This window comes from Ambystoma mexicanum, chromosome 11 (assembly GCF_040938575.1).
Source record: "Ambystoma mexicanum isolate Mex_15411 chromosome 11, UKY_AmexF1_1, whole genome shotgun sequence".
NCBI lineage: Eukaryota > Metazoa > Chordata > Amphibia > Caudata > Ambystomatidae > Ambystoma > Ambystoma mexicanum.
Genome location: NC_090934.1, coordinates 1,419,233,665 through 1,419,304,701, shown reverse-complemented (window position 1 = coordinate 1,419,304,701; position 71,037 = coordinate 1,419,233,665).

The window sequence follows — 71,037 nt, the reverse complement described above, 5'->3', positions numbered from 1 at the left end:
GGGGGGGGGGGGAGAAGTAGGGTGGCCAACTTTACAGAATGGATTCACAGGACACTTTAGGCGTGATAGCGCATCAGAAGCGGCCTGCAGTGCGCGCGGTTCGATATGGTGCAATTTGTGCCCTCTGGTCCCCATCCACTTTTTTTGGTAACATTAGTGGTAGGTGACATTTCAACACATACCCAACGCACAAAAAAAACAGTATGCCCATTGTACATGGAGGACACTCATCTGTTAGAGCTCTGTCCAGGCCCGGTGGTACAAAATATATACAAACATACAAATTTGTATATGCGTTGACAACATAAGTGATTTCACAGTAAGAGCACTGCAAAAAGCATCACCAGCCTGTGCTACTTTTAGACACCAAGGAAAGTGATATCACAATAATTTACCATGAATTAATTGAGTGTCAAATAACTTTGTGGTGTGAAATGCACAAATGGCACATTATTTTCATATGGGTAGCAGCTCTATGGCTATTAAAATCATGAGTGGGGATTTTGCTTATAACAGCTCATAACATAATGGTATAATAACATAAGATATGAATTGATCACTTAAAGGGACTTCAGATAAGACGCAGTGATTAAATGATTTGCCCGGGATCACACACTTTGGTTAGGGAGTGAAATAAGACAGCGAGATTAAATGATTTGCCCAGGATCACACACTTTGGTTAGGGAGTGAAGTAAGACACTGAGAATAAATGATTTGCCACAGATCACACACTTTGGTTAGGGAGTGAAATAAGACACTCAGATTAAATGATTTGCCCAGGATCACACACTTTGGTTAGGGAGTGAAAATGGGATGTGGGCAATTTAAGCAGTTGACCACATATCTTTCAAGGTTTACTTGATGCACATATTTATTAAGGCTTTGTTTATAGAAATGACTTGGAAAAACACATACAACATTAAAAAAAACAAGCATCTCACACTAAACTGACCTTATACTATATAACTTGTCATAGAAATATGTTGAGCAAAATGAGTTTGACTTTAGCTTTATTTTCGCCATCCTGCATGGAAGGTCACAGTAGCACCAGGCTAACTAATGTGAGACAAAACATTCTCACCTGACATCAAAATAATGGGCTTATTTCAAACACAGCATGCTGCATTATGCACCCCTCCTCCCCCAGAACTCCCCTACTTCTAATCACTGCCAATTCACATTTCTTAAGGGACAGAAGTCCCTGCTAATATTCCGCCCAGCCCCTATTGATGTCTAATTGCTGCTATTGTAATGCTCTCTTGAAACAGAGCAACATGTTAAGATGCTTCACATCCTGGGAGAGCTGCTCTTCTGCCCTGAGCTTCAACTATCACACAGACATGTGAGCTCAGGGCAGAAAAGGGTTAGATCAGGCCGTGGGTCGAGGCAAAGTCGGGATGCTTGGCATCCCGCAGAGGGTGCCTGCAAATCGCGGGACAAAACCAATCAATGCGGGCAAGTCCTGCAAAATACGAGATGGTTGACCACCCTACTGAGAAGTGAGGTTGGCATGATAGTTGAAGTCCAACATTTCTGGAGAGCCATGAGTTGCAGACAACATAGATAGATAGACACAGATAGATAGATAGATAGATAGATAGATAGATAGATAGATAGATAGATAGACAGACAGATGCATAGATAAATGGATAGGTGTAAAGCCAATCAAAGAGACACTATACACTTTACATAAGTAGAACAAGATAAATTGATAAAGAGAGAGGGTAGCAGAGAGAGAGAGAGAGAGAGAGAGAGATATACAAGCTAACAGAACAAGTGTAGCTAGATCCTAGATATCAAACCCTTTAAATGTTTACATTTATGTGCTTATAGAGCACATGAAAACGGAATTTCAGCCTGGGACGCTGTGCTCACCATGTCAGTCAGAGACCTACAATAACTGTTGGTTTTTGGTAAAATAGCCATAGTTTAATTTGCCTTTGGATGGCCGGGTGAGTTTTAATATCCCTAATCTCTGGTGGGATGGGATTCCAGAACTGGGGCAGAGCACCAAAAAGGCCCTGCCTATTGTCTTCATTTAAAGAACTTTGGACTTATTGGTAAATTGACTTTAATTGAATGCAGATAACAGTACTTTACAGGATATTAATGTTATACATTGTTTTATGTTAATTCGTGGCCTTTTTTCTATGTATGGCTTCATGATATATTTTTCTATGTATTGTTTCATGATATATTTTTCTATGTATGGTTTCATGATATATTCACACTTTTGATAGTCCATGCACATACACATAGTTTCGTAAAGGGACCTGTGAAATTTGCCCAAATAAAGCCTTTCTGCTTTCACATTCAGGTCATAGATTTGGCAAGCCAAATCGTGTCCTCTGTCTTGATGGGTTAAAGAGATTGTGTTTTCTTTCGTTTATGTAGTGTGTTGTGTCATGCTCTGTGTGCATGTATATAGATTACGCTGTGAGCCGAGAGATCTAGTAAGTTCAGTTGAGAGATATTGGGAGAGTTACAAGATGTGCTTCAGACAATCTGCCCATCTATGACTTCAATGTCTAAATTGAGGCTCTCATTACAATGAAGACTTTTCTATTTCCACTCTACAGGCCTGAGACGTCACATGAAGAGTCATCAGAATGATCAAGATTTGGAATATCTGAGGCTGTGATGGCGGTGGTGCAGGAATAGGGAAGATAATGTGTAGGTGTTGGGTCAGCCTGGGATGACCTCTGTCCACAGGCTCCAAGGATTTCAATAAGAGGACAGGGCACCACAAATGTTATTTGGTTCTGGTAATGTCAATACAGTGGGACTCATTATAAGTCTGGTGGTATCTCGGTGGTCTTTCCTACCCATCCTCACCCTGAATGTTCATGAAAACTAGCTGAAGGAGTGGACCTCTGTGTCTTGGATCAATGGCACGAACAAGGAAATAGTGCTCACAAGACTGAAGCTTGTACATGTCCAGCAGGAACCCAACAGAGACTGCCTGCTGAAAAAGGACCCAGCACAATGTTAACCATTACGGCATGATGGGCAAGACTGAGACACACGAAAGGAAAGGGACAGAGCTCGTCTGCTGGAAAACGCAGCAGCCAAACTCTGGAAAAGGGCAACACAAAAGTGAGGCTGAGCCCAGTAAACCTTCAGAAAAATACCAAAGGGAAGCAGAAGAGGTCAAAAATCAACAAAGATCAGGACAAAGAACAGAAAAAAATAGGATAAGCAAGAGGACAGCAGACTGCATGCAAAGAGCCTGAAAAGCAGGTTAGAACCCTTTGCAACGGAAGCAAGGTCAAGCGGACAGAACGGTAGACTGCCAGCTGTAAACTATGGACAGAAAAGCGGGAACTACAGACAGATAACAAGGACTACGGGCACAGAGCAGGGAACTACCATTAGAGGATTTGGGATTTGTGAACGGATAGCACAGGGGCAACGAGTTGGTCTTGGCAGCAAGACCATGCAGAGCAACAGAAGTTCGAATCCTGGATCTCCACTTAGAAACTGAACTCAGGTAAGGTGTGAAGTGGGTTGTAAAATAAATGAATAAATACATAAGAGAACAAGATAATTGGTGGGAGAGTGAAAGGGGTTTGTGTCAGAGGACAGATGATAGCAGGCAGAGGAGCAGGTGAACAGCAGGCTGAGCATGATGAGTTGCAGGGAAGAGGCTCTGTGATGCAGGCAGAGAGCACATGGTTGCAAGAGAGAGAGCAGAGGACTACAGGAAAGTAAGCAGCATGAACTGCAGGAGCATTTCCTCATAGCCCTTCATAGCTCTCATAGCCCTCAAAACCCTTCATAGTTGTAGAAAGTCTCCATGTTTCACACTTTTTTGTGATGCTGCAGAGTCCGCAATTGTACTGGCCTCTGATGCCGGCTAGATTTCCACCTAAGCTAGACACAGAGCAGTCTTAAGGAACTGGCGCGGGAAGCTGCCGGGTGCACGGACACCAGCGTCTGTGAGCTGGGAGCTGCGTCTCTCGCAGACCTCTATTCCGCATGGAACATTCAAATAGTGGGCATACCTGGATCTGTGGTGCCCATCTGCAGGGTACATAAACTGCAACAGAAATAATGTGTATCTGCTTTGTGGGAGTCTGCGTACTATTGCTGAACGCAATCAGTATCACACGAGACAAGGATATCCGAAGGGGAACATTAATAACCACGCTCAGCTCATGAGATGGACAGCTGAGTGAAGTGTTGCAGTGGGAAGCCCCTTGCAGGTGGGGTCGACCTGCAATAAGAAGTTCCAGCCTGTATAGGCAGTTCTGAGAGGTGTCCTAGGCAAGGAGTTAGAGACAGTTCATGGTGGACTAGCGATGAGGCTGGAGAGGAGTTGGGAGACGAGGAGGAGCAGTGAGAAGCAGTTGTTGGAGGCGAGGAGCAGTGGTGAGAAGAAACTGGAGTAGAAGAGGGTGATTTGAAGGACTGAGGGGAAATTGAGGTGGCACGAGAAGAAGATGAAGATGGAGCTGGGGTAAAAAGGGAAAGTTCTGGAGGAGGAGTACAGGGGAAGTGTGGAAGAGAAGAGTGAGGAGGGGAATATTATGAGGAGGGACCTAGGTGAGAAGAAGAGAAGGATAGGAGGAGTTGAGCATTAAGAAGGACGAGGGAGTATGTACAAAAAGTAGAGGAAAGAGAGGAGGGGGAAAAAGCAAGTCATGTAGGGAGCAGAGATTAGAAAGGGAAGAACCGAGAAAGAGTGTGGCAAGTCATCGAGGAACAGGGAGGTGCAAACAAAGAGTGAGAATTTAGAAGGAGGGGGTGTGATAAGGAACACAGTAACAAAGGTACTGGTTATGTTCCTTTTCTGGAGAAGGGTGGTGTCAATACTCAATCAGAATGAGCCATACTTTTAGTCTAATAACCGTGGGCCCAGCTGTCCCTGGATAGAAGCCACAAGTCTCTAACGTGTTGGTGCATATGCGGTTGATGACATTCGTAGTGGTGGGGGCAGGTAATCAAAGGAGAGAAGCCAATGAATACCAAGGATACACAGCAGATTGGAGAACATCTATCAATTGCAATACAAGACTTAAGATAGAAGTGTGAAAATCTCTGAGTCCCAGATCTCTTCATGGATCTCTTGATCAGATACCCTTGCCATGCTAAGTTGCTTCAGGTACAATAAAACCTCATTTAATGTTGCTGGATTACTTGAGTCACCCGTTGATCAACTCAACAGAGACACGTCCATGCATGTTTTAAGATAGATTTTTTTGTAAACAACTGACCTAAACTAAAAGGGACCTGTGAACCTAGAAGTAGTGTTTGTGGGGAAAACAAAGACTCAATATCTACAAAGAAGGATTTGACACACACTGAGCATGCCAGTGTCAGGCAAGTCTAAATCACGATAGTCATTTCAAGAAATGACTATCACATAAGTGGAAAATTAGGAAATGTAAAGGAGAGGAGGAACAAACATTCTCTAAAACAGAAGGGAAGCTCTGAACTTTTGAGGCCAGCATGAGCAAAGGAATTATTAAGTGGCTAGTGAACAAAGCTGAGGGATATTCCAAGTGCACTATCACATGTCTATCTGGAATGTCAGAGGAGGGATCAGACGAGGGATCAGACAGTAATCTGGTACATCTTTAGAAATTACTCATTGATCTTGTAGGAACATAGAAAAACTAGGGCTGTGTCTTCATGTCAGAAGTGTCCTGACAATGAGATTATTAGCAGTGCCCAGAGAAACAATGGTCATAATGTGGAACTACAGAGGAAGTACACTAGAAAGTCTGCAATGGAAAGAGGCAATCAAGCTGCAGGCAACAATAATACACACATTGCCTGATTATCAGCTGACTTTAGGGAAATTGCACAGCGCCTCAAAGAAGTGGACAGAAAGTTGAGAATAATGAATTTTAAATATGTGCTATTACATTTGACGAAGCTTAAGGTGACAGGGGGCAAATAATCCCAGGAAGAAAATTGTAGAAGGAAACATGTGAAGCAGGCGGCATCCCAGCAGCAGGGAGCAGATAGGGGAATGGCTTCAAAAATCAGCCACTTACATTGGCCAGATCTTCAACTATCCCTACTGACGTCACAGAGAGATTTTAAGATTCAAAGGAAATGGAAGAAGAACATCAGTCACCACAGGAAAACATGGGCACTTATGCAACACTTATACGAAAATGTAGAACGTGGCATGACTCTTCTACTTTAACCCCTAAGGGATCATTCTGCAGACTAGTTAAGATGATCTATCCCTGCGGTCGCTTTGGTCTCTACACACAGTCTTAGATTTTAGTCAGTCCATATTTTCTATCTGTAGTTTAACTGAGTCTTCTATTGCCTCGCCCTGTATTTCCTCTAGAACAGGAGTCTGACCCAAGATCCCGAACACGCTTTTCTCTGTGATTAATACATATCCTATTTTCTCTGCAGGATTTAGCAGAAGACTGGCATCTAGGTATGTCTGGAGATTCCCCAGTGGGCCTCTGCACCCTGGGCATCCTTTGTGTGTGGGCATCCTTTGCATTTCCACAAGCCACACACACTAAAATGAAGTGATGAAAAAAAGCCTGTTCTGGAGGCCCTGTGTGGCAGAAGGAGAGTCAATCACAAGTAAATATGCAATGAGCGATTAAGTATCAATGACAGATTTTTCTAGACCATTCTCTTTGTTGCAGAGAGAAGAAGTACGCATCAGCTGTGAAACTCCTGAAATTGGAGCACCGTATCACAATGTGTAAAATCAACATACGTGGTGGCAGTAGCTATGGGCACATTTAGTTGAGAGTTGTATATGATGTACCTGGTGAACATATGCTGTGGCTGAAGAGTGAGGATCCTGCTCTGAGTGGGTGTGAGTTCGCCTTTGTAACATTCGTATGCTTCATTGTGGGCACTTCGTTTCGCAGAAATTGCGAAACGTCTGGGGATTCGCTGCCTCCCATGCTTCCGAATGGGTGCAGGCTTGGAGAGCATAGCTCTCGATGGGTTTCATGGGGAAGCATGGCACGAGCCATAGAACTTCACTCTCAGTGAGCAAAAAGGCCCCGCCAAGGAGCCAAGGCCACATTCCTACCCAAAAGCATTTTCGACAAGCTCCTCAGACTTGGACCTTGCCCTGAGTAGAAGAGAAGTAGAGGGGTAAAGAAGGCCATGGTGTCTGCACTGAGTAGAAGAGAAGTAGAGGGGTAAAGAGGGCCATAGCGTCTGCACCGAGTAGAAGAGAAGTAGAGGGGTAAAGAGGACCATGGCGTCTGCACCGAGTAGAAGATAAGTAGAGGGAGAAAGAGGGCCACGGCGTCTACCCAGAGTAGAAGAGAAGTAGAGGGGTAAAGAGGACCAAGGCGTCTGCACCGAGTAGAAGAGAAGTAGAGGGAGAAAGAGGGCCATGGCATCTGCCCAGAGTAGAAGAGAAGCGTAAGGGCAGAGAGGGCCACAGCGTCTGCCCCAAGTAGAAGAGAAGCATAGGGGCAGAGAGAGCCCTGGCATTTGTCACGAGTAGAAGAGAAGCAATGAGGCAGAGAGGGCCACAGTGTCTGCCCCAAGTAGAAGAGAAGCATAGGGGCAGAGAGCGCCATGGTGTCTGCCCCGAGTAGAAGAGAAGCATAGGGGCAGAGAGGGCCATGGCGTCTGCCCCAAGTAGAAGAGAAGCATAGGGGCAGAGAGGGCCATGGCATCTGCCCCAAGTAGAAGAGAAGCAGAAGGGCAGAGAGGGCCATGGCGTCTGCTCCGAGTAGAAGAGAAGCAGAGGGGCAGAGAGGGCCATGGCGTCTGCCCCAAGTAGAAGAGAAGCATAGGGGCAAATAGGGCCACGGTGTCTGCTCCGAGTAGAAGAGAAGCATAGGCGCAGATAGGGCCATGGCGTTTGTCCCGAGTAGAAGAGAAGCAGAGGGGCAGAGAGGGCCATGGCGTCTGCCCCAAGTAGAAGAGAATCATAGGGGCAAAGAGGGACACAGTGTCTGCTCCGAGTAGAAGAGAAGCATAGAAGCAGAGAGGGCCATGGCGTCTGCTCCGAGTAGAAGAGAAGCAGAGGGGCAGAGAGGGCTATGGCGTCTGCCCCAAGTAGAACAGAAGCATGGGGACAAAGAGGGCCATGGTGTCTGCTCCGAGTAGAAGAGAAGCATAGGGGCAGAGAGGGCCATGGCGTTTGTCCCGAGTAAAAGAGAAGCAGACGGGCAGAGAGGGCCATGGTGTCTGCCCCGAGTAGAAGAGAAACAGAGGGTCAGAGAGGACCATGGCATCTGCCCTGAGTAGAAGAGAAGCATAGAGGCAGAGAGGGCCATGGCGTCTGCTCCAAGTAGAAGAGAAGCAGAAGGCCAGAGAGGGCCATGGCGTCTGCCCCGAGTAGAAGAGAAGTAGAGGGGCAGCGAGGGCCATAGCGTCTGCCCTGAGTAGAAGAGAAGCGGAGAGTCAGAGAGGGCCATGTCGTCTGCCCTGAGTAGAAGAGAAGCAGAGGAGCAGAGAGGGCCATAGCGTCTGCCCTGAGTAGAAGAGACCAGAGGGGCACAGAGGGCCATGGCATCTGCCCTGAGTAGAAGAGAAGCATAGAGGCAGAGAGGGCCATGGCGTCTGCTCCGAGTAGAAGAGAAGCAGAAGGCCAGAGAGGGCCATGGCGTCTGCCCCGAGTAGAAGAGAAGTAGAGGGGCAGAGAGGGCCATAGCGTATGCCCTGAGTAGAAGAGAAGCAGAGGGTCATAGAGGGCCATGGCGTCTGCCCTGACTAGAAGAGAAGCAGAGGAGCAGAGAGGGCCATAGCGTCTGCCCCGAGTAGAAGAGAGCATAGGGGCAGAGAGGGCCATGGCGTTTGTCCCGAGTAGAAGAGAAGCAGAGGGGCAGAGAGGGCCATGGCGTCTGCCCCAAGTAGAAGAGAAGCAGAGGGGCAGAGAGGGCCATGGTGTCTGCCCCGAGTAGAAGAGAAACAGAGGGTCAGAGAGGGCCATGGCATCTGCCCTGAGTAGAAGAGAAGCATAGAGGAAGAGAGGGCCATGGCGTTTGCTCTGAGTAGAAGAGAAGCAGAAGGCCAGAGAGGGCCATGGCGTCTGCCCTGACTAGAAGAGAAGCAGAGGAGCAGAGAGGGCCATAGCGTCTGCCCCGAGTAGAAGAGAGCATAGGGGCAGAGAGGGCCATGGCGTTTGTCCCGAGTAGAAGAGAAGCAGAGGGGCAGAGAGGGCCATGGCGTCTGCCCCAAGTAGAAGAGAAGCAGAGGGGCAGAGAGGGCCATGGTGTCTGCCCAGAGTAGAAGAGAAACAGAGGGTCAGAGAGGGCCATGGCATCTGCCCTGAGTAGAAGAGAAGCATAGAGGCAGAGAGGGCCATGGCGTCTGCTCCGAGTAGAAGAGAAGCAGGAGGCCAGAGAAGGCCATGGCGTCTGCCCCGAGTAGAAGAGAAGCAGAGGGTCGGAGAGGGCCATGGCGTCTGCCCTGAGTAGAAGAGAAGCAGAGGAGCAGAGAGGGCCATAGCGTCTGCCCTGAGTAGAAGAGAAGCAGAGGGGCAGAGAGGGCCATGGCATCTGCCCTGAGTAGAAGAGAAGCATAGAGGCAGAGAGGGCCAAAGCCACTGCCCCGAGTAGAAGAGAAGCAGAAGGGCAGAGAGGGTCATGGCATCTGCCCTGAGTAGAAGAGAAGCATAGAGGCAGAGAGGGCCACGGCGTCTGCTCCGAGTAGAAGAGAAGCAGAAGGCCAGAGAGGGCCATGGCGTCTGCCCCGAGTAGAAGAGAAGTAGAGGGGCAGAGAGGGCCAGAGCGTATGCCCTGAGTAGAAGAGAAGCAGAGGGTCAGAGAGGGCCTTGGCGTCTGCCCTGACTAGAAGAGAAGCAGAGGAGCAGAGAGGGCCATGGCATCTGCCCTGAGTAGAAGAGAAGCATAGAGGCAGAGAGGGCCATGGCGTCTGCTCCGAGTAGAAGAGAAGCAGGAGGCCAGAGAAGGCCATGGCGTCTGCACCGAGTAGAAGAGAAGCAGAGGGTCGGAGAGGGCCATGGCGTCTGCCCTGAGTAGAAGAGAAGCAGAGGAGCAGAGAGGGCCATAACGTCTGCCCTGAGTAGAAGAGAAGCAGAGGGGCAGAGAGGGCCATGGCATCTGCCCTGAGTAGAAGAGAAGCATAGAGGCAGAGAGGGCCAAAGCCACTGCCCCGAGTAGAAGAGAAGCAGAAGGGCAGAGAGGGTCATGGCATCTGCCCTGAGTAGAAGAGAAGCATAGAGGCAGAGAGGGCCACGGCGTCTGCTCCGAGTAGAAGAGAAGCAGAAGGCCAGAGAGGGCCATGGCGTCTGCCCCGAGTAGAAGAGAAGTAGAGGGGCAGAGAGGGCCAGAGCGTATGCCCTGAGTAGAAGAGAAGCAGAGGGTCAGAGAGGGCCTTGGCGTCTGCCCTGACTAGAAGAGAAGCAGAGGAGCAGAGAGGGCCATAAAGTCTGCCCCGAGTAGAAGAGAAGCAGAGGGGCAGAGAGGGCCATGGCGTCTGCCCCAAGTAGAAGAGAAGCAGAGGGGCAGAGAGGGCCATGGTGTCTGCCCCGAGTAGAAGAGAAACAGAGGGTCAGAGAGGGCCATGGCATCTGCCCTGAGTAGAAGAGAAGCATAGAGGCAGAAAGGACCATGGCGTCTGCTCCGAGTAGAAGAGAAGCAAAAGGCCAGAGAGGGCCATGGTGTCTGCCCTGACTAGAAGAGAAGCAGAGAAGCAGAGAGGGCCATAGCGTCTGCCCCGAGTAGAAGAGAGCATAGGGTCAGAGAGGGCCATGTCGTTTGTCCCGAGTAGAAGAGAAGCAAAGGGGCAGAGAGGGCCATGGCGTCTGCCCCAAGTAGAAGAGAAGCAGAGGGGCAGAGAGGGCCATGGTGTCTGCCCCGAGTAGAAGAGAAACAGAGGTTCAGAGAGGGCCATGGCATCTGCCCTGAGTAGAAGAGAAGCATAGAGGCAGAGAGGGCCATGGCGTCTGCTCCGAGTAGAAGAGAAGCAGAAGGCCATAGAGGGCCATGGCGTCTGCCCCGTGTAGAAGAGAAGTAAAGGGGCAGCGAGGGCCATAGCGTCTGCCCTGAGTAGAAGAGAAGCAGAGGGTCAGAGAGGGCCATGGCGTCTGCCCTGAGTAGAAGAGAAGCAGAGGAGCAGAGAGGGCCATAGCGTCTGCCCTGAGTAGAAGAGAAGCAGAGGGGCAGAGAGGGCCATGGCATCTGCCCTGAGTAGAAGAGAAGCATAGCGGCAGAGAGGGCCATGGCGTCTTCTCTGAGTAGAAGAGAAGCAGAGGGGCAGAGAGGGCCAAAGCCAATGCCCCGAGTAGAAGAGAAGCAGAAGGGCAGAGAGGGCCATGGCATCTGCCCTGTGTAGAAGAGAAGCAGAGGGGCAGAGAGGGCCATAGCGTCTGCCCTGAGTAGAAGAGAAGCAGAGGGGCAGAGAGGGCCATGGCATCTGCCCTGAGTAGAAGAGAAGCATAGAGGCAGCAGAGAGGGCCACAGCATCTGCTCTGAGTAGAAGAGAAGCAGAGGGGCAGAGAGGGCCATAGCGTCTACCCTGAGTAGAGGAGAAGCAGGGGGTCAGAGAGGGCCATGGCGTCTGCCCTGAGTAGAAGAGAAGCAGAGGGGCAGAGAGGGCCATATCATCTGCCCTGAGTAGAGAAGAAGCAGAGGGGCAGAGAGGGCCACGGCGTCTGCTCCGAGTAAAATGGAAGCATAGGGGCAGAGAGGGCCATGGCATTTGTCAAGAGTAGAAGAGAAGGAATGAGGCAGAGAGGGCCATGGTCTGCCCCCAGTAGAAGAGAAGCATAGGGGCAGAGAGGGCCATTGCGTCTGCCCCAAGTAAAAGAGAAGCAGAAGGGCAGAGAGGGCCATGGCGTCTGCTCCGAGTAGAAGAGAAGCAGAGGGCCAGAGAGGACCATGGCGTCTGCCCCAAGTAGAAGAAAAGCATAGGGGCAAATAGGGCCACAGTGTCTTCTCCGAGTAGAAGAGAAGCATAGGGGCAGAGAGGGCCATGGCGTTTGTCCCAAGTAGAAGAGTAGCAGAGGGGCAGAGAGGGCCATGGTGTTTGCCCCAAGTAGAAGAGAAGCATAGGGGCAAAGAGGGACACGGTGTCTGCTCTGAGTAGAAGAGAAGCATAGGGGCAGAGAGGGCCATGGCGTCTGCTCTGAGTAGAAGAGAAGCAGAGAGGCAGAGAGAGCCATGGCGTCTGCCCCAAGTAGAAGAGAAGCATAGGGACAAAGACGGCCACGGGGTCTGCTCTGAGTAGAAGAGAAGCATAGGGGCAGAGAGGGCCATGGCGTTTATCCCGAGTAGAAGAGAAGCAAAGGGGCAGAGAGGGCCATGGCGTCTGCCCCAAGTAGAAGAGAAGCATAGGGGCAAAGAGGGAGACGCTGTCTGCTCCAAGTAGAAGAGAAGCATAGGGGCAAAAAGGGCCATGGCGTCTGCCTCGAGTAGAAGAGAAGCATAGGGGCAGAGAGGGCCATGGCATCTGCCCTGAGTAGAAGAGAAGCATAGAGGCAGAGAGGGCCACAGCGTCTGCTCTGAGTAGAAGAGAAGCAGAGGGGCAGAGAGGGTCATGGCGTCTGCCCCAAGTAGAAGAGAAGCATAGGGGCAAAGAGGGACACAGTGTCTGCTCCGAGTAGAAGAGAAGCATAGGGGCAGAGAGGGCCATGGCGTCTGCTCCGAGTAGAAGAGAAGCAGAGAGGCAGAGAGGGAGACGCTGTCTGCTCCAAGTAGAAGAGAAGCATAGGGGCAAACAGGGCCATGGCGTCTTCCCCAAGTAGAAGAGAAGCATAGGGGCAGAGAGGGCTATGGCATCTGCCCTAAGTAGAAGAGAAGCATAGGGGAAGAGAGGGCCATTGCGTCTGCCCCAAGTAAAAGAGAAGCAGAAGGGCAGAGAGGGCCATGGAGTCTGCTCCGAGTAGAAGAGAAGCAGAGGGGCAGAGAGGGCCATGGCGTCTGCCCCAAGTAGAAGAGAAGCATAGGGGCAAATAGGGCCACAGTGTCTTCTCCGAGTAGAAGAGAAGCATAGGGGCAGAGAGGGCCATGGCGTTTGTCCCAAGTAGAAGAGAAGCAGAGGGGCAGGGAGGGCCATGGCGTCTGCCCCAAGTAGAAGAGAAGCATAGGGGCAAAGAGGGAGACGCTGTCTGCTCCAAGTAGAAGAGAAGCATAGGGGCAAAAAGGGCCATGGCGTCTGCCTCGAGTAGAAGAGAAGCATAGGGGCAGAGAGGGCCATGGCATCTGCCCTGAGTAGAAGAGAAGCATAGAGGCTGAGAGGGCCACAGCGTCTGCTCTGAGTAGAAGAGAATCAGAGGGGCAGAGAGGGTCATAGTGTCTGCCCTGAGTAGAGGAGAAGCAGAGGGTCAGAGAGGGCCATGTCATCTGCCCTGAGTAGAAGAGAAGCAGAGGGGCAGAGAGGGCCAAGGCGTCTGCACCAAGTAGAAGAGAAGCATAGGGGCAAAGAGGGAGACGCTTTCTGCTCCAAGTAGAAGAGAAGCATAGGGGCAAAAAGGGCCATGGCGTCTTCCCCAAGTAGAAGAGAAGCATAGGGGCAGAGAGGGCATTGGCATCTGCCCTGAGTAGAAGAGAAGCATAGAGGCAGAGAGGGCCACAGCGTCTGCTCTGAGTAGAAGAGAAGCAGAGGGGCAGAGAGGGTCATAGTGTCTGCCCTGAGTAGAGGAGAAGCAGAGGGTCAGAGAGGGCCATGTCATCTGCCCTGAGTAGAAGAGAAGCAGAGGGGCAGAGAGGGCCATGGCGTCTGCACCAAGTAGAAGAGAAGCATAGGGGCAAAGAGGGAGACGCTGTCTGCTCCAAGTAGAAGAGAAGCATAGGGGCAAAAAGGGCCATGGCGTCTTCCCCAAGTAGAAGAGAAGCATAGAGGCAGAGAGGGCCATGTCGTCTGCTCCGAGTAGAAGAGAAGCAGAAGGCCAGAGAGGGCCATGGCGCCTGCCCCGAGTAGAAGAGAAGTAGAGGGGCAGAGAGGGCCATAGCGTATGCCCTGAGTAGAAGAGAAGCAGAGGGTCATGAGGGCCATGGCGTCTGCCCTGACTAGAAGAGAAGCAGAGGAGCAAGAGGGCCATAGCGTCTGCCCCGAGTAGAAGAGAGCATAGGGGCAGAGAGGGCCATGGCGTTTGTTCCGAGTAGAAGAGAAGCAGAGGGGCAGAGAGGGCCATGGCGTCTGCCCCAAGTAGAAGAGAAGCAGAGGGGCAGAGAGGGCCATGGTGTCTGCCCCGAGTAGAAGAGAAGCATAGAGGCAGAGAGGGCCATGGCGTCTGCTCCGAGTAGAAGAGAAGCAGAAGGCCAGAGAGGGCCATGGCGTCTGCCCCGAGTAGAAGAGAAGCATAGAGGCAGAGAGGGCCATAGCGTCTGCCCTGAGTAGAAGAGAAGCAGAGGGTCAGAGAGGGCCTTGGCATCTACCCTGAGTAGAAGAGAAGCAGAGGAGCAGAGAGGGCCATAGCGTCTGCCCTGAGTAGAAGAGAAGCAGAGGGGCAGAGAGGGCCATGGCATCTGCCCTGAGTAGAAGAGAAGCATAGAGGCAGAGAGGGCCACGGCGTCTTCTCTGAGTAGAAGAGAAGCAGAGGGGCAGAGAGGGCCAAAGCCAATGCCCCGAGTAGAAGAGAAGCAGAAGGGCAGAGAGGGCCATTGCATCTGCCCTGAGTAGAAGAGAAGCATGGAGGCAGAGAGGGCCACGTCGTCTGACCTGAGTAGAAGAGAAGCCGAGGGGCAGAGAGGGCCATAGCGTCTGCCCTGAGTAGAAGAGAAGCAGAGGGGCAGAGAGGGTCACAGCGTCTGCTCTGAGTAGAAGAGAAGCAGAGGGGCAGAGAGGGCCATAGCGTCTGCCCTGAGTAGAGGAGAAGCAGAGGGTCAGAGAGGGCCATGGCGTCTGCCCTGAGTAGAAGAGAAGCAGAGGGGCAGAGAGGGCCATAGCATCTGCCCTGAGTAGAGAAGAAGCAGAGGGGCAGAGAGGGCCACGGCGTCTGCTCCAAGTAGAAGAGAAGCATAGGGGCAGAGAGGGCCATGGCATTTGTCACGAGTAGAAGAGAAGCAATGAGGCAGAGAGGGCCACAGTGTCTGCCCCAAGTAGAAGAGAAGCATAGGGGCAGAGAGGACCATGCCATCTGCCCCAAGTAGAAGAGAAGCATAGGGGCAGAGAGGGCCATGGCGTCTGCCCCAAGTAGAAGAGAAGCAGAAGGGCAGAGAGGGCCATGGCGTCTGCTCCGAGTAGAAGAGAAGCAGAGGGGCAGAGAGGGCCATGGCGTCTGCCCCAAGTAGAAGAGAAGCATAGGGGCAAATAGGGCCACAGTGTCTTCTCCGAGTAGAAGAGAAGCATAGGGGCAGAGAGGGCCATGGCGTTTGTCCCAAGTAGAAGAGAAGCAGAGGGGCAGAGAGGGCCATGGCGTCTGCCCCAAGTAGAAGAGAAGCATAGGGACAAAGAGGGCCATGGGGTCTGCTCCGAGTAGAAGAGAAGCATAGGGGCAGAGAGGGCCATGGCGTTTATCCCGAGTAGAAGAGAAGCAAAGGGGCAGAGAGGGCCATGGCGTCTGCCCCAAGTAGAAGAGAAGCATAGGGGCAAAGAGGGAGACGCTGTCTGCTCCAAGTAGAAGAGAAGCATAGGGGCAAAAAGGGCCATGGCGTCTGCCTCGAGTAGAAGAGAAGCATAGGGGCAGAGAGGGCCATGGCATCTGCCCTGAGTAGAAGAGAAGCATAGAGGCAGACAGGGCCACAGCGTCTGCTCCAAGTAGAAGAGAAGCATAGGGGCAAAAAGGGCCATGGCGTCTTCCCCAAGTAGAAGAGAAGAATAGGGGCAGAGAGGGCCATGGCATCTGCCCTAAGTAGAAGAGAAGCATAGGGGCAGAGAGGGCCATTGCGTCTGCCCCAAGTAAAAGAGAAGCAGAAGGGCAGAGAGGGCCATGGCGTCTGCTCCGAGTAGAAGAGAAGCAGAGGGGCAGAGAGGGCCCTGGCGTCTGCCCCAAGTAGAAGAGAAGCATAGGGGCAAATAGGGCCACAGTGTCTTCTCCGAGTAGAAGAGAAGCATAGGGGCAGAGAGGGCCATGGCGTCTGCTCCGAGTAGAAGAGAAGCAGAGAGGCAGAGAGGGCCATGGCGTCTGCCCTAAGTAGAAGAGAAGCATAGGGACAAAGAGGGCCACGGGGTCTGCTCCGAGTAGAAGAGAAGCATAGGGGCAGAGAGGGCCATGGCGTTTATCCCGAGTAGAAGAGAAGCAAAGGGGCAAAGAGGGAGACGCTGTCTGCTCCAAGTAGAAGAGAAGCATAGGGGCAAAAAGGGCCATGGCGTCTGCCTCGAGTAGAAGAGAAGCATAGGGGCAGAGAGGGCCATGGCATCTGCCCTGAGTAGAAGAGAAGCATAGAGGCAGAGAGGGCCACAGCGTCTGCTCTGAGTAGAAGAGAAGCAGAGGGGCAGAGAGGGTCATAGTGTTTGCCCTGAGTAGAGGAGAAGCAGAGGGTCAGAGAGGGCCATGTCATCTGCCCTGAGTAGAAGAGAAGCAGAGGGGCAGAGAGGGCCATGGCGTCTGCACCAAGTAGAAGAGAAGCATAGGGGCAAAGAGGGAGACGCTGTCTGCTCCAAGTAGAAGAGAAGCATAGGGGCAAAAAGGGCCATGGCGTCTTCCCCAAGTAGAAGAGAAGCATAGGGGCAGAGAGGGCATTGGCATCTGCCCTGAGTAGAAGAGAAGCATAGAGGCAGAGAGGGCCACAGCGTCTGCTCTGAGTAGAAGAGAAGCAGAGGGGCAGAGAGGGTCATAGTGTCTGCCCTGAGTAGAGGAGAAGCAGAGGGTCAGAGAGGGCCATGTCATCTGCCCTGAGTAGAAGAGAAGCAGAGGGGCAGAGAGGGCCATGGCGTCTGCACCAAGTAGAAGAGAAGCATAGGGGCAAAGAGGGAGACGCTGTCTGCTCCAAGTAGAAGAGAAGCATAGGGGCAAAAAGGGCCATGGCGTCTTCCCCAAGTAGAAGAGAAGCATAGAGGCAGAGAGGGCCATGTCGTCTGCTCCGAGTAGAAGAGAAGCAGAAGGCCAGAGAGGGCCATGGCGCCTGCCCCGAGTAGAAGAGAAGTAGAGGGGCAGAGAGAGCCATAGCGTATGCCCTGAGTAGAAGAGAAGCAGAGGGTCATGAGGGCCATGGCGTCTGCCCTGACTAGAAGAGAAGCAGAGGAGCAAGAGGGCCATAGCGTCTGCCCCGAGTAGAAGAGAGCATAGGGGCAGAGAGGGCCATGGCGTTTGTCCCGAGTAGAAGAGAAGCAGAGGGGCAGAGAGGGCCATGGCGTCTGCCCCAAGTAGAAGAGAAGCAGAGGGGCAGAGAGGGCCATGGTGTCTGCCCCGAGTAGAAGAGAAGCATAGAGGCAGAGAGGGCCATGGCGTCTGCTCCGAGTAGAAGAGAAGCAGAAGGCCAGAGAGGGCCATGGCGTCTGCCCCGAGTAGAAGAGAAGTAAAGGGGCAGAGAGGGCCATAGCGTCTGCCCTGAGTAGAAGAGAAGCAGAGGGTCAGAGTGGGCCATGGCATCTACCCTGAGTAGAAGAGAAGCAGAGGAGCAGAGAGGGCCATAGCGTCTGCCCTGAGTAGAAGAGAAGCAGAGGGGCAGAGAGGGCCATGGCATCTGCCCTGAGTAGAAGAGAAGCATAGAGGCAGAGAGGGCCACGGCGTCTTCTCTGAGTAGAAGAGAAGCAGAGGGGCAGAGAGGGCCAAAGCCAATGCCCCGAGTAGAAGAGAAGCAGAAGGGCAGAGAGGGCCATTGCATCTGCCCTGAGTAGAAGAGAAGCATGGAGGCAGAGAGGGCCACGTCGTCTGCCCTGAGTAGAAGAGAAGCAGAGGGGCAGAGAGGGCCATAGCGTCTGCCCTGAGTAGAAGAGAAGCAGAGGGGCAGAGAGGGTCACAGCGTTTGCTCTGAGTAGAAGAGAAGCAAAGGGGCAGAGAGGGCCATAGCGTCTGCCCTGAGTAGAGGAGAAGCAGAGGGTCAGAGAGGGCCATGGCGTCTGCCCTGAGTAGAAGAGAAGCAGAGGGGCAGAGAGGGCCATAGCATCTGCCCTGAGTAGAGAAGAAGCAGAGGGGCAGAGAGGGCCACGGCGTCTGCTCCAAGTAGAAGAGAAGCATAGGGGCAGAGAGGGCCATGGCATTTGTCACGAGTAGAAGAGAAGCAATGAGGCAGAGAGGGCCACAGTGTCTGCCCCAAGTAGAAGAGAAGCATAGGGGCAGAGAGGACCATGCCATCTGCCCCAAGTAGAAGAGAAGCATAGGGGCAGAGAGGGCCATGGCGTCTGCCCCAAGTAGAAGAGAAGCAGAAGGGCAGAGAGGGCCATGGCGTCTGCTCCGAGTAGAAGAGAAGCAGAGGGGCAGAGAGGGCCATGGCGTCTGCCCCAAGTAGAAGAGAAGCATAGGGGCAAATAGGGCCACAGTGTCTTCTCCGAGTAGAAGAGAAGCATAGGGGCAGAGAGGGCCATGGCGTTTGTCCCAAGTAGAAGAGAAGCAGAGGGGCAGAGAGGGCCATGGCGTCTGCCCCAAGTAGAAGAGAAGCATAGGGACAAAGAGGGTCATGGGGTCTGCTCCGAGTAGAAGAGAAGCATAGGGGCAGAGAGGGCCATGGCGTTTATCCCGAGTTGAAGAGAAGCAAAGGGGCAGAGAGGGCCATGGCGTCTGCCCCAAGTAGAAGAGAAGCATAGGGGCAAAGAGGGAGACGCTGTCTGCTCCAAGTAGAAGAGAAGCATAGGGGCAAAAAGGGCCATGGCGTCTGCCTAGAGTAGAAGAGAAGCATAGGGGCAGAGAGGGCCATGGCATCTGCCCTGAGTAGAAGAGAAGCATAGAGACAGACAGGGCCACAGCGTCTGCTCCAAGTAGAAGAGAAGCATAGGGGCAAAAAGGGCCATGGCGTCTTCCCCAAGTAGAAGAGAAGAATAGGGGCAGAGAGGGCCATGGCATCTGCCCTAAGTAGAAGAGAAGCATAGGGGCAGAGAGGGCCATTGCGTCTGCCCCAAGTAAAAGAGAAGCAGAAGGGCAGAGAGGGCCATGGCGTCTGCTCCGAGTAGAAGAGAAGCAGAGGGGCAGAGAGGGCCCTGGCGTCTGCCCCAAGTAGAAGAGAAGCATAGGGGCAAATAGGGCCACAGTGTCTTCTCCGAGTAGAAGAGAAGCATAGGGGCAGAGAGGGCCATGGCGTTTGTCCCAAGTAGAAGAGAAGCAAAGGGGCAGGGAGGGCCATGGCGTCTGCCCCAAGTAGAAGAGAAGCATAGGGGCAAAGAGGGACACAGTGTCTGCTCCGAGTAGAAGAGAAGCATAGGGGCAGAGAGGGCCATGGCGTCTGCTCCGAGTAGAAGAGAAGCAGAGAGGCAGAGAGGGCCATGGCGTCTGCCCCAAGTAGAAGAGAAGCATAGGGACAAAGAGGGCCACGGGGTCTGCTCCGAGTAGAAGAGAAGCATAGGGGCAGAGAGGGCCATGGCGTTTATCCCGAGTAGAAGAGAAGCAAAGGGGCAGAGAGGGCCATGGTGTCTGCCCCAAGTAGAAGAGAAGCATAGGGGCAAAGAGGGAGACGCTGTCTGCTCCAAGTAGAAGAGAAGCATAGAGGCAAAAAGGGCCATGGCGTCTGCCTCGAGTAGAAGAGAAGCATAGGGGCAGAGAGGGCCATGGCATCTGCCCTGAATAGAAGAGAAGCATAGAGGCAGAGAGGGCCACATCGTCTGCTCTGAGTAGAAGAGAAGCAGAGGGGCAGAAAGGGTCATAGTGTCTGCCCTGAGTAGAGGAGAAGCAGAGGGTCAGAGAGGGCCATGTCATCTGCCCTGAGTAGAAGAGAAGCAGAGGGGCAGAGAGGGCCATGGCGTCTGCACCAAGTAGAAGAGAAGCATAGGGGCAAAGAGGGAGACGCTGTCTGCTCCAAGTAGAAGAGAAGCATAGGGGCAAAAAGGGCCATGGCGTCTTCCCCAAGTAGAAGAGAAGCATAGGGGCAGAGAGGGCCATGGCATCTGCCCTAAGTAGAAGAGAAGCATAGAGGCAGAGAGGGCCATGGCGTCTGCTCCGAGTAGAAGAGAAGCAGAAGGCCAGAGAGGGCCATGGCACCTGCCCCGAGTAGAAGAGAAGTAGAGGGGCAGAGAGGGCCATAGCGTATGCCCTGAGTAGAAGAGAAGCAGAGGGTCAGTGAGGGCCATGGCGTCTGCCCTGACTAGAAGAGAAGCAGAGGAGCAAGAGGGCCATAGCGGCTGCCCGAGTAGAAGAGAAGCAGAGGGGCAGAGAGGGCCATGGTGTCTGCCCCAAGTAGAAGAGAAGCAGAGGGGCAGAGAGGGCCATGGTGTCTGCCCCGAGTAGAAGAGAAGCATAGAGGCAGAGAGGGCCATGGCGTCTGCTCCGAGTAGAAGAGAAGCAGAGGGCCAGAGAGGGCCATGGCGTCTGCCCCGAGTAGAAGAGAAGTAAAGGGGCAGAGAGGGCCATAGCGTCTGCCCTGAGTAGAAGAGAAGCAGAGGGTCAGAGAGGGCCATGGCATCTACCCTGAGTAGAAGAGAAGCAGAGGAGCAGAGAGGGCCATAGCGTCTGCCCTGAGTATAAGAGAAGCAGAGGGGCAGAGAGGGCCATGGCATCTGCCCTGAGTAGAAGAGAAGCATAGAGGCAGAGAGGGCCACAGCGTCTTCTCTGAGTAGAAGAGAAGCAGAGGGGCAGAGAGGGCCAAAGCCAATGCCCCGAGTAGAAGAGAAGCAGAAGGGCAGAGAGGGCCATGGCATCTGCCCTGAGTAGAAGAGAAGCATGGAGGCAGAGAGGGCCACGTCGTCTGGACCTGAGTAGAAGAGAAGCAGAGGGGCAGAGAGGGCCATGGCATCTGCCCTGGGTAGAAGAGAAGCATAGAGGCAGAGAGGGCCACAGCGTCTGCTCTGATTAGAAGAGGACCAGAGGGGCAGAGAGGGCAATAGCGTCTGCCCTGAGTAGAGGAGAAGCAGAGGGTCAGAGAGGGCCATAGCGTCTGCCCTGAGTAGAAGAGAAGCAGAGGGGCACAGAGGGCCATAGCATCTGCCCTGAGTAGAGAAGAAGCAGAGGGGCAGAGAGGGCCACGGCGTCTGCTCCAAGTAGAAGAGAAGCATAGGGGCAGAGAGGGCCATGGCATTTGTCACTAGTAGAAGACAAGCAATGAGGCAGAGAGGGCCACAGTGTCTGCCCCAAGTAGAAGAGAAGCATAGGGGCAGAGAGAGCCATGGTGTCTGCCCCGAGTAGAAGAGAAGCATAGGGGCAGAGAGGACCATGCCGTCTGCCCCAAGTAGAAGAGAAGCATAGGGGCAGAGAGGGCCATTGCGTCTGCCCCAAGTAGAAGAGAAGCAGAAGGGCAGAGATGGCCATGGCGTCTGCTCCGAGTAGAAGAGAAGCAGAGGGGCAGAGATGGCCTTGGCGTCTGCCCCAAGTAGAAGAGAAGCATAGGGGCAAATAGGGCCACAGTGTCTTCTCCAAGTAGAAGAGAAGCATAGGGGCAGAGAGGGCCATGGCGTCTGCCCCAAGTAGAAGAGAAGCATAGGGGCAAAGAGGGACACGGTGTCTGCTCCGAGTAGAATAGAAGCATAGGGGCAGAGAGGGCCATGGTGGCTGCTCCGAGTAGAAGAGAAGCAGAGGGGCAGAGAGGGCCATGGCGTCTGCCCCAAGTAGAAGAAAAGCATAGGGACAAAGAGGGCCACGGTGTCTGCTCCGAGTAGAAGAGAAACATAGGGGCAGAGAGGGCCATGGCGTTTATCCCGAGTAGAAGAGAAGCAAAGGGGCAGAGAGGGCCATGGCGTCTGCCCCAAGTAGAAGAGAAGCATAGGGGCAAAGAGGGACACAGTGTCTGCTCCGAGTAGAAGAGAAGCATAGGGGCAGAGAGGGCCATGGCGTCTGCTCCGAGTAGAAGAGAAGCAGAGAGGCAGAGAGGGCCATGGCGTCTGCCCCAAGTAGAAGAGAAGCATAGGGACAAAGAGGGCCACAGGGTCTGCTCCGAGTAGAAGAGAAGCATAGGGGCAGAGAGGGCCATGGCGTTTATCCCGAGTAGAAGAGAAGCAAAGGGGCAGAGAGGGCCATGGTGTCTGCCCCAAGTAGAAGAGAAGCATAGGGGCAAAGAGGGAGACGCTGTCTGCTCCAAGTAGAAGAGAAGCATAGGGGCAAAAAGGGCCATGGCGTCTGCCTCGAGTAGAAGAGAAGCATAGGGGCAGAGAGGGCCATGGCATCTGCCCTGAGTAGAAGAGAAGCATAGAGGCAGGAGGGCCACATCGTCTGCTCTGAGTAGAAGAGAAGCAGAGGGGCAGAAAGGGTCATAGTGTCTGCCCTGAGTAGAGGAGAAGCAGAGGGTCAGAGAGGGCCATGTCATCTGCCCTGAGTAGAAGAGAAGCAGAGGGGCAGAGAGGGCCATGGCGTCTGCACCAAGTAGAAGAGAAGCATAGGGGCAAAGAGGGAGACGCTGTCTGCTCCAAGTAGAAGAGAAGCATAGGGGCAAAAAGGGCCATGGCGTCTTCCCCAAGTAGAAGAGAAGCATAGGGGCAGAGAGGGCCATGGCATCTGCCCTAAGTAGAAGAGAAGCATAGAGGCAGAGAGGGCCATGGCGTCTGCTCCGAGTAGAAGAGAAGCAGAAGGCCAGAGAGGGCCATGGCACCTGCCCCGAGTAGAAGAGAAGTAGAGGGGCAGAGAGGGCCATAGCGTATGCCCTGAGTAGAAGAGAAGCAGAGGGTCAGTGAGGGCCATGGCGTCTGCCCTGACTAGAAGAGAAGCAGAGGAGCAAGAGGGCCATAGCGGCTGCCCGAGTAGAAGAGAAGCAGAGGGGCAGAGAGGGCCATGGCGTCTGCCCCAAGTAGAAGAGAAGCAGAGGGGCAGAGAGGGCCATGGTGTCTGCCCCGAGTAGAAGAGAAGCATAGAGGCAGAGAGGGCCATGGCGTCTGCTCCGAGTAGAAGAGAAGCAGAGGGCCAGAGAGGGCCATGGCGTCTGCCCCGAGTAGAAGAGAAGTAAAGGGGCAGAGAGGGCCATAGCGTCTGCCCTGAGTAGAAGAGAAGCAGAGGGTCAGAGAGGGCCATGGCATCTACCCTGAGTAGAAGAGAAGCAGAGGAGCAGAGAGGGCCATAGCGTCTGCCCTGAGTATAAGAGAAGCAGAGGGGCAGAGAGGGCCATGGCATCTGCCCTGAGTAGAAGAGAAGCATAGAGGCAGAGAGGGCCACGGCGTCTTCTCTGAGTAGAAGAGAAGCAGAGGGGCAGAGAGGGCCAAAGCCAATGCCCCGAGTAGAAGAGAAGCAGAAGGGCAGAGAGGGCCATGGCATCTGCCCTGAGTAGAAGAGAAGCATGGAGGCAGAGAGGGCCACGTCGTCTGGACCTGAGTAGAAGAGAAGCAGAGGGGCAGAGAGGGCCATAGCGTCTGCCCTGAGTAGAAGAGAAGCAGAGGGGCAGAGAGGGCCATGGCATCTGCCCTGGGTAGAAGAGAAGCATAGAGGCAGAGAGGGCCACAGCGTCTGCTCTGATTAGAAGAGGACCAGAGGGGCAGAGAGGGCAATAGCGTCTGCCCTGAGTAGAGGAGAAGCAGAGGGTCAGAGAGGGCCATAGCGTCTGCCCTGAGTAGAAGAGAAGCAGAGGGGCACAGAGGGCCATAGCATCTGCCCTGAGTAGAGAAGAAGCAGAGGGGCAGAGAGGGCCACGGCGTCTGCTCCAAGTAGAAGAGAAGCATAGGGGCAGAGAGGGCCATGGCATTTGTCACTAGTAGAAGAGAAGCAATGAGGCAGAGAGGGCCACAGTGTCTGCCCCAAGTAGAAGAGAAGCATAGGGGCAGAGAGAGCCATGGTGTCTGCCCCGAGTAGAAGAGAAGCATAGGGGCAGTGAGGACCATGCCGTCTGCCCCAAGTAGAAGAGAAGCATAGGGGCAGAGAGGGCCATTGCGTCTGCCCCAAGTAGAAGAGAAGCAGAAGGGCAGAGAGGGCCATGGCGTCTGCTCCGAGTAGAAGAGAAGCATAGGGGCAGAGAGGGCCTTGGCGTCTGCCCCAAGTAGAAGAGAAGCATAGGGGCAAATAGGGCCACAGTGTCTTCTCCAAGTAGAAGAGAAGCATAGGGGCAGAGAGGGCCATGGCGTCTGCCCCAAGTAGAAGAGAAGCATAGGGGCAAAGAGGGACACGGTGTCTGCTCCGAGTAGAAGAGAAGCATAGGGGCAGAGAGGGCCATGGTGGCTGCTCCGAGTAGAAGAGAAGCAGAGGGGCAGAGAGGGCCATGGCGTCTGCCCCAAGTAGAAGAAAAGCATAGGGACAAAGAGGGCCACGGTGTCTGCTCCGAGTAGAAGAGAAACATAGGGGCAGAGAGGGCCATGGCATTTATCCCGAGTAGAAGAGAAGCAAAGGGGCAGAGAGGAGCATGGCATCTGCCCCAAGTAGAAGAGAAGCATAGGGGCAAAGAAGTAGAGACGCTGTCTGCTCCAAGTAGAAGAGAAGCATAGGGGCAAAAAGGGCCATGGCGTCTGCCTCGAGAAGAAGAGAAGCAGAGGGGCAGAGAGGGCCATGGCATCTGCCCTGAGTAGAAGAGAAGCATAGAGGCAGAGAGGGCCACAGCGTCTGCTCTGAGTAGAAAAGAAGGATAAGGGGCAGAGAGGGTCATAGTGTCTGCCCTGAGTAGAGGAGAAGCAGAGGGTCAGAGAGGGCCATGTCATCTGCCCTGAGTAGAAGAGAAGCAGAGGGGCAGAGAGGGCCATGGCGTCTGCACCAAGTAGAAGAGAAGCATAGGGGCAAAGAGGGAGACGCTGTCTGTTCAAGTAGAAGAGAAGCATAGGGGCAAAAAGGGCCATGGCGTCTTCCCCGAGTAGAAGAGAAGCATAGGGGCAGAGAGGGCCATGGCATCTGCCTTGAGTAGAAGAGAAGCATAGAGGCAGAGAGGGCCACAGCGTCTGCTCTGAGTAGAAGAGAAGCAGAGGAGCAGAGAGGGTCATAGTGTCTGCCCTGAGTAGAGGAGAGGCAGAGGGTCAGAGAGGGCCACGGCGTCTACTCTGAGTAAAAGAGAAGCAGAGGGGCAGAGAGGGCCATGGCGTCTGCCCTGAGTAGAAGAGAAGCAGAGGGGCAGAAAGGGCCATAGCGTCTGCCCCGAGTAGAAGAGAGCATAGGGGCAGAGAGGGCCATGGCGTTTGTCCCGAGTAGAAGAGAAGCAGAGGGGCAGAGAGGGCCATGGTGTCTGCCCCGAGTAGAAGAGAAACAGAGGGTCAGAGAGGGCCATGGCATCTGCCCTGAGTAGAAGAGAAGCATAGAGGCAGAGAGGGCCATGGCGTCTGCTCCGAGTAGAAGAGAAGCAGGAGGCCAGAGAGGGCCATGGCCTCTGCCCCGAGTAGAAGAGAAGCATAGGGGCAAAGAGGTAGACGCTGTCTGCTCCAAGTAGAAGAGAAGCATAGGGGCAAAAAGGGCCATGGCGTCTTCCCCAAGTAGAAGGGAAGCATAGGGGCAGAGAGGGCCATGGCATCTGCCCTAAGTAGAAGAGAAGCATAGAGGCAGAGAGGGCCATGGCGTCTGCTCCGAGTAGAAGAGAAGCAGAAGGCCAGAGAGGGCCATGGCGTCTGCCCCGAGTAGAAGAGAAGTAGAGGGGCAGAGAGGGCCATAGCATATGCCCTGAGTAGAAGAGAAGCAGAGGGTCAGAGAGGGCCATGGTGTCTGCCCCGAGTAGAAGAGAAGCATAGGGGCAGTGAGGACCATGCCGTCTGCCCCAAGTAGAAGAGAAGCATAGGGGCAGAGAGGGCCATTGCGTCTGCCCCAAGTAGAAGAGAAGCAGAAGGGCAGAGAGGGCCATGGCGTCTGCTCCGAGTAGAAGAGAAGCATAGGGGCAGAGAGGGCCTTGGCGTCTGCCCCAAGTAGAAGAGAAGCATAGGGGCAAATAGGGCCACAGTGTCTTCTCCAAGTAGAAGAGAAGCATAGGGGCAGAGAGGGCCATGGCGTCTGCCCCAAGTAGAAGAGAAGCATAGGGGCAAAGAGGGACACGGTGTCTGCTCCGAGTAGAAGAGAAGCATAGGGGCAGAGAGGGCCATGGTGGCTGCTCCGAGTAGAAGAGAAGCAGAGGGGCAGAGAGGGCCATGGCGTCTGCCCCAAGTAGAAGAAAAGCATAGGGACAAAGAGGGCCACGGTGTCTGCTCCGAGTAGAAGAGAAACATAGGGGCAGAGAGGGCCATGGCATTTATCCCGAGTAGAAGAGAAGCAAAGGGGCAGAGAGGAGCATGGCGTCTGCCCCAAGTAGAAGAGAAGCATAGGGGCAAAGAAGTAGAGACGCTGTCTGCTCCAAGTAGAAGAGAAGCATAGGGGCAAAAAGGGCCATGGCGTCTGCCTCGGGAAGAAGAGAAGCAGAGGGGCAGAGAGGGCCATGGCATCTGCCCTGAGTAGAAGAGAAGCATAGAGGCAGAGAGGGCCACAGCGTCTGCTCTGAGTAGAAAAGAAGGATAAGGGGCAGAGAGGGTCATAGTGTCTGCCCTGAGTAGAGGAGAAGCAGAGGGTCAGAGAGGGCCATGTCATCTGCCCTGAGTAGAAGAGAAGCAGAGGGGCAGAGAGGGCCATGGCGTCTGCACCAAGTAGAAGAGAAGCATAGGGGCAAAGAGGGAGACGCTGTCTGTTCAAGTAGAAGAGAAGCATAGGGGCAAAAAGGGCCATGGCGTCTTCCCCGAGTAGAAGAGAAGCATAGGGGCAGAGAGGGCCATGGCATCTGCCTTGAGTAGAAGAGAAGCATAGAGGCAGAGAGGGCCACAGCGTCTGCTCTGAGTAGAAGAGAAGCAGAGGAGCAGAGAGGGTCATAGTGTCTGCCCTGAGTAGAGGAGAGGCAGAGGGTCAGAGAGGGCCACGGCGTCTACTCTGAGTAAAAGAGAAGCAGAGGGGCAGAGAGGGCCATGGCGTCTGCCCTGAGTAGAAGAGAAGCAGAGGGGCAGAAAGGGCCATAGCGTCTGCCCCGAGTAGAAGAGAGCATAGGGGCAGAGAGGGCCATGGCGTTTGTCCCGAGTAGAAGAGAAGCAGAGGGGCAGAGAGGGCCATGGTGTCTGCCCCGAGTAGAAGAGAAACAGAGGGTCAGAGAGGGCCATGGCATCTGCCCTGAGTAGAAGAGAAGCATAGAGGCAGAGAGGGCCATGGCGTCTGCTCCGAGTAGAAGAGAAGCAGGAGGCCAGAGAGGGCCATGGCCTCTGCCCCGAGTAGAAGAGAAGCATAGGGGCAAAGAGGTAGACGCTGTCTGCTCCAAGTAGAAGAGAAGCATAGGGGCAAAAAGGGCCATGGCGTCTTCCCCAAGTAGAAGGGAAGCATAGGGGCAGAGAGGGCCATGGCATCTGCCCTAAGTAGAAGAGAAGCATAGAGGCAGAGAGGGCCATGGCGTCTGCTCCGAGTAGAAGAGAAGCAGAAGGCCAGAGAGGGCCATGGCGTCTGCCCCGAGTAGAAGAGAAGTAGAGGGGCAGAGAGGGCCATAGCATATGCCCTGAGTAGAAGAGAAGCAGAGGGTCAGAGAGGGCCATTGCGTCTGCCCTCACTAGAAGAGAAGCAGAGGAGCAAGAGGGCCATAGCGTCTGCCCCGAGTAGAAGAGAGCATAGGGGCAGAGAGGGCCATGGCGTCTGCCCCAAGTAGAAGAGAAGCAGAGGGGCAGAGAGGGCCATGGTGTCTGCCCCGAGTAGAAGAGAAACAGAGGGTCAGAGAGGGCCATGGCATCTGCCCTGAGTAGAAGAGAAGCATAGAGGCAGAGAGGGCCATGGGGTCTGCTCCGAGTAGAAGAGAAGCAGAAGGCCAGAGAGGGCCATGGCGTCTGCACCGAGTAGAAGAGAAGTAAAGGGGCAGCGAGGGCCATAGCGTCTGCCCTGAGTAGAAGAGAAGCAGAGGGTCAGAGAGGGCCATGGCGTCTGCCCTGAGTAGAAGAGAAGCAGAGGAGCAGAGAGGGCCATAGCGTCTGCCCTGAGTAGAAGAGAAGCAGAGGGGCAGAGAGGGCCATGGCATCTGCCCTGAGTAGAAGAGAAGCATAGCGACAGAGAGGGCCATGGCGTCTTCTCTGAGTAGAAGAGAAGCAGAGGGGCAGAGAGGGCCAAAGCCAATGCCCCGAGTAGAAGAGAAGCAGAAGGGCAGAGAGGGCCATGGCATCTGCCCTGTGTAGAAGAGAAGCAGAGGGGCAGAGAGGGCCATAGCGTCTGCCCTGAGTAGAAGAGAAGCAGAGGGGCAGAGAGGGCCATGGCATCTGCCCTGAGTAGAAGAGAAGCATAGAGGCAGCAGAGAGGGCCACAGCATCTGCTCTGAGTAGAAGAGAAGCAGAGGGGCAGAGAGGGCCATAGCGTCTACCCTGAGTAGAGGAGAAGCAGGGGGTCAGAGAGGGCCATGGCGTCTGCCCTGAGTTGAAGAGAAGCAGAGGGGCAGAGAGGGCCATAGCATCTGCCCTGAGTAGAGAAGAAGCAGAGGGGCAGAGAGGGCCACGGCGTCTGCTCCGAGTAAAATGGAAGCATAGGGGCAGAGAGGGCCATGGCATTTGTCACGAGTAGAAGAGAAGGAATGAGGCAGAGAGGGCCATGGTCTGCCCCCAGTAGAAGAGAAGCATAGGGGCAGAGAGGACCATGGCGTCTGCCCCAAGTAGAAGAGAAGCATAGGGGCAGAGAGGGCCATTGCGTCTGCCCCAAGTAAAAGAGAAGCAGAAGAGCAGAGAGGGCCATGGCTTCTGCTCCGAGTAGAAGAGAAGCAGAGGGGCAGAGAGGACCATGGCGTCTGCCCCAAGTAGAAGAGAAGCATAGGGGCAAATAGGGCCACAGTGTCTTCTCCGAGTAGAAGAGAAGCATAGGGGCAGAGAGGGCCATGGCGTTTGTCCCAAGTAGAAGAGTAGCAGAGGGGCAGAGAGGGCGATGGTGTTTGCCCCAAGTAGAAGAGAAGCATAGGGGCAAAGAAGGACACGGTGTCTGCTCCGAGTAGAAGAGAAGCATAGGGGCAGAGAGGGCCATGGCGTCTGCTCTGAGTAGAAGAGAAGCAGAGAGGCAGAGAGGGCCATGGCGTCTGCCCCAAGTAGAAGAGAAGCATAGGGACAAAGACGGCCACGGGGTCTGCTCTGAGTAGAAGAGAAGCATAGGGGCAGAGAGGGCCATGGCGTTTATCCCGAGTAGAAGAGAAGCAAAGGGGCAGAGAGGGCCATGGCGTCTGCCCCAAGTAGAAGAGAAGCATAGGGGCAAAGAGGGAGACGCTGTCTGCTCCAAGTAGAAGAGAAGCATAGGGGCAAAAAGGGCCATGGCGTCTGCCTCGAGTAGAAGAGAAGCATAGGGGCAGAGAGGGCCATGGCATCTGCCCTGAGTAGAAGAGAAGCATAGAGGCAGAGAGGGCCACAGCGTCTGCTCTGAGTAGAAGAGAAGCAGAGGGGCAGAGAGGGTCATGGCGTCTGCCCCAAGTAGAAGAGAAGCATAGGGGCAAAGAGGGACACGGTGTCTGCTCCGAGTAGAAGAGAAGCATAGGGGCAGAGAGGGCCATGGCGTCTGCTCCGAGTAGAAGAGAAGCAGAGAGGCAGAGAGGGAGACGCTGTCTGCTCCAAGTAGAAGAGAAGCATAGGGGCAAAAAGGGCCATGGCGTCTTCCCCAAGTAGAAGAGAAGCATAGGGGCAGAGAGGGCCATGGCATCTGCCCTAAGTAGAAGAGAAGCATAGGGGAAGAGAGGGCCATTGCGTCTGCCCCAAGTAAAAGAGAAGCAGAAGGGCAGAGAGGGCCATGGCGTCTGCTCCGATTAGAAGAGAAGCAGAGGGGCAGAGAGGGCCATGGCGTCTGCCCCAAGTAGAAGAGAAGCATAGGGGCAAATAGGGCCACAGTGTCTTCTCCGAGTAGAAGAGAAGCATAGGGGCAGAGAGGGCCATGGCGTTTGTCCCAAGTAGAAGAGAAGCAGAGGGGCAGGGAGGGCCATGGCGTCTGCCCCAAGTAGAAGAGAAGCATAGTGGCAAAGAGGGAGACGCTGTCTGCTCCAAGTAGAAGAGAAGCATAGGGGCAAAAAGGGCCATGGCGTCTGCCTCGAGTAGAAGAGAAGCAAAGGGGCAGAGAGGGCCATGGCATCTGCCCTGAGTAGAAGAGAAGCATAGAGGCAGAGAGGGCCACAGCGTCTGCTCTGAGTAGAAGAGAAGCAGAGGGGCAGAGAGGGTCATAGTGTCTGCCCTGAGTAGAGGAGAAGCAGAGGGTCAGAGAGGGCCATGTCATCTGCCCTGAGTAGAAGAGAAGCAGAGGGGCAGAGAGGGCCATGGCGTCTGCACCAAGTAGAAGAGAAGCATAGGGGCAAAGAGGGAGACGCTGTCTGCTCCAAGTAGAAGAGAAGCATAGGGGCAAAAAGGGCCATGGCGTCTTCCCCAAGTAGAAGAGAAGCATAGGGGCAGAGAGGGCATTGGCATCTGCCCTAAGTAGAAGAGAAGCATAGGGGAAGAGAGGGCCATTGCGTCTGCCCCAAGTAAAAGAGAAGCAGAAGGGCAGAGAGGGCCATGGCGTCTGCTCCGATTAGAAGAGAAGCAGAGGGGCAGAGAGGGCCATGGCGTCTGCCCCAAGTAGAAGAGAAGCATAGGGGCAAATAGGGCCACAGTGTCTTCTCCGAGTAGAAGAGAAGCATAGGGGCAGAGAGGGCCATGGCGTTTGTCCCAAGTAGAAGAGAAGCAGAGGGGCAGGGAGGGCCATGGCGTCTGCCCCAAGTAGAAGAGAAGCATAGTGGCAAAGAGGGAGACGCTGTCTGCTCCAAGTAGAAGAGAAGCATAGGGGCAAAAAGGGCCATGGCGTCTGCCTCGAGTAGAAGAGAAGCAAAGGGGCAGAGAGGGCCATGGCATCTGCCCTGAGTAGAAGAGAAGCATAGAGGCAGAGAGGGCCACAGCGTCTGCTCTGAGTAGAAGAGAAGCAGAGGGGCAGAGAGGGTCATAGTGTCTGCCCTGAGTAGAGGAGAAGCAGAGGGTCAGAGAGGGCCATGTCATCTGCCCTGAGTAGAAGAGAAGCAGAGGGGCAGAGAGGGCCATGGCGTCTGCACCAAGTAGAAGAGAAGCATAGGGGCAAAGAGGGAGACGCTGTCTGCTCCAAGTAGAAGAGAAGCATAGGGGCAAAAAGGGCCATGGCGTCTTCCCCAAGTAGAAGAGAAGCAAAGGGGCAGAGAGGGCATTGGCATCTGCCCTAAGTAGAAGAGAAGCATAGAGGCAGAGAGGGCCATGTCGTCTGCTCCGAGTAGAAGAGAAGCAGAAGGCCAGAGAGGGCCATGGCGCCTGCCCCGAGTAGAAGAGAATTAGAGCGGCAGAGAGGGCCATAGCGTATGCCCTGAGTAGAAGAGAAGCAGAGGGTCATGAGGGCCATGGCGTCTGCCCTGACTAGAAGAGAAGCAGAGGAGCAAGAGGGCCATAGCGTCTGCCCCGAGTAGAAGAGAGCATAGGGGCAGAGAGGGCCATGGCGTTTGTCCCGAGTAGAAGAGAAGCAGAGGGGCAGAGAGGGCCATGGCGTCTGCCCCAAGTAGAAGAGAAGCAGAGGGGCAGAGAGGGCCATGGTGTCTGCCCCGAGTAGAAGAGAAGCATAGAGGCAGAGAGGGCCATGGCGTCTGCTCCGAGTAGAAGAGAAGCAGAAGGCCAGAGAGGGCCATGGCGTCTGCCCCGAGTAGAAGAGAAGTAAAGGGGCAGAGAGGGCCATAGCGTCTGCCCTGAGTAGAAGAGAAGCAGAGGGTCAGAGAGGGCCATGGCATCTACCCTGAGTAGAAGAGAAGCAGAGGAGCAGAGAGGGCCATAGCGTCTGCCCTGAGTAGAAGAGAAGCAGAGGGGCAGAGAGGGCCATGGCATCTGCCCAGAGTAGAAGAGAAGCATAGAGGCAGAGAGGGCCACGGCGTCTTCTCTGAGTAGAAGAGAAGCAGAGGGGCAGAGAGGGCCAAAGCCAATACCCCGAGTAGCAGAGAAGCAGAAGGGCAGAGCGGGCCATTGCATCTGCCCTGAGTAGAAGAGAAGCATGGAGGCAGAGAGGGCCACGTCGTCTGCCCTGAGTAGAAGAGAAGCAGAGGGGCAGAGAGGGCCATAGCGTCTGCCCTGAGTAGAAGAGAAGCAGAGGGGCAGAGAGGGTCACAGCGTCTGCTCTGAGTAGAAGAGAAGCAGAGGGGCAGAGAGGGCCATAGCGTCTGCCCTGAGTAGAGGAGAAGCAGAGGGTCAGAGAGGGCCATGGCGTCTGCCCTGAGTAGAAGAGAAGCAGAGGGGCAGAGAGGGCCATAGCATCTGCCCTGAGTAGAGAAGAAGCAGAGGGGCAGAGAGGTCCACGGCGTCTGCTCCAAGTAGAAGAGAAGCATAGGGGCAGAGAGGGCCATGGCATTTGTCACGAGTAGAAGAGAAGCAATGAGGCAGAGAGGGCCACAGTGTCTGCCCCAAGTAGAAGAGAAGCATAGGGGCAGAGAGGACCATGCCATCTGCCCCAAGTAGAAGAGAAGCATAGGGGCAGAGAGGGCCATGGCGTCTGCCCCAAGTAGAAGAGAAGCAGAAGGGCAGAGAGGGCCATGGCGTCTGCTCCGAGTAGAAGAGAAGCAGAGGGGCAGAGAGGGCCATGGCGTCTGCCCCAAGTAGAAGAGAAGCATAGGGGCAAATAGGGCCACAGTGTCTTCTCCGAGTAGAAGAGAAGCATAGGGGCAGAGAGGGCCATGGCGTTTGTCCCAAGTAGAAGAGAAGCAGAGGGGCAGAGAGGGCCATGGCGTCTGCCCCAAGTAGAAGAGAAGCATAGGGACAAAGAGGGCCATGGGGTCTGCTCCGAGTAGAAGAGAAGCATAGGGGCAGAGAGGGCCATGGCGTTTATCCCGAGTAGAAGAGAAGCAAAGGGGCAGAGAGGGCCATGGCGTCTGCCCCAAGTAGAAGAGAAGCATAGGGGCAAAGAGGGAGACGCTGTCTGCTCCAAGTAGAAGAGAAGCATAGGGGCAAAAAGGGCCATGGCGTCTGCCTCGAGTAGAAGAGAAGCATAGGGGCAGAGAGGGCCATGCATCTGCCCTGAGTAGAAGAGAAGCATAGAGGCAGACAGGGCCACAGCGTCTGCTCCAAGTAGAAGAGAAGCATAGGGGCAAAAAGGGCCATGGCGTCTTCCCCAAGTAGAAGAGAAGAATAGGGGCAGAGAGGGCCATGGCATCTGCCCTAAGTAGAAGAGAAGCATAGGGGCAGAGAGGGCCATTGCGTCTGCCCCAAGTAAAAGAGAAGCAGAAGGGCAGAGAGGGCCATGGCGTCTGCTCCGAGTAGAAGAGAAGCAGAGGGGCAGAGAGGGCCCTGGCGTCTGCCCCAAGTAGAAGAGAAGCATAGGGGCAAATAGGGCCACAGTGTCTTCTCCGAGTAGAAGAGAAGCATAGGGGCAGAGAGGGCCATGGCGTTTGTCCCAAGTAGAAGAGAAGCAAAGGGGCAGGGAGGGCCATGGCGTCTGCCCCAAGTAGAAGAGAAGCATAGGGGCAAAGAGGGACACAGTGTCTGCTCCGAGTAGAAGAGAAGCATAGGGGCAGAGAGGGCCATGGCGTCTGCTCCGAGTAGAAGAGAAGCAGAGAGGCAGAGAGGGCCATGGCGTCTGCCCCAAGTAGAAGAGAAGCATAGGGACAAAGAGGGCCACGGGGTCTGCTCCGAGTAGAAGAGAAGCATAGGGGCAGAGAGGGCCATGGCGTTTATCCCGAGTAGAAGAGAAGCAAAGGGGCAGAGAGGGCCATGGTGTCTGCCCCAAGTAGAAGAGAAGCATAGGGGCAAAGAGGGAGACGCTGTCTGCTCCAAGTAGAAGAGAAGCATAGGGGCAAAAAGGGCCATGGCGTCTGCCTCGAGTAGAAGAGAAGCATAGGGGCAGAGAGGGCCATGGCATCTGCCCTGAGTAGAAGAGAAGCATTGAGGAAGAGAGGGCCACAGCGTCTGCTCTGAGTAGAAGAGAAGCAGAGGGGCAGAGAGGGTCATAGTGTCTGCCCTGAGTAGAGGAGAAGCAGAGGGTCAGAGAGGGCCATGTCATCTGCCCTGAGTAGAAGAGAAGCAGAGGGGCAGAGAGGGCCATGACGTCTGCACCAAGTAGAAGAGAAGCATAGGGGCAAAGAGGGAGACGCTGTCTGCTCCAAGTAGAAGAGAAGCATAGGGGCAAAAAGGGCCATGGCGTCTTCCCCAAGTAGAAGAGAAGCATAGGGGCAGAGAGGGCCATGGCATCTGCCCTAAGTAGAAGAGAAGCATAGAGGCAGAGAGGGCCATGGAGTCTGCTCCGAGTAGAAGAGAAGCAGAAGGCCAGAGAGGGCCATGGCACCTGCCCCGAGTAGAAGAGAAGTAGAGGGGCAGAGAGGGCCATAGCGTATGCCCTGAGTAGAAGAGAAGCAGAGGGTCAGTGAGGGCCATGGCGTCTGCCCTGACTAGAAGAGAAGCAGAGGAGCAAGAGGGCCATAGCGTCTGCCCGAGTAGAAGAGAAGCAGAGGGGCAGAGAGGGCCATGGCATCTGCCCCAAGTAGAAGAGAAGCAGAGGGGCAGAGAGGGCCATGGTTTCTGCCCCGAGTAGAAGAGAAGCATAGAGGCAGAGAGGGCCATGGCGTCTGCTCCGAGTAGAAGAGAAGCAGAGGGCCAGAGAGGGCCATGGCGTCTGCCCCGAGTAGAAGAGAAGTAAAGGGGCAGAGAGGGCCATAGCGTCTGCCCTGAGTAGAAGAGAAGCAGAGGGTCAGAGAGGGCCATGGCATCTACCCTGAGTAGAAGAGAAGCAGAGGAGCAGAGAGGGCCATAGCGTCTGCCCTGAGTATAAGAGAAGCAGAGGGGCAGAGAGGGCCATGGCATCTGCCCTGAGTAGAAGAGAAGCATAGAGGCAGAGAGGGCCACGGCGTCTTCTCTGAGTAGAAGAGAAGCAGAGGGGCAGAGAGGGCCAAAGCCAATGCCCCGAGTAGAAGAGAAGCAGAAGGGCAGAGAGGGCCATGGCATCTGCCCTGAGTAGAAGAGAAGCATGGAGGCAGAGAGGGCCACGTTGTCTGCCCTGAGTAGAAGAGAAGCAGAGGGGCAGAGAGGGCCATAGCGTCTGCCCTGAGTAGAAGAGAAGCAGAGGGGCAGAGAGGGCCATGGCATCTGCCCTGGGTAGAAGAGAAGCATAGAGGCAGAGAGGGCCACAGCATCTGCTCTGATTAGAAGAGGACCAGAGGGGCAGAGAGGGCAATAGCGTCTGCCCTGAGTAGAGGAGAAACAGAGGGTCAGAGAGGGCCATAGCGTCTGCCCTGAGTAGAAGAGAAGCAGAGGGGCAGAGAGGGCCATACTATCTGCCCTGAGTAGAGAAGAAGCAGAGGGGCAGAGAGGGCCACGGCGTCTGCTCCAAGTAGAAGAGAAGCATAGGGGCAGAGAGGGCCATGGCATTTGTCACTAGTAGAAGAGAAGCAATGAGGCAGAGAGGGCCACAGTGTCTGCCCCAAGTAGAAGAGAAGCATAGGGGCAGAGAGAGCCATGGTGTCTGCCCCGAGTAGAAGAGAAGCATAGGGGCAGAGAGGACCATGCCGTCTGCCCCAAGTAGAAGAGAAGCATAGGGGCAGAGAGGGCCATTGCATCTGCCCCAAGTAGAAGAGAAGCAGAAGGGCAGAGAGGGCCATGGCGTCTGCTCCGAGTAGAAGAGAAGCAGAGGGGCAGAGAGGGCCTTGGCGTCTGCCCCAAGTAGAAGAGAAGCATAGGGGCAAATAGGGCCACAGTGTCTTCTCCGAGTAGAAGAGAAGCATAGGGGCAGAGAGGGCCATGGCGTCTGCCCCAAGTAGAAGAGAAGCATAGGGGCAAAGAGGGACACGGTGTCTGCTCCGAGTAGAAGAGAAGCATAGGGGCAGAGAGGGCCATGGTGGCTGCTCCGAGTAGAAGAGAAGCAGAGGGGCAGAGAGGGCCATGGCGTCTGCCCCAAGTAGAAGAAAAGCATAGGGACAAAGAGGGCCACGGTGTCTGCTCCGAGTAGAAGAGAAACATAGGGGCAGAGAGGGCCATGGCGTTTATCCCGAGTAGAAGAGAAGCAAAGGGGCAGAGAGGAGCATGGCGTCTGCCCCAAGTAGAAGAGAAGCATAGGGGCAAAGAAGTAGAGACGCTGTCTGCTCCAAGTAGAAGAGAAGCATAGGGGCAAAAAGGGCCATGGCGTCTGCCTCGAGAAGAAGAGAAGCATAGGGGCAGAGAGGGCCATGGCATCTGCCCTGAGTAGAAGAGAAGCATAGAGGCAGAGAGGGCCACAGCATCTGCTCTGAGTAGAAAAGAAGGATAAGGGGCAGAGAGGGTCATAGTGTCTGCCCTGAGTAGAGGAGAAGCAGAGGGTCAGAGAGGGCCATGTCATCTGCCCTGAGTAGAAGAGAAGCAGAGGGGCAGAGAGGGCCATGGCGTCTGCACCAAGTAGAAGAGAAGCATAGGGGCAAAGAGGGAGACGCTGTCTGTTCCAAGTAGAAGAGAAGCATAGAGTCAGAGAGGGCCACAGCGTCTGCTCTGAGTAGAAGAGAAGCAGAGGAGCAGAGAGGGTCATAGTGTCTGCCCTGAGTAGAGGAGAGGCAGAGGGTCAGAGAGGGCCACGGCGTCTACTCTGAGTAAAAGAGAAGCAGAGGGGCAGAGAGGGCCATGGCGTCTGCCCTGAGTAGAAGAGAAGCAGAGGGGCAGAAAGGGCCATAGCGTCTGCCCCGAGTAGAAGAGAGCATAGGGGCAGAGAGGGCCATGGCGTTTGTCCCGAGTAGAAGAGAAGCAGAGGGGCAGAGAGGGCCATGGTGTCTGCCCCGAGTAGAAGAGAAACAGAGGGTCAGAGAGGGCCATGGCATCTGCCCTGAGTAGAAGATAAGCATAGAGGCAGAGAGGGCCATGGCGTCTGCTCCGAGTAGAAGAGAAGCAGGAGGCCAGAGAGGGCCATGGCGTCTGCCCCGAGTAGAAGAGAAGCATAGGGGCAAAGAGGTAGACGCTGTCTGCTCCAAGTAGAAGAGAAGCATAGGGGCAAAAAGGGCCATGGCGTCTTCCCCAAGTAGAAGAGAAGCATAGGGGCAGAGAGGGCCATGGCATCTGCCCTAAGTAGAAGAGAAGCATAGAGGCAGAGAGGGCCATGGCGTCTGCTCCGAGTAGAAGAGAAGCAGAAGGCCAGAGAGGGCCATGGCGTCTGCCCCGAGTAGAAGAGAAGTAGAGGGGCAGAGAGGGCCATAGCGTATGCCCTGAGTAGAAGAGAAGCAGAGGGTCAGAGAGGGCCATGGCGTCTGCCCTCACTAGAAGAGAAGCAGAGGAGCAAGAGGGCCATAGCGTCTGCCCCGAGTAGAAGAGAGCATAGGGGCAGAGAGGGCCATGGCGTTTGTCCCGAGTAGAAGAGAAGCAGAGGGGCAGAGAGGACCATGGCGTCTGCCCCAAGTAGAAGAGAAGCAGAGGGGCAGAGAGGGCCATGGTGTCTGCCCCAAGTAGAAGAGAAACAGAGGGTCAGAGAGGGCCATGGCATCTGCCCTGAGTAGAAGAGAAGCATAGAGGCAGAGAGGGCCATGGTGTCTGCTCCGAGTAGAAGAGAAGCAGAAGGCCAGAGAGGGCCATGGCGTCTGCCCCGAGTAGAAGAGAAGTAAAGGGGCAGAGAGGGCCATAGCATCTGCCCTGAGTAGAAGAGAAGCAGAGGGTCAGAGAGGGCCATGGCGTCTGCCCTGAGTAGAAGAGAAGCAGAGGAGCAGAGAGGGCCATAGCGTCTGCCCTGAGTAGAAGAGAAGCAGAGGGGCAGAGAGGGCTATGGCATCTGCCCTGAGTAGAAGAGAAGCATAGAGGCAGAGAGGGCCACGGCGTCTTCTCTGAGTAGAAGAGAAGCAGAGGGGCAGAGAGGGCCAAAGCCAATGCCCCGAGTAGAAGAGAAGCAGAAGGGCAGAGAGGGCCATGGCATCTGCCCTGAGTAGAAGAGAAGCATGGAGGCAGAGAGGGCCACGTCGTCTGCCCTGAGTAGAAGAGAAGCAGAGGGGCAGAGAGGGCCATAGCGTCTGCCCTGAGTAGAAGAGAAGCAGAGGGGCAGAGAGGGCCATGGCATCTGCCCTGAGTAGAAGAGAAGCATAGAGGCAGAGAGGGCCACAGCGTCTGCTCTGAGTAGAAGAGAAGCAGAGGGGCAGAGAGGGCCATGGCGTCTGCCCTGAGTAGAAGAGACGCAGAGGGGCAGAGAGGGCCTTAGCATCTGCCCTGAGTAGAGAAGAAGCAGAGGGGCAGAGAGGGCCACGGCGTCTGCTCCAAGTAGAAGAGAAGCATAGGGGCAGAGAGGGCCCTGGCATTTGTCACGAGTAGAAGAGAAGCAATGAGGCAGAGAGGGCCACAGTGCCTGCCCCAAGTAGAAGAGAAGCATCGGGGCAGAGAGAGCCGTGGTGTCTGCCCTGAGTAGAAGAGAAGCATAGGGGCAGAGAGGACCATGGCGTCTGCCCAAGTAGAAGAGAAGCATAGGGGCAGAGAGGGCCATTGCGTCTGCCCCAAGTAGAAGAGAAGCAGAAGGGCAGAGAGGGCCATGGCGTCTGCTCCGATTAGAAGAGAAGCAGAGGGGCAGAGAGGGCCATGGCGTCTGCCCCAAGTAGAAGAGAAGCATAGGGGCAAATAGGGCCACAGTGTCTTCTTTGAGCAGAAGAGAAGCATAGGGGCAGAGAGTGCCATGGCGTCTGCCCCAAGTAGAAGAGAAGCATAGGGGCAGAGAGGGCCATTGCCTCTGCCCCAAGTAGAAGAGAAGCAGAAGGGCAGAGAGGGCCATGGCGTCTGCTCCGATTAGAAGAGAAGCAGAGGGGCAGAGAGGGCCATGGCGTCTGCCCCAAGTAGAGGAGAAGCATAGGGGCAAATAAGGCCACAGTGTCTTCTCCGAGTAGAAGAGAAGCATAGGGGCAGAGAGGGCCATGGCGTTTGTCCCAAGTAGAAGAGAAGCAGAGAGGCAGAGAGGGCCATGGCGTCTGCCCCAAGTAGAAGAGAAGCATAGGGGCAAAGAGGGACACTGTGTCTGCTCCGAGTAGAAGAGAAGCATAGAGGCAGAGAGGGCCACAGCGTCTGCTCTGAGTAGAAGAGAAGCAGAGGGGCAGAGAGGGCCATGGCGTTTGCCCTGAGTAGAAGAGAAGCAGAGGGGCAGAGAGGGCCATAGCATCTGCCCTGAGTAGAGAAGAAGCAGAGGGGCAGAGAGGGCCACGGCGTCTGCTCCAAGTAGAAGAGAAGCATAGGGGCAGAGAGGGCCATGGCATTTGTCACGAGTAGAAGAGAAGCAATGAGGCAGAGAGGGCCACAGTGCCTGCCCCAAGTAGAAGAGAAGCATAGGGGCAGAGAGAGCCGTGGTGTCTGCCCCGAGTAGAAGAGAAGCATAGGGGCAGAGAGGACCATGGCATCTGCCCCAAGTAGAAGAGAAGCATAGGGGCAGAGAGGGCCATTGCGTCTGCCCCAAGTAGAAGAGAAGCAGAAGGGCAGAGAGGGCCATGGCGTCTGCTCCGAGTAGAAGAGAAGCAGAGGGGCAGAGAGGGCCATGGCATCTGCCCTGAGGAGAAGAGAAGCAGAGAGGGCCACAGCGTCTGCTCTAAGTAGAAGAGAAGCAGAGGCGCAGAGAGGGCCACGGCGTCTACTCTGAGTAGAAGAGAAGCAGAGGGGCAGAGAGGGCCACGGCGTCTGCTCTGAGTAGAAGAGAAGCAGAGGAGCAGAGAGGGCCACAGCGTCTGCTCTGAGTAGAAGAGAAGCAGGGGGGCAGAGAGGGCCACGGCGTCTACTCTGAGTAGAAGAGAAGCAGAGGGGCAGAGAGGGCCATAGCGTCTGCCCTGAGTAGAAGCGAAGCAGAGGGGCAGAGAGGGCCACGGCATCGGCCCTGAGTAGAAGAGAAGCAGAGGAGCAGAGAGGGCCACGGCGTCTGCTCTGAGTAGAAGAGAAGCAGAGAGGGCCACGGCGTCTTCTCTGAGTAGAATAGAAGCTGAGGGGCAGAGAGGGCCACGGTGTCTGCCCTGAGTAGAAGAGAAGCATAGAGGCAGAGAGGGCCACGGCGTCTACTCTGAGTAGAAGAGAAGCAGAGGAGCAGAGAGGGCCACAGCGTCTGCTCTGAGTAGAAGAGAAGCAGAGGGGCAGAGAGGGCCATGGCATCTGCTCTGATTAGAAGAGAAGCAGAGGGGCAGAGAGGGCCACGGCGTCTGCTCTGAGTAGAAGAGAAGCAGAGGGGCAGAGAGGGCCATGGCGTCTGCTCTGATTAGAAGAGAAGCAGAGGGGCAGAGAGGGCCAAGGCGTCTGATCACACATTCAGTCTCATGTGGAGGAGATCTATAATCCTGGAAGCATTTCTGAAAACACTCCTGCAGCAGAGACAGTGGGCACTGAAGAACGTCACGGCTGTTGTTGATACCGCTTCTGCAGCCAGTACAGCGTTCACCTCCGGCGTGGATGTAGAAAAAGAGTGTTTCTTATGCCACAAAGTGCTCAATGTAGCTACCACCACCTTCAAAACCGACAACATCTCGACTTCAAGCTTTGGAGATGCAGTTAGAAATATTGGAGACAAACACAAGGTGCAATAATATAAAAGAATAATGGAGAGCCCAAAGCCAAAACAAAAAGACATGGACATTCGGACCGCGCTAATTTATTTAAGGACATATTTACACATGTATCTGTGGACCTCTTAAAAAAGACATTCAGCAATTTCATAGACAACCAGGATTGAAGGGTTCCCTGAGAGAGAACTTTCTGACAATCAGCCTTACATACAGACAGGCCAACCTCTATATTTACTTTTGGATGAAAGCACCAGGATGCCAAAAAGACACAGGTACCTTAATAAGTGTGCAGACCTGTATGGGCCTCTCCTTGCTGCATTCTCTTTGTTTTAAAAATGCAATGAGGCAATAGCACTTTTCTAGTGAAGAGAAAGAGTAGGCGTCAGCCCTTGAAGCCAGGATGAAGACTATATAAGATTGCTGATGATGGTGCTGGTGGGGAGTGAGTAACTGAGTTGAAATAATGTTAGAATGTGTGGGTGATTTACAGGAGCCTCTTCAGATAGTTATTTTTTCATTTGTTTATGTTTCTCTTGGTTCTGTTCGCACTGGCATGTGTTAGAAAGGGGTTAGAGCGTTGAATATCCCTTTTTGATATGCTGATGGAGTGTATCGATTAGGAAGATGGTTCCTTGTGAGGGAGTGGGATGCTTCAGAGATGGAGAAAAGGGCTGAGTGGTGCCTTCAATAAGTGTTCTGTTATTTTTTGGAATGGAAGCATCCAAATACCAACACGAATTATTTTCAAGCACTAGAGCAAAGAGGAAGGTGAACCAGGGAGTAGTGTCGAATTACTTGAACTTTGTACAACTGGTCCCAGAATCCAGCACTCTCTTGTAGATCCATCTTGGTGTTCAGGAGTTAGGAGCAGAGGAATCATATTGGGCCTTCCGTGAGGCCCTAAAAATGTGGTTATTCATCTAAACTGGTCGCAGTATATCACCCACCCTCCTCTGACCACGTTCATTTGTTCTCTGTGTAAAAACGTGCATTGTGGCTCTGTTGATATTTTGTTTTTGGTGTGGTTTGACACCTCCAATGTAAGATGAGGCTTCAAGAAACTGTCTCGCAACAGCGCCTTGATTCCTCCGGGCTGAGGCGCTCTACAAATGAAAACAATAAATAAATAAAAAAAATAAAGGAAACTTCCATTTAAGATTTTCTGGGATCTACTTACTGAGTTGAGTCTCCACGGTAATGGGGATAAACACTGTCATTATAAGGTATTGTTTTAGTTCTTGCTTTTTCAGCTCCCATTTCTCCATACCCAGTCTCACCACTTTCCAGAGACCATTTTGTGGCCATCAGACCATGGTCTTGGTATAGCAGTCAGACGACAGTTGTAGTTTTAGTCCAAGGGTCATTATAGACAGCAGCACAATGCTCCAAATAAACTGTGACCTTGGACCAAAATAACATTACCAGGTGAACCATGAAGACTCAAAGCCTCCATTACAAAAAAATATCAATAAACTCAACAGAAGATGATAGGCTTGGTAGCATGGGGAACCATCCTGAAAACAGTATTCACTGCAACCATTGTCAGAGAAACAAGGCTCATGCTTCAGTTTGGAATCATGGTATGAACAGGGGGGATTGTTTTCATTGGCGTGCAAGTCAAGGCACACAGCAACCTGCCTCTAACCGAAACCCACCCTGCTGATGTGCTCCACCCACTGGACACATTTTCTTTAAAGATTACTGGTCGCCTGACGAAGGACGGTTCGAAAACACCTCGTACTAGGTCTTCCAGCACATTGACCACCCCTCTCACCGAACAATGCAGTCAGAGATATGCTCATGTATGGAAGGGACACGTGGTGAGGTATTTCCATTTAAAAATGACTGGATGGGAGATAGGGACCTGTTTGCATAGGAGTGCATCATGTCTCAACTTTCAGCAGAGAGGTACAGCCCCCCCCCCACTACAACTCCCTCTTACTTACAAAACTGCATTGTTTAAACCAGTTTGTTATTCTGAGCTCAGACTCTTGGTCTTGCTCCAGTAACCCCTGAGGGGATGGAGACTGCATTTCACATTCTTTGCACATGTTCCCTTTATTATGTTGCAGAACAACCATTGTCTTTATTAAATCTCCACTAGAAAAGAAAAGGAAACAAATATCATTGGGGCTGTGTGGGTATTGCCTATGGTGACCAGATTAAAAAAAAAGAAAAATAGGACATGTCGTAAACATGGAAATAGGACTAAAGTAAACACAAATAAAACTGTAGTCCTACTTCTATGATGCTGTCTTGTTGCGGGGATGGAGGGGGGCTTGCTCACAGGCACACTCCTCTCATTATAGGAGAGCAGCCAGGGAGGGGAAGGGGGAAGAGATGGTGGCGTGAAAAGCATTCCCACCCCATTCACATTCAGGAAGAGTTGCCCCGGGCCCGATTTCGGGTTTTCGAAATAGGATCCCAGCAAAAACTGGGACCGTAGCCACCCACCCTTCCAATCATGGGACGGGGTTTATACATTAAAAAAGTGCCAGGACGGAGGGTGATTTCCGAAAACTGTTCCGGGAAAACTGGGATGTCTGGTCACCCTAGTGTTGCCGTCATATGAGCTTCATCCAAATGCCTCCTGGAATGAAACACCTTCACACCGTCCTATCTTTTCTCTCGAACATTTATATATTTATTTATTTAGTTAAAAACACTTCTACACCAGTATAACAGAGCAACCCTCAGAATGTGGCAACACTTTAAAAACATTTGTTTTGATTGTATGGCATTGCTGAAGAGACGTCTTCTAAGGTAGTACTAGCCTCCCTGTCACTGGTCAGGGGACACTAACTTTGGGCACACACACAAGCGAAAAGAACATGTCCGTATATATTGGCTGAAATAGTAGGCCACCCAAGCAACTGCTTTGCCAGATCCAAATTGCCCTTCTTACTTTTATGATAATACAGTTGTGTATATAAAGACACAAATCCAAAACCTCATTCTGCAGATGCAAATTGAGCATACACAAGGCAAGTGCACACAATTAAACTAGCCTTCTCATTAAAAAATTAAACCAAAGTCAACAAAAAGGCTTATGATCAGTTTGCAATGGATCTTTGACCATAAAGAAATGGGCAGACCAACAAGCTGTTTCCTGGCCAACATAGTACGAGTCAAAATATGTCCACGATCCAACTCAAAACGCTGCTGAGATAAATGCCCTCCCTACAATTATTAAGCCTAGGGATATAACTCATTTCAACATGAAGCTGGGCAAAAGGCAATCCTGCCCAACTGCTGCGGCACTCTTGCAGTGAAGCAAAGCCGGCAATTCATGGAACAACCCATGGAGAACTATATTGAATCACGGAGAAGTCATGGGGAGGGTCAAGAGTATGGGTGATTTTGTTCCAACGTTAGCTAATTAAAACATTCAATAACCCACGGGAAGAAAGAATTTGCAATGAAAACAAGTGGGGAGGAAAGAATTTGGGAAGGCTGTGAAGGGTAGCAGGGGTGATATATTGAGCAAATCACTAAAAGGGAGAAGTGCTCACACAATGCCAATCACAGAAGTGAAGGAAAAATTATAACTAACAAATAAAGAACAGTGCAGGGGTTCCAGCTAGTAGATACGCCCAGGCTCAGAGAGTGGTGGGAAAGGCATCTGGGCTTTGAACTTTGATGGTCTATAGCACACAAGATGCAGAGTACACATGTTACACATCAATGAGCAGAGATGAGTCATACCTTGACAAATGAAAGGAGAGTGCCCAGAATGTTGGGAAAAGGGTACTAATTAGATGCCAATCATTAAAGAATAACTGTGAGTATGTGCCTCCTAGGACAATTGAAAGTCAAACAAGTTGAAATTCGGAAGGACAGATCTGCATGGTTAGCTTCTGCCATAAAGAAGAGAAGGATGGCTATTGGCTGGAGGCAGTATTTGAACTTGAGGAACTCAGCCTATGGGAATCACTGTACATGATAGTACCTACCACTATGACAAGTCAATAACAAATGAGTTTTTTTTAAAGCCATTGGATTCAGCACCAATTAAATGATTTGCTGACATTTCGAAGAGAGGACATCGTCTCTCTAAGTACATAAAGCATCACTAGCTGCTGCACGCTCTTTAAATGTATCCCTTAAATTGGTCAAGCCAGTTGACTATTCGAACCCTCAAAAATGTATAGGAATTTGCAGGCGCGGCACTGCTGCACCATTCTGCAGTCTAACAGTGCAGCCTGTGGCTGAGCTGCTCACCATGGCTCATCCCCCAACAATGTGCAGATCACCTCGTTGACTAGATGACCGGGAATTCTATGAGAGTGTTGCACACACCTTCTATTATCAGGTCCCTCATGTCTATAGGTGAAGACTGAGGGAACTCCAAGCCCCGTGCTCTACATTCAGGACTAGGGCTCCCAGACCTTTGTATCAGTGGTGGCTGCCAACAGTTGCTTTACCTGCCCTTGTGATTCCCGGAATGGTTTGAAGTGGGTGAACAGTGTGTGATGTGGTTGGGTGCCTTGGACCAATGAACCCAGTGTTCAAGGATACAGCGTTCAACAGTCAATCTCCGCTCTCTGAGGAACGAGAGGGCCGGAAGGGCAAGTTATGCTTCTTGTGATTGTGTTTCTCCCAGAAGGACTCATTCCTTCGAGTGAGTCAGTCATTTCTTGGAGTACAAACAGTAGAAGGGCCATAATGAGGTTAGCCCACCTTAGTACACACCAACCCTGCAATAGCTTTCATCTGGGAAACAAACTACCCTTTCATGCAACTGTTTTCCATGTTTTAATTGTTGTTTACCAAGGTTCAGAAATAAACAAAAAATAACTTGCTTTTTCTAGAATGTTCGACACCGGGGCACCTGGTCTCCTGACAACTACCCGCCTGATCGACCTGATGGTAGCAGCTGTGGATTCTCCTCTGTATTTCCTGAGCCTTCGCATGTGTTTCTCCCCCACACCTCTGCCCCTCCCTCTCTCTCTTATCAAACGCAAACAGAAAGTTCTGGAGTGAGTCATAACAGGGCACATCTCGAAAGAATGCGATCCCTCAAAGGTCAGCCGTTCTTGCTCGTCAGTTGTTGACATTTAAGCATTTATTCCAGACGTCGCTGATAATGTTGTCTGAGATAATGGGGAGAAGATTGCTCTGTCGGCATGCAATTATGTGCATAATGAGATGCAAAAATGCAAATGGGGGGCGGCGTGCCAGTTCTTTGGAGTGCCTTTTGTCAGGATTGGCGGCACCGGGAGACTTTGATGGATACTGTGTCGGCGCGCGTGCAGTCACAGAATGACTATTTTTTAAGGGAGCATCGAGGAACATGATATCTCAAGATGCTAATTAGACGCAACCTCTCAAGATGAGGACTCCAGAGGTCATATGTGCTGTTTGTAAATTCCGAAAGTGCTGTTGGACTAATTGTGGTAATATCATTTTTTGTGACTGTACATTAGGATAGGAATATTTCTGTTTTTAATCTGCCAAGAGCGGGATCTAACGATGGATTCGTTATTGCCCAACACTTCCCTCTGGAGTGGTTTATTATCTGCGACGTGGGTGGCGCGCTTATTGTTTTTCAAAGAGATTGTCCAAAAAGTCTCACGGTCCTTCTGAAAATATTGACTGCACTAGAACAGGTATTGCTCAATAAAAAGTTTCTATTTTTTTCTCATTACCAGGACCACTAGGTCCCGGCATATGTCAGGACATATTGTGATTAGAAATTCTAGGTCATCCTTTCCTTCCCTATCACAGAAGATATGTACAGGAGTCAGAAGGTAGACATTAGACTTCATTACGACTATGGCGGGAGACGTGCCAGTAATTACCGGCACGGCTGCCGCCAGAGTCGTTTTTTCCCCGGCACCTGGCAATGGGCAATTACTGGGGCATTCCAGCTCTCCCAGACCTGGTAATTGCCCATTGCTGGGTGCCAGTATTAATTACTCCCCATTCCCATGTATCCCTATAGAGCTCAATGGGAATGAGGAGGCCAGTAGTGCAGGCACCGTCAATAACGGTGCCAGCGCTACCGTGTAGGTCTGCTCGCGGGTGCCGTTCCACATGGCAGATCAGACCTGCCGGGCTTTCAGGCACCGCGGGCAGACCTCGTAGTTTGCCAGTCCAGTAACTATGGTACCGGCAATCTTACCAGTACCGTAGTTACCGGACCGGCAAACTTATAACGAGTCCCATTCTATTTATTTTGGCACATGGGTGAAGTTGACAAAAATCCACAAACACTAAATAGTAGTGTGCAGTGGTTAGCATCTTTAAATGCGATACCTTAGAAGTGACCAAATCCAATGTTTTCGCAGAAGAAGTGACCAAATTTGTTTTTAAATTTGTTTACCGAAAAAAAACTTTAAAATAAAATATATGTGGGGGTGGTGTATTGGGAAGGAGGGGAGGATGCACAGTCTCGCCATGCAAAAAAATAAATACAATTCAGCCACTTCACCCTTTCGAAAACATGGATTATGTCAAATCACCTACATCCCGTTAAATGCGAAGCAATTGCCAAAATGCCTTTGGCTTATACCACATCGTGGCTGCATGTTAACAAATCATGGAATGCTACGTGAAGTCCTCTTGTATAGTGCAACATCAGTCATTTTGGTGGACTCTTGTCGCTAGGACGTAAAAGAGAGGGTGGCAGGAATTTATTGGGAGAAGATGGAGAGACAAGATGCAAAACCTGAAATGTTGATGAGTGCAGACTGGAAGACCACAAGTTCTGGGTCCTACATGCATGGTTTGAACACTTGGAATACGTTCATCCAAAGGGAGGGAACGGTGTAGGTTTCCTGCATGTATTGATGCCAACAAGTTTGTCCTGTGACGGGGATGTGCAAGGGTTGCCAGAGGACTGTGCTTTGACAGGTTGGTGGGGGTGGTGCAGTGTTTGGAAAGTAGTGTTGTATGCCGGGGAGGGAGGTGCAAGCCTGTGTTCACCGGCACTGTCTAGTTGGCTAATCAATGCATGTAGTATAAGGTAGAAAGTAGAATGGTGAGCAGGTTAGTGAAGGAGAAGACCACAATTCGATAAGTATACAATTGCATAGACATGATGGAAAGGCAAGGCAAGACGAGACACACAATTGCATAATAAGGAACAACGTTGCTTGGGGCCTTTGCCAGGCACTCATCCCTGCCAGGCCTCAATGATAAACCTTTCTAAGTGGCAAAATAAGGGCCTGAGGCATGAAAGACTGATATGAAGTCTCGTACACACATGAGAAAAGGGATTGTTTGCCATACAAGTCAACCTCTAGCAATGTGAAGGCTGCACATGGATTCAATCATTAGTGTAGGCAGTCACGGGACTGTTTCCTTTATCCTTATAATTTCTTTGCTTTGAAACACTTGTGTATAGGTGCATTACAAATGAAATATAAATAAACAAAATATAAAAAAATCCCACACCCAACAAAATAGCTGCAGCTATTGCAAGCGTCACAGTGTCCATGAAACTAGGAGAATCATTCCTCAACAAAGAGTTAAACCAGTTCTTATAAGAAACATTCCTTATCAAAAAAGTACTCATTATTATTAATTTTAAGGCTTCATGTAGCCTGACACTCCTCGGAGCAGCATGGTTTGAGGGCTGCCTTTTGTTTAAATCTTTTATTGTAGCTTGTTTTTTTTTTCGTTTTTTTTTTCCTTTGTCCCTTCCTGTTGTCTTGTCCAGATTTGAATTTATTTGCGGTATTTAGTGTAATTTAACTTTTATTTACTTTTATAGTCCTCACAGATTCCTGAGTGGGCCTGGACTCAGAGCTGCAGTTGAAATAGGGTCAATCAAAACTAAATTGACCAGTCCAACATGGCTGCCTGATCCTAGTGCATGGTCCATACACCTTGGGAGCAGATCACTAGGACGGAGCGCTGCTTTATGGGTAAGAGCACAGTACAGCTGCTATTCTGAGATACATGCTATCAGTCGCACATTGTAGCAGTATGGAGCACGGGATGCCTTTTCTTTTAATCTATTGTTTTACCCTGATTTTATTTTTGTGTTTCCTTTGTTCCTTTTAGGGGTTTCCTAATCCAAGGGCTGCCTGGCCCAGACTTATATTAATCTTTCTCTTTTAGAGTAGTTTAACTTTCATTTCCTCATAGAGTCCTCATGGAATCTGTTGGATGCCTTAACTCCATGTTACAATCAAAATGGGAGCCATTCATACCTAAAGTGACCATTCCAAAATTACATTATATTCCTGTAGAATCCTCATGGAGCTTGGAAGGCGCCTAGACGCTGTGTTCAATTTTAAATGGGACTCAATTATAAATAAATTGACCATTATAAGATGACAACCCAAATCCAGTGGGCTGGCCATCCTTCTTCGGGGCAAATCGTGTGCACGGACCACTGCCTTATGGACAAGGATGCTGTGCAGTCAAGTTGGATGCATGCAAGAGCCAAACCTATCTGTTTCAAATCCGGGCTTGCACCAGATGCATGTCCGGAAATGGTGGCACAAAATCACCTTTCTTACTCTTAAGGTAAGATAATGTAATTAGCCACTCCCAAGCCAGGTTTGCCGAATAGTCGGAAGGCCAGCTTAGATCGAAAAGCTTTTTACGCAACCCATCAATTTAGGATACCAAAGGAAACAGAAAAAATATCCATACAAAAATAACTGTCTGCTGGCACCACTACCTCCTTAATACAACTTTCCAAACTAATAGACAACCTCAATTTGGATCGAATGTGTCTAGTAGAAACGCAGCAGAAAGCTTTACATACAATGTTGCTTAATGTTAATTACTTGTTGTAGGACTGCCTAGATAATTTTACTTCTAAGCATTTGGCAACCAAGCTTAGCCTTATTTAGGGTCATACCAGGGACAATATCATTGTGTTAATTTCTTCTATTAGGGGTGCACATCCACAAGTCCTTTGGTGGTCGGGCCATTATGGTATACTCTTCACCACCGTAGAAGGGGTAACACGATTAGTCATCGGAATCTCTAAATCATAAAAGGACAAACATCACGCTTCATGGGGTTTCATCAAGCTTTCTCCCATTGTCAATTGCCCAAATAGGTAACATTATTGATCCCCAAATCTCATTGTCATGCTTCACAGTTCATCGAACCCTGTCTTTGACAAATGAGCCCCCCTTAAACAAATAAGAAGTAGGAAAAATGAGTTTACTTTTAGCCCTGGCACACCGCAAATCTGACTGAGGCTAAACCTGAACTGGGAAGACTAGAATGAAAATAGATTGTCTCCATAACCCAGTCAGAATTTAACAGCTTTAAATGACCTGCACTATTTCATAAGATATTGAAAGAGAAAAGCAAAGATATTATTCTGCTGGCATCTTTTCAGCAATACATGCAGGAGATGTTCCAAATCCTGATATCCAACAGTTTTCGCAAATTCCTTAAGCAAGAAATTAGTAAAACAGATGAGTTATTTTCACCATATAATGGATTCATGTCACCCAGAGCTTTTAAATCTATGCCCCATCCTTGGCAAGGATGTGGCCAACCAGGTCTTTGACCAGCTAAGTTCTACCTGTTTTTCTGTCGGCGACTTATTGAATGAAGTTATATGGTGTCATTACCAGTTTTTTGATAACCCACAGGTAATTCCGGCGAGTTACCGGCAAACCCACCTTACAATTACTGCGCCCAAAATACTGGTATTATAGGAATGTTACGGGTGTCGGCAATGGCGGTAAGTTCCCAGTCCATGCTGGAGCTGGTATTACCAGAATTATTGCTGGGCTGGCGCACTCGTAATGAGCGTTCGGTCTCACTCAAAAACTGATGCCCAGTGAAAATTGCAAAATGGTTGTCTGCTCTGACTTTCTGTGATTATGTCAAGATTATTAATGACTCCATTTGCTTATAATGTAAGCATGCAGTTAGATTACCACTGTTGCAAAACCCAAACTTTGACCCATGGACCTTGTACATTTTCAATCGATCTACCATATGTATTATTGTTGTACAATTTTGTGACATTTGCGACACCTCAATTGCAATAACAAATGAGAAATCATCAAGTCACAGATGCTTTCCAAATGGGTCCTTTTTCTTAAATAGTCACTAAATTGGTGTTTCCCTCTATGGTAGATGACACCAGACTTGTAGAAGACATTGGCAAGACCAGGGCCCTGATTCTCCTATAATTGTCAGTGGTCTTCCAAACGGACAACCATTTAATTCTCCCATGTTGTATGCAATCATTTGGTTTCAAGTGCAGGTGCTTCAATGTGGCTGTTCCTACTTGAATTGCTACACTTGATTGGTGTGGATGGGTTACTTGGCAACCAGCATGAACAACTCCTTGAGTGGGATGCCAGAGGTCTCAGATCTTCACCACTGATTTTCAATGTGTATCATCAACCACTGGCTAAATTGCTTCATCACTTTTAAGATTAGCTTTTATGTATTTAGATGAATGTCAGATTCTGTTGAATCTAGATGGTGTCTGTGAAAGCCAAGATTTGAACTACTCCTTCTATTTGACCGAGGACAGAGATGGCTGGAAATCAGCAATCCAAGTTTAATGAAGCAAAGAATGAACCCATGCTCTTTGGACCACAGTCATGCAACTAGCCTTTAACTGCATGACCATCAGATCTGGCGGCCCAACACACCCCTACGGGAACAGTTAGAAATGTAGGCATTCTTTCAAAAAGTAAACTTTCATGGATTTCTCAAGTCAACAAAGTTACCAAAGGTGATTTTCTTTTCTCCAGCTCATGCGAATTACAAGCATGTTGGCTCGTTTTGCCTTCACCAAAGAGGTGCTGATAGTTAATGCTCAAATTGCAGCAGGATTTGACTATGTGAACTCCAACTTTCTTGTTTTCCATGGGTCCACCACAAACAAAATGCAATTGCAGCTGAATGCTTAGGGGGGACGGCATCTCAAATTGAACCCAAATGCAGCATATTTACCCCTCTTTGTTGCAGCTTAAATGGCTCCCATTGGAATTTCTATTTGTATTTTGCATTCATTTGAAGAACAGGGATGCCCATTTCAAACATAAATGACTTACAATAAATAACACATTGACAAATGATGGAGGCATTCCCATGAAGAGGGCCTGTATAATAACAAAACGATGAGAGCAAGTGGTGAACTCATAGAAAGGGCATTTTTTGGGTGGCTGATACCTTTGCCCGGCACCCCTCCCCCGGTCCGATCTTCACAACATTTTGCAAAATAAGTATATGGGTCAGTTCAGTGAGGTTTGGTGTGGTTTTGTCAAGGGGGACAAAGTTACAGGGAGTCCCAAAATGTGTGGAAATCTTCTTAGAAGCAATAGGAAAGAATTTGTGTTCATGCCCGTAATTCAAACTACTGGATGGATTTTCACCAAATTTGCACCACGAGCTCCGGCTTGGTCGCGAAAAGCGTGATTTTGTAAATTTGGTGTAAATCTGTACAGTAGTTATCTATTTATTTTTTAAATGGCCAAAAAGTAGGTAAAAGAATAATTAGTGATATTTGTGTGCAGTCCGCGGACTAACTTTTCGATTTGGTCAACGAACGGCCCCATGGACCAATCAGGATCAGGGTTTGTTGTGATGTCCGCAGACATCATAAACACCCGCTGATTGGATGGTGAAACGCGTTAGGTGAAACATATTTTTTTAAACGGTCGCCATGTTGGATTTGCAGATGGCCGTCAATGGCCACAGATAGCAAGGTAGGGAAATAGTCTGGAAACACATTTGGGGTTATTTGGTATTTAGAGGAGCTGGAAGGGGTGGGTTGGAATAAAGATCATAAGGGGCTGTTTTCATAAGTGAGAAAAGGTGGTGCGGGTGCCGCCCACTCTGTGGACACCACGATAGTCCACGGACACCACTGTGAACGAACAGCTTGGAAAACACATTTGATGTTATTTGATGGCTGAAAGAGGGCGTAGAAAGGGTATCGGAGTGGAATAAAGATGTTATGGATCTGTTTGTATAGGTGAAAAAAGGGTTTGAGATGTCGCTGAGTCTGCAGTCTATTCTTACTGTCCACTGACATCATATGGATGGAAGGGAATTCTGGGTGAGTTTTGTTATTTAAAAGTGCACGGTTCGCAGCGGGGACTGCCCACCAAAGAAACAGCTGAGGACAATCCAAGCAGGGAGTGGGTGGGACCTCGAAGTGTAGCAGCGTGGTTTGCCGAAGTGGTTGAGCAGAGACAGCAGCTCGAGCCTGACGTCAACAAGCAGAATGTCTCCAATCAAGGAGGAGTGCGAGGAGACTGTGCCCGGAGCATAGCGGAGCATAGAGGGAGAGCATCCGCCTCTGGCCTGTGGAGGTCTCTGAAAGACCACTTCCCCCACCGGGAGGAGGCCGGGTATTCCCGATCACTCACACAATGGAAGAGTCACAGATTGATATGGAACAGGCTGCTTTATCAGCAGACCGCACTCCCCCTGCAGCAATAAAAGTTACCGGGCCGAGGCTGTCTCACAGCAGGGGTCCCGCCACGCGAGGTGCACCGGCACACTTAAGGGAGCAGCAGTGGGGCCCCAGGAGCACCAGGATGAATCCTTCAACAATATTCCAAAAGGTGGGAGAGTGAAGTGAGACGATTACATCTGGGAGTATCCGGAGAGGCTTGGTTGCACAAACCTTATAGCTTACCAGAAGACCGAAGAGCCTGAAAGTCCATTTCATCTGCTGAAGGTAGGCAATGCTGAAGCCCTGCTCCCACCATAACATCCGTGCGTGCGTGTTAAGCTGCTGAAGCAGCATTTTTCAACATAATTGAGGGTAAGCCCTGATGGGATTTTTCCACTGCTGGGTCTGTGAAAACAGATTAATTATCAAAGTGTTTTGCCGGTGAGCGCACATGAAGCACATTAATCAAGGGAGATGTGCATTTAAATCTCTTTGCAAACACGTTCATGTTTGGGGGCAACTTTGATGTGCTTAAACCTTCCGTGTATCCATTTGCCATGCTGCACTATAGAAATCCCCAACCTGCAAGATGGCCAACCCTTCCTTGGGCTGAGTAGCCACCCATTGTAGGCAGTTATTCCCCTATTGAGTGGCTGCCTCTTCATCATTACCCAATCGCAGGTGCCGGCAGTCGGAAGCCGGCCCCTCCATCAAAGACCCGCATTTTTGTCCCTGTATATACCTGTCTGGGCTTTGCAATCCCCAGTAACATACCATAGGCACAGAATGTGCCAAGATGCAGGGTATTCCATCCATGTGCTATTGGACTATGGCAACCCTCTTCTGGTGTTACCTGAGTGCTGACTGTTTTTTCCATTCTGTCTGCCTCCTCCCTCCTTGACTCTGTGCCTGTGCCACTCCTGACATTCTCACTAATCTATCTCAGCTGGGACTTCTCTGTACTTCATGGCCAAAAACTCTTACATTGTCTTCCCTTCCTGAGCTCTCACTGCCACTGCTTCCATTTCTGTACTGCTGTGCTGCAATACCTGTGACTTAATAATAGAATTTAGGTGTGCTCCCATCCTGCACCCTGACCATTGCTACAATGTATCAGCCTCCAGGTGCTTCCTCCCTGTTTCTCTCTGAATGGCTGATGTCTGTACCTCCTTACTCTCTACCACATCCAACCTGATACTCTTGAGTGACTTCAACATCCATTTAGACTCTCTGTGCACAACATCCGCCCTATTCATTGACCCCTCCACCTCCCTATCACTATTCATTCTTCCATCTGGTCCAACCCACTCTGCTGGACACATGGTATTTGGAGGATAGCTCAGCAGCAACGTGCTCACCTAGGAAGCAAGACGACATGGAGCAACACAGGCATGATCCCCATGTCCACGCTTAGAAACCTCTGGGTATCAAGCAGGTTATAAATAACCTACCATGTCATATCATGTCATGCTGGACGCCATCATCCATTCCAACATTCCTCTTTCATCTCCTCTGGTCACCCCTCTCTCTTGGTTTGACAACTCTCTTCTCTCCTCCCACCTGGGTCCCTATGGCCCTGTGACAACTCCTCCAACTACCATGCCATCCTCGTTCATGAACATCCGTCCGATGAAACGAGTGTCAGCTGCTGCCTTCACTTCTACCTTCATTCCTCCTTGCCAACCCACCACAGACTATACTTCTGATTACTCTCTCAGCAACCTCTATCTTTCCATTACCAACACCCTTGACATCCTTGCCCCAGTCATGAGGATCCACCTGAAACCTGTCTCCAAGCATGACACCTGTTAACACTCTGAACTTGTAGATTCAAAATGTAAGTGCATGGCTACAGAACGGAAGTGGAACACTTCAGGTTCTCCCTCTGACAAATGGGTCTGCCGCCTGCTCCAAAGGCATTACCAACTCTCTATCTGTGCTAAAAAGGGGCCCCATTAGTATTTGGTGTGTCCAACAACATGTCTGAATTCTTCAAAATCTGCAGGGAACTTGCCAACCCGTCAACAGTATCCGCTGCCCCTACTCCTTCCCAGACCCTTTGCAGTGCACTCGCCACTCACCTCACCTCCAAAACTCAGGACTTTCTGAACAGCCTTGTAATGCACTCTTAAAACCCACCCCACCCCCTTGCCTCCCCGACCACTCACCCTCCTCCTTCATCCATTTCCTCCTTTGCCTCTGTCTCTCAAGAAGAAGTCACCAGAGACTTATCACCTTTTATTTCCAAACGTATTAATGCTTCGTTCTCCTCAGATAACATTCCTGCCAACCTAAAACAATCTTGGGTGCTCCCGCTCCTCAAGAAGCAGACAATAGATCCTCTCATCCCTACTAATTACCACCCCAGTACTACGGTACCATTTTTACTGAAGATCCTGGACAAAGTGGCATATACACAGATTCAAAAACACCTTGAACTGCACAAGCTACTAGGATCTAGACAATCTGGTTTCCGCCCACTACATGGGACGGAAACAGCCCTTATTCACTTAAAGACCCAAATAGATGAGCTGAGAGATAAAGGAAAGACAGCACTCCTCCTCCTCCTACTCGATCTCTCAGCTGCATTTGATCTTGTAGAGCACAAGGTCCTTTGCAGACATTTGGATTCAGCAGCTCAGTTCTCCACCAAAGCTATCAGATGGATAGAATCCTTTCTGAGTGAGAGAACGATGAGAGTATTTTCCCCTTCGGCAGCAGTAGACTCCACACCCATCACATGCGGAATCCCCCAGGGTTCTTGCGTTTCACCACCCTCATACAACATTTTCACCAAACCTTTGTTCGATGATTTGGACCATCTGGGTATCACCTACACTAACTATGCAGATGATACTCAGATTCTCCTCACGCTTTCTGGGGATCATAGCAAGGACTGCGAGTTGGTGAATAGGGTGTATCTTATCATTCAGGCATGGATGGCATCTCATGGTCTATGCCTGAATGACGCTAAAACGGAGTTGATCATCCTGGGCACTCATGCTAATATCAACAAACTAGGCCTGGAATACTCTTTGTTCAATATAGACGGAAACATCATCAAGGTATCTAGGGAAGTAAAAACTCTTGGTTTTTACCTTGATTCCACCATGTCATTCACTAAACAGGTTAACTCACTAGCATCAACCACTGCTTACACCTGTAAATTAATAAGAACGGGTAAGCCTTTCTTATCCAATGATAGTTGCATGATCCTGGCGAGAGCCCTAGTACTCTCCAGACTCGATTACTGCAATTCCCTTTACAGCAGTGCAAACAAAGGTATTACCCAAAGGCTACAAATTCTACAAAACAATGCCCTAAGAGCTGCGCTCGGTATAAATTAAAGAGAACATATCTCCTCCATTAGACACCAACATAAATGGCTCTCCACTGACAACAAAATCCAACTAAAAATGATTTCTCTGACCCATAAAGCTCTTAATAATGCTGCCCTTAGCTACCTGATGGATAAAATAAAGAGAAGGATATCCATCAGACAGACAAGAACGGCCAACTCCAATTGCCTGGTAGTTCCAAGATTCAAACTCTCCAACATTGGTGGCAATAGCTTTCCTGTGAAAGCGGCTAAACTCCGGAACTCCCTGCCACACAACTTGAGAGTAGACCAACCCTACCTACACTTCAGAAGAAGCTTCATAAAATACATTAACTCCAATAACCTGTAGTCACCCTCCCTTGAGATACTCTGCACCTTAGCCCCAACAGTATTGTATACAACCTGTATTCTTATAACTTTGCTAACAAATGTATATGACATTTAATAACATTTGTAAATCATGCTGCAACTGTGTACATTAATCCGACCTCCACTACCTGTATATATTTGAAATCAATCATGTAAACTGTATATTTCTGTAACATTGTAAACTGTATATTTTGTAACATTGTAAGCTTTGCATATTCCTACTGCTGCACCCTGCTACCTATGGGTTTGGCGAGCATTATAAATTAATAAACAAACAAACAAACAAACCAGATTTGTCATCTCTATCAAGGTCTCTTCCAAACAGGTTGCCCATTGCTCATCCAGAACCATCAAGCACAAATGTCCTCTCTCACCACTGCTCTTGCTGATCTTTGTAACCACTCCTTTGCTACTGGTTGAATTTCATTCTTCCTCAAGCACTCCATTGTGTGCCCCCAACTTAAAAAAGAATCAGCAGACCCTTCCTGCCTGGCCAACTATTGCCCCCTCTCCATCACCCCTTTCCTGGGGAAACTGCTTGAGAAGTTGGCCCTCCCTCAACTTAACTCCCACACTGAGCTTGTAGGTGGTCTTCACAGCATCAGGTGGATTTTGATGAGCAAGAGGCATGGAAACTGCTCTTCTGAACACCTGTGAAGAACTGCTCACATCCCTTCATTACAACTTCCCCGCTGTCCTCATCCTCATTGATCTCTCTTCTGCATTTGACACAGTAAACCACTCCATCCTTATTAAAAGGCTCCATGACGCCCATGGTATCTTGGAGTGGGTACTGGACTACCTCCGTCCGCACTGATCAGTGTTCCAAAATCATACTGGGCACCTTCTCTTCCCCTACTTCCTCCTCCACATGTGCCATCACCCAGGGATCCATTTGTTTGCCTTAGCTCTTTAACATCTAGCTCTCCCTGCTGGCACGCCTCATTTCCTCCTTCTACCCCAACTTCCAGTGCTATGCTGATGACACACAAATCTTCTTCAAACTTCCGACAGACAAGCTTGTGCCCTCCAGCATCCCTGACTGCCTCTCAGCTATCCAGGCCTGATGTACTTCTAATGATCTTTGCCTCAACGCCAGCAAAACACAGATCCTCCCTATTAGGACCCCAGCACCCTACTTCTTCCCTTCACTCTGAGCTTCTTCCATGGGCTCTCTCCTCGGAATCCAGAAACCTCAGTGTCATCTTCGACTCCTCTCTCTCCTTCCTCTCTCATACTCAGGACATTGCCAAGAAGTCCCACTTTCAGCTTTCGCTTCTGAAAGGAATTTTACCTTTCCTCACCTTCCCCCAAAGACTCAATGTTACCCAGGCTCTGGTTCTCTCTACACTTAACTATTGCAATAGCTTCCTTCTTCATCTACCTTTATTCACTCTGCAAACCCTCTAGCTAATCCAGGATAGGGCAGCCAGATTTATCCTTGCCCTCAAAACCCAGAGACCGCATCTCTACTGCCCAGCAAAGTCTCCACTAGCTCCCATTCACAGCACAGATTAAATTCAAATCGCTGTGCATCATCTGCAAGGTTGTCTGGGGCTGGGCACACTCTATCTTCAACTCTTTCCTACCAAATACTCCCACTCTAGATACTTGCATTGCTCTGGCACCAAATCCTTGCGTGTGAAGCGGTTTGCTAAACAAAGAGCAGCTGATCAATCAGTTTCCACACAGGCTCCCTTCTCTGGAACAGCCTCCCCATCCCTCTTCATCTTGAGCAGGACCTCTTTAAGTTCCAGAAAAGCCTCAACACCTTCCTCTTTTCCTCTTCCTTCCATCGCCCTCTCCCCTGCTAATCGCACAGTAGCCTGACTGGTGTGCTGTGCCCTTATGTATCCTCAGGGCTCTGACCTCCTACATCTTATCATTCCAGCTGCTGTCTATCCTCTGCACGTCCCTTGGCTCACCCTCCATCACTGGAGGTTGCACTTACCTTTCTTCATAGCACTTCTGCTGCTGCTGCTCTCCATGAGCACCACAGCACCTATCCCACACCCCTCTCCCCTCTGCACTTGCATGTTCTGAAGACTCACAAGGCATAGTAGGTTTGTCTTCCACCTCCCCATTGTCTCTTATTTTTGTTGCATTTAATTATTTAACATTTTAGGTAATTACATTGTCTATCATCCCCTGTCCCCTCCCTGCTGCCTTTTCGGCGCTTTGAAACAGTATGTGCTTTCTGTTTAAATGCCTAAAAAGTGAAAAATTAATAAATTAAATACATACATATTTTTTGTCCTCTTTTTTTCTCTAATTGTTTGACCGCCATCGAGGCATTGTGTGCGGCTAACAATCTGTGTCTCAATGCCAGTAAGATGGAGATCTTTTTTACTGTGACACCTGTGCCCTGTTTTTCTTCTACCGTCTGTCTGCTGTCTTTGGACCCTCTACTCTCACCATCGAGTGAGGCCAAAAACCATGCGGTTATCTTTAAGTCTGCTCTCTCCTTTACTCCTTACATTTTGGAGCTTGTAAAGGAAGCCCATGCTTTCAACTTGACCTCCTTTCAGGCATTGTATCATTTGTCACCTTCCCCCCAGAAGATCAACGTCTGTAGAGTCCTGGTCCTGTGTAGGCTGGACTACTGCAACAGCCTCTTCCTTAACCTTCCCCAATGCTGTCTATACCCCCTAATCTACAATATGGCTGCAAGACTTATCCTTGGCCACAAGCCCAGGGATCGTATAGCTGCAGCCCTAAAATGTGTACATTTGCTCCTGCTAATTGCATGGACTACAATACGTCCACCTTTATTTCCTTAAATACTGTCCTGCTAGAGCCCTCCACTTCTGTAACACCAATCTCTGCTTGTCAAATGCTTTTTGAAACAGAGAGCGGGAGGAATGTACATGTCTTTGGAACAGCCTTCCTGCTCCTCTTATACTTGAGCTGGACTTCCTTCAATTCTGAAACGTCTAAAAACTCTGCTTTTGTGCTTTTGTGTTACTGTTTTACTTAATCCCTTCCCTGCTAACTCATACCTCTGCGAATTAGACTGGTGGCCTGGTCCTTCATTAACCTCACAGGTCCCAGGGCCTATATCTAGTCAACACGAGACAACCCTGCCCCTTCAGCACTGCCTTTGTGGGTCTACCGTCTGGCAGAAGTGTCCCACACCCTTGGAACTCCTCTGCCCCAGCAGGTAGCTAGTGGCCTCTCAGTTTGGCATGTCTTGGCACTTTCCTTCTGGGCTTGTATGAGCACTTGGTACTCCCTACTCCTCTTTTGAATTATACACTTCTGCTACTGCACAATGCATATGTGCATTTATAGCAGCACTGTGTACATTTATTTTGGCTAAGCAAGTGAAATGCACAAGCAAAAGATTTGCAGAACTTTTCTAAGTGGCATTTGGTGTGTGGAAGTTTAATATGTTGATAGGGTTACATGTAGAGTTTCTTTAACTGATTGGTGGATATATTTGTGACTTTCAAAGCAGGCAATGAGGGAGTGCTACAAACATAACAGTAAAAAAGGGATCAGAGAGCTGTCTTGTGCGATGGTGTGCACATGCAATACGTTTTTTTTTTTTAATAATGCATATCCTAGAGTGGGGACTGTGGATACTGCGGGTAGTCATGAACGGTCATGGATTATGGTCCTTATTGTATGCTAGAGAAAAGCATTTGAGACAGAAAATTGTTTCTGGCTTTTTTCTTTTTCTCTACTATACAATTGTCCATTATTTCTGTTAGCATAGTAGAAATGCTAATGGGAATGTTGGATAATCTTATTGAGTCTAACTACTTTACTGAAAAATGTAGATGGAGTCTATAAGCTTATTTCTGTACTTCCAGGAGAGAGCATGTGCTCTCTCCTATATTGCAAATAATCAGTGACAATAGGTGTAGGAGCTGTGCAAGGGTAAATTTTCAGCTTGAAACTTCCTGGATCAGATAAAAATGCAGTTTTGAACTGTTCTTGAAGCACAGAACCGTTCGCGGCGTGTGGTGCGCGTGTAGTCAAGTAACACTGTCTGGAAAGTTCACAATGAGATCTGACATTCGCGAACATCAGCGAACACAAAAACCAGTGGAAAAAGTTACAAAGATTTTATAGAAGTGTTGAAAATGTTGCTAGGAGGTGGGGAATGGAACAGTTTTAAGTTGAAACTTTCTACATTGGCCACAAATGCAGCTACTTTGGGGGTAAGTAAGATATTAGGAAGTGTACCAAATTAGGGTGCACTGGTAAAAACCCACTAAATTCAGTGAAGAAACTTTGTTAAAGGGACATTATGGTTAAGTTGCACTAATAAAAACCTATGAAATTCAATGAAAAAAAACGTTGTTAAAGGGACGTTATGGTTACAAGTAAAACCGAATACCCGCATAAATTTGTCAATTATGGTAAGCTATGCAACCATAACTCGCACCACCAACGTGCACTGCTAACACTAACACACAGGACATCAAAAATGACATCACAAATGTCATTGATCACATCACTGATGACATCATATATTAAACTAATTGTGATGAAAAGTTTCTACAAGGGGTTGCGTTTATAATGTCGGTAGTAAGATGTCAGCAGTGATTAGGAGACCTGTTATGAAGTACTTCATGCATTAAAGGCAACTCATATAAACAAAATATTATATTGGAGTGCCGTTGTTAATAAAGGAACTTAATGATATATACACATAGGTAATGGCTGCATCATGCACCATAGAAGTACAGTATGATTCTCAACCACGCTTTAGCTCTCTGCCCTTTTCACAGAGGAGAAATGTCCATATGCATATCAGTCTTTGTCCCACCCAAGGCAGTCCAGTACAGAAATGCTAGGCAAATAGTCCGGCATTTCAGCGCTGGTCTGAACCTTTGGGCAGGACAAAGATTGATATGCAAATGGCTATTTCCCTTCTGCGAAACGTACAGTGAGCTAAAGTGTGGCTGCAGACTCTCGAGTGGGTACCTTCCCAAAGAACAGGTCATTTAGCCATGTTCGATCTAGCAGAGGGGTGCCTATGACTATGTTTTGATTGTTTAAGGGACTTAGGTATTGTCACTCTAAGTTTCCTAGAGTCATCCAGACGTGGACCCCTTGATCACTGTGCTCAGAGAGGCACAGCTCCACCTCACTGATGAGGCCCAACAAGGCTGAAACACGTGTCTGTGGTTGCTGTCGGTGTTCATGTTCAGAAGAGAATTGCCATAGCATTAAGGTGCTGGACTGCCTTGGGTGGGACAAAGACTGATATGCATATGGACATTTCTCCTCTGTGAAAAGCACAGTGAGCTAAAGTGTGGCTGTGGGCTTACGACTGGGCACCTTCCAAAACAACAGGTCATTTAGCTGTGTTCATTCCATCAGAGGGGCATCTTTGACTATTTTTTGATTGTTTAAGGGATTTAGGTTTAGTCACCCTAAATTTCCAAAGGTCATGCAGACGTGGACCCCTTGGTCACTGTGCTCAGAGAGCTCCACCTCACTGATGAGGCTCAACAAGGCTGAAATATGTATCTGGGGTTGCTGTTGGTACTCTTGTTCGGAAGAGAATAGCCATTGCATTTTGGTGCTAGACAGCCCATGTGGGCGGGACCAAGAGTGATATGCAAAGGGCTATTTCCCTCATGTGAAAGGTACTGTGAGCTAAAGTGTGACTGCAGACTCTCGAGTGGGTACCTTCCCAAAGAACAGGTCATTTAGCTGCGTTTGTTCTTGCAGAGGGGCACCCCTTCTTTAGTGCCTCACATCAGCACACACCTAGCACGTGCTGCAACATTAGCATCATTTCTACAGTAGCGTGCAAAAATCAGACCTGTGAGGTATTTTGAAAGGTTCATAATAAAGACAAGGTTGAGTGTGTGAACGCCAGCATTGAGGATGCCAAGGGAGACCCGTACCACGGAGAAGTTGTCAATTGTTCCAAAAAATGAGTGACTAATTCATTATGTGACTAGTCCACCCAGAGATTAATATCTCCGATTTCCAAGATTTGTGTTGATTTCCTGGTAATTGACTATATGAGTATAGGGGAAATTAATGCACTGTGTCATGACAACAGTGATAGATGACAATTACTAAAGACTTTGAACAAGACATGTGTAGATTGAGGACCAGGAATATGCAAAGAAAGGGCGACAACGATTTACTATAGTGGTAATCCAGAGTATGGCATTGTAGATTAAGGCTACCATGCCCCCAAATCATGTTGGTCAGTTCAATGATTTTTTAGGGTGATAAATCATTGAACACTGCAGCAGATATCTCAGGTGCCCGCCCACCTTTTCTCAGGTCATAGGGCATGCAAGCTTTCAGTACTGATAATGTTGATATTGACCCCAAGTCTTACCGCTGCGTCATTGTTGACTAACTCTGCTCATAGGTCATTTTGTCACTAAAATAGTCTGTTGGCTATGCTTGGTGACCCGTAGGTTTTAAAACATAAAGAAAGAACGTATTGGGATCGGCACACCAATGGATCTGATAGTTCGGCTGCCATCCCATCATTTTTCCAGTAAGCACAAGAGAGGGCTGGAGGGTGTGTCTCAGCTCCAAAGGGGGTGTCTTGCTGATCTTTGTAAGTGCATTTTAACTGGTTACCTCTAAGGGATGAGCTTAAGCATTAAGGTGTTGGGCTGTGCCGCTCAGCCCCATGGTAATTCCAATTCTTAATAAAATAGCTTGCAGTCAATGTATGCATTTAAAATGACTCAACTAAATTCAAATTAGTATTCATAAACCACACACCTTGTTATCATTGAATAGAAAGCAAAACAACAATAACGCTGCACCATTTTCATTTATTTATTTATTTTGTATTTGTAGCAGCACTACAGCCCAAGGCAACAAGGCGCTTTAAGGAACGTTTAAAGAGGCTTGCTTGCGGGTTACAATAAGCAGCCCAAGAAGGTATGCTTAGTTACATTCACTTAGATAAATTTTTTCGGTTACAGATGTTACACATTGCGCGTTACAGTTGATTACTCATACTCTTGTCTAGGTAGCGGATTGCAAAACAGATAAATATCATATACATGGTGATACAGAAGTAGTGCAGATATAATGGGAGGTGCTCTTTAGACGAAGAGCTGGGTTTTTAAGGCCCTGTGGAAGGCTGTGTGATGTAGAAATAACCCAGAGTAGTTAATAAAAGAATGTAACTTGTCAAATGGATCAAGACGCAATGATGCGAAAAAAAGAAGAAAAAAAGTAGCTTTGTGTTGTAAGAATGCATTAGCTGCACACTTTGACACACCTTTGAAAGTGACAGTCTACCCTTCTTTGCATGGCAAATATCTCCATTATTTCCCAGCTGCTGATCATTGGAAGGAACCCTGCCAAAACCATAACTTTGCAGCTGGAGGAACACATGTAATCTTCCTGTTTGCTTCTTGTTCTGCACTTCTGGATCTGCCCAGCACACCTGGACAGACTCAGACATGCTGGGTATCTGTGAGAGGCTACTCAGTTAATGGGGCACACGCAAACCAGCAGCATTAAACCTGTTGGTAGTATTGGCTGCGATTGGCAAAACGGAACATACTATTATTCTCAGTCACCAGGCTTTCTTTTCTCCTACTAAGCTCCATTTCATCTTTTCTAACAGCCATGTGAACGCCTTAGAGCCACTGGGAGCATCATTCAAAGGAATTACTAATGCCATGAGGGGTTCCTCCAAGCTTCAGCCTCTCCTCTCTGGTGTTTTCTGCTTGGACGAGAGCCATAGCTCAGCTGAATGAGGAAGTTTGCTTTTGTTTTGAACCATATGCTGGTTACACCCAACTGATTATGAACCTTGATCTGGGAGTAAAATATCAAAGTAGGGATTGGTGATAGTTTGGTTGGGATCCATGCCTGGACTGGATCCCACAAGACCCCCCACCCACTAACAAGCCAGACATGTCAGAGTTTACCTTGTTAGTTTGTGATCCTATTTCTAGCTCGCTCCCATTAGTTTGACCCTGTATTCTAATCTCTGTTGCTCAACCAGTCAAGTGGATTCAGACCCCGGCTCTCCCCCATAATTCTGCATTTTCCTTCAAATTACTGTTTTGTCATTATACCAATCTATGCCCCTTGCTTAGCCCTGAACATCAGAGTAGGGCCCATTCCCCTCTAAGCTTTTGTTTCCAGCCAGCTGCAGAGGGCGGTTTAGCTAAATATTCCCCAACAAATCAAGCTTATTGCAGGGATCAGGATGTGTAAGGCCTTTAACTTGACATCGATATCTACCAGCATTAGTGTTACCTTGAATCCCTGTGAAGCCACTACATTCCTGGTGTAAAAAGGCTTCTTGTTTTAAAAAAAAAAGATAATATTTGGGAGCAAATGCCTCCAAATGTGGGCTTTTGATCTTTGCTATTCTCTATCCCTTGCTCTGTGCCTACTGCCAAATCAAACTCAGTTTACTGACAAGTCAAAATGCATTTGTACGAACATTAATGGCTATTTTAATGTCCCGTTGTCTAATCTCTAGCACATTACTATCTGGCAGTATTGCATATTATTTGTATTGTACTGGATTTTTTTTTATTGTCATGACATGTGTTCATGTGTAGCACATTGAGATAAACTAATCCTCTGTTTTATATTCCATGCAAACCATCTGGATGGTGTCCATTGCATGATTTGGGTTTTCCTAAAATAGCTTCTTGACTACTCCCCAGCTCACGTAATTGGTCCGATTTATTTTCTCTTCAAATTTCTGCTGTTGTAATATGTGATTGGAGAGTGGAAAATAGCAAATGTGTGGGCCTCAAACCCCATTTTCTCTAGCTACCGAAATTATGGACATTCACAATTGACTTACACATATTTCAATTCAAAAAACCTTTATGTGACGAAAAAGTTACATGATGTATTGTCAGCCTTTTTGGATTGAAATCCTCTGAGATGAGATCACATTTTTCATTTTGAATCACAGATTCCTATGGACCTTCCTGAACTACTATCATTGAACAGACCATCATAAAGATGGAACCCGGATAGGCAAAAAAACCACCATCCTTCCTGATGAATACAAACAGTACAGGGCGTCTTCCTTATTCGCCCTGCCCGAAGGCTAACACTTTACCATTTGGCCTGCTCATCAAAACCATGGGCGTAGGACTCCTTGAGTTTCCCAGAGTGTCCTTCCCTTCTCCCCAATTAACCTAATCATGGTTCATTCACTTACCACCTTACATAACAAACACCAAACCCCATACACGCTTCAGCTGTAAGTACCCCCGTCACAACATTAACCAATGACGAACCTTAGCGAGATATCCCTGCCTGGCATGCAATGGGTATCAATCACATACCAACCAACCTTGTACAAGGCCATTGCCTCTCCTGGTACCCCAGAATGAGCACCTCTTCTCAACTTTGGATATAGAAATACCCAAATGTGACAGGCAAAATCACCCAGAAACATAACAGCACAAAGGGATGGGGTCGCTCGAGCCTGAACCCATCCTAATCTCTGTTTCCGCACCTGCCCCCCTACCCTGGCACTAATCCTCTCACCGCTTACCCCTTTTCACAGATCCAAGTACCAAGAGGTCACATAAATTATGGAAGTGAACCATACACAGCCACTTTACATTACATTCATACCCTCTACATTGAATCCCATTCCATCTCCTTCCCTAAAATATCTTAATTATTTTCACCTCCACATCTGTTATACTCCTTTTCCTTATATGCAACACCGACTCATCTACGCGTTTCTTCACATCATCTTCTAAACTGTTAATGAGTCAACTCCTTGTGGCCCCAAAATGTTTTCCTGTTCATTAGCTCTACACTTATTATGTCAACAATTAAACAAACATTCATAACAAACACCAGTCACGGTGCACTAATGTATGCGACTCATTATTAATCTCACTCTGGTAACATTTTTATTTACAGGCCCTAAAGCGGGCCATCCTACTTTAAATACATCTAGCTGGTTGGAACACAAAGGAAGGAAGCCGAGAAATACCCCGTAGTGGCGAAGAGTGGCAGTCGGAGCAGGAGAGCAGTAAGAGCTATGGCCTGCGGTCTTTCTTCACTTGTTACTTTGTTGCTGGCCACTGTGAGCACGAAGGAGGGGCTATCTGTGAAATACACAGCACATTGCATAGTGACTCAGAGTGGCAAAGAGTGGCAGTCGGAGCAGGAGAGCCATACGAGCTTCGGCCTGCAGTCTTTCTTCCCTTGTTACTTTGTTGCTGGCCACTGTGAACAGAAAGGTGGGGCTAACCATAAAACCCACAGCACATCGCAGAGTAACGTGGAATGGTGAAGAGTGGTAATCGGAGCAGGAGAGCAGTAAGAGCTACGGCCTGTGGTCTTTCTTCACTTGTTACTTAGCTGCTGGCTGGTGGGAGCATGAAGGAGGGGTTATCCATGAAACCACAAGCACATTGCGGAGCGACTCAGAGTGGCAGTCAGAGCAGTCTGCGCAGACGTAGAAGACATCCACGCTACAAATTTTTCCAGTTTTTTCTTATACAGTTACTGAAGTTACCTGTATTTCATTTTTATTTTCTTTCGTAACTACCCTTTACCGTAAGACTTTTGTGCTGAGCCACAAGGTGTAGTATACTATTTATAACAGCGCCCCACACTGGTTTGGAAGTGAGACTTGTAATTGAACTTAGGGGTGTGTTACGGAACAAGTAATCTTGGTGGAAGTTGGTTTTATATAAATTAAGCATTTAATTCATGTATTATTATTATTATTATTATTATTATTATTATTATTATTATTATTATTAATTGGGTATTTGTAATGCGCCTATATAGCCATGAGGTTTGTTCTCCCCCTCTTGCGTATGTATGGTTTAAGGATTGGAAAAACAAGTGGTGAAGCCATGATGATACACACATCAGACACTATGGCCCTCATTACGACCCTTGCGGAAATCGAAAAACGATGGCGGAAATGCAACACCGCCATCGAATACCGCTCGTTGCGACTATGACCCGTCACCGTAAAGTACGATGCCATTAGCGACACCGTAGTGAACGCCAACGCTAACTGCACCAAGTACGCGCACGCGCGCCATGCAAAACCGTAATTACCACCATGGCGCAACGGTACGCGAATTCTGACCCTAGCGGACATTTACATAACGCCATCAAGCATGGCGGAAAGTACCATTCCGCCATGGCGAGAATTACGGCATCGTGAACCAACCGTAAATGGCCCTACTGAGTGCCTGTACACCACACCCTGGCCACATTGCACAACTCCTCGTAGGTGCAATGAAGTTACACAATGCAACCAGTGAAATGCACAAGTCACCCACGCATGCCAACGAACAAATGAATGTAGGGGCTCCAAGTGCCTTGTGAGTGGCCATCCATATTTGGCATGGCACCATTGCCGTACTGATGCAGCACAGGCATGCGAAGGTTCAAGTACAGCAAAATGAACTGAAAGATGAGACAAAACAACAACAGGCCCCCATCGCCTGACACCAGTGTAAGGCAACATTCAAAGCAGTATCCTGAGGGAGACTGCACCAGCCCTGTACACATGCCAGTAAACAAACCAACCATCAGCATAAGCATGTACCACACAAGTTGGCAGAGTGACTGAGCAGCCAGGCTCATCTCAAGAGGGGCCAATGGGAGCTGCAGGGCACAGATGGCACGAATACAGAAGCTATTCCAATGGACATGACCTCAGTCTCCCTCCAAGAAACGCACGCAAACACAGGCACCTGTGACCAGCCATTTCCTGATAATCACATCATTCCACCAATCCACCTGGCTGACCGGCATCTGTTACACAAAAGCTAATCCCCCGCCCCTAAGCATGACATCATTAAAACAGTCATGATGGCAGCCCCTATCCCTGACCTTACTGGGCTTCCTAGGCAAACGCGGCCAGTACAGTACCACGCAACTATACTCAGAAGCCGGAACCCAATGCAGATCTACTCACAATACATCGCTCCACAAATAGGAATATGCTACATTACTTGCAAATAATAACGCTTCACGGTTAACATCAGACTGAAATTTTAATGCACATCAAATTCACCAAGCCCATACAGCTATTAGGTCATAAAACCCAAAATATCTACATTACTGTGGGCTGCATCCGCAATAAATGACCAGCTACTCCTTGTGTGACGCCCTGTTCCTTCATGGTACACAGGGGCTACATTCACGTTCAAAAAGGCAACATGGAAGCGCCTAGAACCGCAGGCCCGTCCCATTAGGTAGGCACTAGTCCAGCTGAAAGGTAGATATGTTGCTCCTAGCCACTAGTACTGCGTAAGGGCATGTGGCCCATTGGCGATCGTCCCATAAGATCGTAATGGTGCTCCACTGATTAACTCGAAGCAGCAGGTGTCGGGAGTAAAAGCCATCTGCAGGAGTGGCATACAGATGGCAGCGGCAAAAGGGGAGGAGATACCTGTCACCCAAATGAAATGAAAAAGAATAGTATGGCCATCAGAACTTCATTAGTATTACTCACTTCAATGATCACACTAAATCTACAGCCATATGCATGCTAGCCCACTCAAAAGGATTATTTCCACCCATGAATCACTTGCCAATCATAACAATATAAATCGAGGTGAAAACACTATTACAAACGAGTGTTTGTGTGCATGCGTCTGTTAAAACAGAATCCATGAGATGGGATTAGTAACGTGCATAGACACAACTGTTGGAAGGCGCGTCGAGACAGGGAGGGTTCAACAAGGGCAGATAGACGATGGTCCCACTATGGCAGCTCTGCATCACATAGCGCAGGGGAAGGGGATAGATACCAAAAAGCCATGTACATGGCAAACTCTCAATTAAATCATCTGTCCATGCATCCATACATCATTCCCTCATCCCGGTATAAAAACGCCTGATTATTTACTCACATAACATTTGAAATCTCCATTGAGTCTGTGCGTAATGCAGCCTGCAAAATCCACTGTGCTCCAGGCCGGAATAATAGTGTTGTGAAGTAACATGTATTTGGGAACGTCCTGCCTATTCGTCCACTACGCTATTGCGCATCCCATACTATTCATATCAATCATTGCATTCTCGCCATGGCCCCTGTCCCAAGGACATTAAACAATAGAACGTTATATTTGCAGTCAGACCTGTGGGCGTCTCCTCGCCGCTAGCTGAAAACCAAAAGCGCTGTCCTTCGAATTCCTCATTTGCAACATCACGTCGAAAAGGCATCCGTGACCGCTCGAAATCACAAATTCATCCATGTAGTGCGGCAGTGTGTGAAAATGGCAACTGGCTTCACTCACAAATGGGATGCCCCGCCCGTCGGTGAACCTCGGTACAGTGCTCGCCCAAAGGGGATTGCAGCTGGCACAGGTGGAATGAATCACCACAGGTGGAGGCTACACAGCCTGAAAACACATAAATTGCACACCCAACCCCCTCCCACAACCACACCCACTCCAAAATGCTACCGGCAGGACTAGCGATGTTGGGCCTGGGGGACCTGATAGCACTGCAAGTACTCCAACTCCAAGAAGAAGACGAACACTAACTACTACAACAACCGGCCGCACAGAGGAGACGCAGGAGGAGGAGGAGGGCAAGGCAGGGCCAGCAAGGCCCACCAGCACAGCCACTACCACCACGCAGGCAGCCCGCAATCCCACGCCTCCGAGCTCATCCGTTCAACCTCACTGCTGAGCAGATCCACACCCTCTACCGTTTGGACCGGGACACCATAATCTCCATTGTGGACATGACACACGCTGACCTTGTCAGCATGATAGATAGCCCAACCGCCATCCCACCCCTACTGAAGGTGGTGTCTGTACTCCACTTCCTGGCCACAGGCACCTACCAGCACACAGTCGGACAGTTGCATGGCATTTCACAGCCACTGTTCTCACGGACACTATTGCAAGTGCTCGATGCCCTCCTGAAGCACGCAGACAACTACATCTCATTACCACGCTCGGAGCTGGAGATTACAAACACAAAAGTGGGATTCCATGCACTTGCCGGCATACCGGGTTGCATTGGTGCCATCGACTGCACCCATGTGGAATTGGTTGTCCCACATGCCATGGAGGTCCAGTACCGCAACCGGAAAAAATATCATTCTCTTAATGTACAAATGGTGTGTGACTCCAACAGGATCTTTACACATTGTTGTGCCCGATTTCCTGGATCAACCCATGATTCTATGGTCTTGAGGAACTCTACAATACCACGCTACATGGAGCGACACGCAGGGAACAGATCCTGGCTACTCGGTGAGTCTCAATCCATGCATGATAATGTGGGGTATGTGATGCGGCAATGACCTGGCAGGAAGGGGGGGGGATGCGTACGTAGCAATGTCATCCCACAAACATCCTATCTTGTCCACATACAGGTGATGCCGGGTATCCACTGAAGAGATGGCTCCTTACACCACTCCGGAACCCACAGGACCAGCATGAGGAGGACTACAACCATGCCCACTCACGTACCCGTGTAGTCATAGAACAGGCATTCGGCCTACTGAAGGCTCGTTTCTGCTGCCTCAGCAGGTCTGGCGGGGCACTCCTGTACCGCCATGAGAAGGTTGCAAAGATAGTCATGGCATGTGTCATGCTACACAACATGTGCGTACGTAGAAATGTGCCCATGCCCCCTGACGCAGAACTGCAAGCACCTGAAGATGGTCATGATGAGGCTGGGGATGTGGCAGCACCTCAGGGAGTCCGCGAGGCACAGGAGGCCCGTGAAATTCGTCAGAGTATCATAGATTCATGCTTCTAGCACTCACGCCTGTTGGCTGATGCATGGACACGGGACTTGTGGCACTGTGTGTGTCGGGAACATGCACAATGTGCACTGTACACCTATAAAGGACTCATACA